Source organism: Diospyros lotus, chromosome 12 (assembly GCF_014633365.1).
Source record: "Diospyros lotus cultivar Yz01 chromosome 12, ASM1463336v1, whole genome shotgun sequence".
NCBI classification, from domain to species: domain Eukaryota; kingdom Viridiplantae; phylum Streptophyta; class Magnoliopsida; order Ericales; family Ebenaceae; genus Diospyros; species Diospyros lotus.
The window spans coordinates 9268052-9321582 of record NC_068349.1 but is presented as its reverse complement, the minus strand read 5'-3'; the positions used below and the strand labels follow the sequence as shown (position 1 = coordinate 9321582).

Here is a 53531-nt window from a genome sequence, read left to right as displayed (position 1 = left end):
AAATATGGATAAATTGAAATAGACATTCATAATATTTGGCTTAATTATAGTGACATTCTTGACAACATATGAAAATCCTTCCTAAAATGACAATGACATTTTTGTCACCATAAAAGAAATCTTTATTTGTACATTATACTCAATAAGAGAAATCAAATACCGCACGTTATAATAAACCTCGTAAATGAGGTTGAGGTTGGATTTGAAGAGAATGGTTCGAATTTTTGCAAGTCCAACCTCAATGAGATTGAATTGACAAAAAGAAATATTGAGATTGAGAAAGTATAGAGATAAATATGTATATAAAGATGTAGAAGATAAACACACATATATTGAGAGATAAGAGGCAACCATAACATTGATAATGGTTGTCACCAAAACAAGAGAGAAAAAGAAATAGGAAAGAAGAGAGATATCCATGACAACGAAGGAGCAATAAAAAATTAAAAAAATAAAAGAGAGATATCCAAGACAAGAAGAAGAAAATGAAAATGAAAGATTTTTAAAATATAAAGATATTTTAATTATTTTAAAATATTTAACCGATCTTATCTAATGCAAAGGGAAAAATAAAGCATAATATAAAAATATAAAAATATTCGTTTTCTTTAAATGTCCAAAATATTATCTCAAATTAGTCTAAAATTTAAGGGTAGAAAATGCATTTTTCAAAGAAGATGGTCCATTTTAAAAGTCAAGGCCCGTAGGGGCGGTAGCGTCATTTGAGGTGCTCCCGTTGGGGGGGGGGGGGGGGGGCGCCCGAATCACATACCCAATGCCCAGCTGGCGACAAACAGAGAGAAATTAATAAAAGCGTAAAGGAGGAAGGCATACCTTTTTCTCCATAATTCCTGTTCTCCAGACATCACTGCCTGATCTCGAATCCCAGAGGCTCGAATTCGTCGTTTGCCTGTAAGTTTTCTCTCTTTCTCCGTCCATTCATCGCTCTTTTTCCCACGATCAATGCCAAGATTTCCGTATTTAATATATTTTGCTTTTTCGTGTTTTTCCCGCTTTTGATTTGCAAATAATTTTCATTTCGAGCTTTGAGTTCGGATGTCAAAAAGGTAATTCTAGGAGTTTCTTGATCGTTCCGAGTTGGAATTTGGCGATCGGAGAATTGGAGGTTCAGAATATCGGAATTATATGCCCCGATTAAAGTGATAGTTTCTTTATTTTTTAGGTTAATAGTCGGGAAGGAATTTTCTTTGAAAGTTTCACGCATATGCATACGTATGCTTTATCACCTTGAACTCAAATTTTAGCCCTAATCCATGCTCAGTTCATTTTGTTTGACCTGGTCAGTAATATGGTTCATTTCAATTCTTTCCGAGCAGTTGGGTTGGGGTTGGGGTGGAGAAGGGGCTTTTATGTTTGAGATTTTAAATTATTGGGGTTATTAATATTTGTTGTACTGAAATGAAGTTTTGGTGAATTAGAAGGGTCTTTGCGAGCACTCCCACTGAAGTGAATTTTTGAGTAAGGCATGGCCTGCAAAGGGTTTTGGGAATGCTTGTTGAAGCTCTTGAACTTCTTGTTGACTCTTGCGGGTCTGGCTGTTGTGGGGTACGGGATCTACTTGTTTGTGGAGTACAAAAAGTCAGAGTCTGATGATTTTAGTGAGGCACCCACAAGCGATGATGTGGTACAGCTTGGCCGTCCGATGCTCATGGCCATCTCCCTGTCAAGCAGCATATTTGATAAGCTCCCAAAAGCATGGTATTGCGCCCTCCCTTCTAAATGTGTCTGTGCATTTGGGTGTCTATACACTTTTGCTGATAGCAACTAGTTTGCATGTTTTCATATGAATAGACTAATACAATAGCAACGGCATCACAATCCTTAATCTCAGTATGTGGGGGTTGTTTCGTGAATATAGTTCTCCAATCATTATTATCCATGCCATATATTTTGCAAGCCCTTTATATCCCATCTCATGTCTTAAGTGTTTCCAAGCCAAATCTGTTTGTGGGCCTCCTCTATCTCTTTTGTTACAGACTTTTTTTTTTTTCATTATTTTCACTCGCCTTACACGTGCATCTATTGGTCTTCTTTTCACAATTTTAGACTATTCTAATTGTATATTATTTATCTTATCTTCAAGCACCAGTCTATCCTTAATCGAAATAATTTTATTTCTAATTATGTCTTTTCTTGTATAACTGCACATTTGTCTTAACATTCTCATCTTAATTTGGCTCATATTTTGTATATGTTGGCACTTAATTGTCAATCATTCTAAACTATACAAATAAAGATGGTCTTATAATTGTTTGATAACATTTTTCTTTACTGTTCAAGTAATTTTATGATTGCATAAAAGGCTGGGCACATTTCTCCATTTTTCTCATCCTACCTTGATCTGCAAGTATATCTTTCTTTCTCTCTGAACATTTGATCTAAGATATCTAAATTGACCTTTTTTTAGAAATAACTTGATCTTAATTTTACCACAACACTGTCCACACTTTTATTTTTATTAAAATTACACCACCATCATCACAAATTTATATATTGTCTAACCTAGATTTTATATATTTGATTTTTACCACTCAATTTAAAATCTAAAGATTTTAAGGTGTTCTTCGACAAGTCAACGTTAATATTTATATCTTCATTTGTCTCATATATTTAGGTAATATCGCCTATAAGTAAAGTAACACACACCAAGATACCTCTTTTTGGATGGGCTTTGTGAGTTTATCCATCACAAAAGTAAAGACGCAAGAGCTTAGTAAACATCCTTAATTTGATCCAGTTATAGTTGAAAAATCTCAATATTTTATCTACGAATCCTAATACACCTTTTTGCTTGATGTATAAACACTATGCAAGTCTCTGTGATTATCTTGGACCTTTTCAGTAAAATTCAATTTCACTAATGTTGAACTGATATCTTTTACAATGATCTATGCCAGTCTTAGCTTGATAGAAGCATCTGACTCATTGCTTTCAGTTTTGGATTATCTGTCAAAGAGATGGAATAAAATATTTTAGAGTTGTTTTCCAGTCCTCTTATGGGGAAAACTTGTCCAAGAGAAGAAAGAACAGCTGTTTTAAAAATATTTATTCTCCAAAAAAAAGAAGAAGAGCGTTATGTTGAGAATAAGTACATAATGTTTTTATTACTTTGTTATCTGATATTATTTTACAATAAAATTGTAGAATTTGACATTATTAGTTTCAATTAGTGTTTTTTATTCTCTTGTTGAATTCAATATGCCCTTTTATTTCCTTTGAATGCAGTTGTCTATATTATAGTAACTAGAAGTTCGATGTTATTTATCATTTTAATGGTTCAAGGTGCACTGAATGCCCTTGTCTATATTATAGCAACTAAAAGTACGATGTTGTTTATCATATTAATGGTTCAAGGTGCACTGCGGCTGAAAGGTCTCTTGAAAATTATGGACTAGCTGGCATGTAGTCTAAGTCAAGTAAGGCACATCTTCAATGTGCATGATGGATACTGGATAGATTCCATAGAACATAAAAAAATATAAATAATGATGCAAATTTCCCTGAAAGGATAGTGCGTCACAGGATTGCAATGAGAGGAAGAGAAAATAATGCATAAGCAGCAATACATTTCTAATACTCATCCAATTTATGACAATAAAGAATAGAAGGCAAAAAATGCCACATTGTTGCTGCAAATGAATTAAACAGGGCATAAAAGGTTCAACCTTTGGAAGAAAGGCAAATAGCAGAAAATTCCAAATTCAGATAGCTAAAGAAAGCTTTACAGAGGAAAAATCCATCCATCAAAATGTTGAACTACAATTTGCTAAAACATCTTGTGTGGTCGAACTAGATATAAAAGTCAGCACGCTGTAAGAAGAAAATGAAAGTTGATGGAGAATAAAACTATTATTTTCTCTACAAATGGGAGTGGAGAATGAAGGGCTTCAAACGTAAAATACTCAGGTAGAAAACACAAAAGAGAAGGAGAACAAAAAGATTTGGGTATCTGCATTTAAAAACAAAAAATCTGTGTGTGTGAGAGAGAGAGAGGGAGAGAGAAAGTTCTCAACATAATATAGATCGACGAGAAACGTTGAGCAATGGCCTATACAAATTCTGTTGAGGGGGTTTGTTGCAAAAGATCAAATTCTTTCAAATGTAAAATGCTCAAGTAGAAAACGCAAGAGAGAAGGAGAACGAAAAGATTTGGGTATCTGCATTTAAAAACAAAAAAATCTGTGTGTGTGTGTGAGAGAGAGAGAGAGAGAGTTCTCAGCATAATATAGATCGAAGAGGAACGTTGACTAATGGCCTATAGAAATTCTGTTGAGGGGGTTTGTTGCAAAAGATCAAATTCTTAGCAGTTTGTCTTCTCTTGCAGTGGTAGGGTTGACTGGCTGTTTCCTTCTGTTGCAGCTCATTATTTTCCTTTGACATGGTGTCTTCTTAGGTTTTTCCAGGGCTATGAATGTGATTAAGTGCCTCACCGATCACCTTTCTGATGTCCCTCAACTTATCAAGGATCTTAGGCATAGTTATTAAAGGCGCGCCTAGGCGCAAGGCGCCTTAAGGCGCCAGTTTGGCGCCTCGCCTGGGCTGAGGTGAGGCGGTTTCTGCAAGGCGCGCGCCTTGCAAGGTGAGGCGCTGAGGCGCGCCTAGGCGCGCCTCATGAAAACCGCGCCTGCATCCTGCTTGCATCATTTCTTTCTCTCCTCTCCAGTATCCCCTCTTCTCAGTTTCAGCATGTATACATCACTACTTATTTACATTTCTTTAGTTTAAGTAAATGTCCACATTTTCTGTTATTTATATTTTACCTTCCATTTACTTTAATACATAAATGTAAATAAGAAAGTACCCCCCATTTGGATTCAATAAAAATATCTAAAAAATCAAAATCCATAACAATAAGAAAATAGAATTTTGATTTTAGTACAAATTCAGGATTTAGCGATTTTACCACCCCCAAAATACATACCTACTATTTCTTGAAAAATTCATTAAAAATCATTTTAACAACAATGAATATTAACTATCAAAATACCGGGAGTTAGTTTTTCAAAATGAAAACATTTTCTTATATGTCTCCTTATAATGCCCTAATCTTCCAGACTTAGAAGAAATGCGCTAATCTTCCAGACCTAGAAAAATAGCATTTTTCAAAATGAAAGCATTTTCTTGATTGTGGACTTGTAGTGTTTATTGATTGTGGAGAATACTAAAGCTATTCCAAAATGTCCTCCATCAATAAAACAAGAGATTGGAGAGTACATGCAAAAGAAGAAAAATAACAGGGAATCAGGGATGAGCAAAATATGGCACCGTAAGATGATGATTTTCAATTTGGTGAAGGGTATGATGATGATGATGATTAAAACTTCTGTATTGATTGTGGACTTGTAGTGTTTATATGTTTGTTTAGAACTTTGCATGATGGTTGGTACTTGTTTGAGTTTGAGACTTTAAGTTTGAACTTTGATGATGTTTCTAGTTTAGAAATTGTATGATGAATGAATTAACTTTGATGTTGTTAGTTTAGAATTTGAAGATAATGAAACATTAATGATATGCATGTGTTATTATTGATAATTTTATGATTTTACAAGATTTTTAGTTTTTTTTCTAAAAGGTGCGCCTCGCTTCGCAAAAGCGTGCCTCGCGCCTTAGGCTCCAGGACCCTTTGCGCCTCGCTGCGCCTCGCGCCTTTCAGAACTATGATCTTAGGAGATAAATTGGCAATATTTATAACAAAATTAACAGTTAAAAATGGTACACTTTCTCTAGTCTTGGGCATAATCTTACATGTTTGGGTTTTTTGGTGCCCAGGTGTGTTTTTACAACCATGGTATCATTATTAGTCTTATGAGGGCTTTGTTCAGTTCAATCTGATTGAAAGCTGATTTGAGGATTTATAAATCTCAATTTTTTGTCTAAGACTTAGGAAAAACAATTAAAAAAAAGCGCTAAGGTATCCTGCAACAATTTGGCTGGTGTCGTGGCTTATACTTATTCCAATTGAGCCGAATCAAATAATTGTAGTTATTTGTTATAGGCATCAAATGGAGGTTGTGACTAGAACAATGGCAGTTTTCATGTTCTTTCTTTACTTATGGGGTGATTTTGAGGGAATCTAGAAGGTAATGGCGACTTCTCAAATTGAAGTGAACTCAATTAGAAGCTGTAATATAGATCTGACTCTAATTAATGTGTGTAATAGCTCAATGAAGTAGTATTCATTCTCTAATTCCTTATTTCTTGCTGCAATTTTTCTTGAAGTACATGCTTTCTGCTGTCTTTCCCCCCCCCCTCCCCCAAAGTTTTTTGTGGACTTGGATGTTTGCCAATGAGTGATTTAGTTGGTGGAACCCTTTAGCAAAGTACGATGGAGAATACTAGAGATGGATGGGAAGCGTTGAGGTAGTCTCTTGAGGTGCCAAATTATAGAGACTTGAAAAGTTGAAGGTGATGAAGCAAAGTCTCCAATATGCTGATGGTAGGTGCTTTCTTAGACGAAGGTGGAGGAGGGTCACTATAGAGGGATTTAGAGGAGCCACTTTTGAGGAATCTATGTTGTTTGACATCATGTTAGTTTTGTAGCCTCTTCTACTAGTCGCATCAATATCCTCTAAGATGCTTAGGTGGAGATGTGGAAATCTCTTTGTAAATATGAAAAGTTTGTTAAATTGTGAACCATCATCTTATTTAAAAGCTGAAGTTAGTCGATAGAGAGTTAACTTTGTTTTTTTATTATAATTTTTATTCACAACATGCACCCTCACATGTGGCTAGGCTTCAGTGCATAACTAGTCCAAACATATGCAACAATTTAAATATTTAGTTAGTGGTGAGGTTTGAACTTAGGATCTGCATAACTGGTCCAAACATACGCCACAATTTAAATATTTGTTTAGTGGTGAAATTTGAATTTAGGACCACCTTTGCCTTCTCTGATACCATCTGAAATTGTTAACCACCATCTTATCTAAAAACTTTAGCTAGTATATTATTATTTTTACTCTCAACAAAGTATGCAGGATGCAACATGTCTTTGTTAGGGGTCGGTGGCTTAGTTCTTTTATTTGGAGACTTCTCTCCTTTTGATACCATCAAGTTTCAACTCACTTTGCAGGATGAGCATCTTGTTGGCTGTTGACTCTGCTCAAGAAAGCCACGTGTCTATGGTCACTATTTTACTCAAGCATCACATTTTATGGGGCCCCAAGTACTAACGAACAACTTGGAAGAGACCTAAACATAAAATAAGAGATATCTACAAATTGATGTAGGATAGCATAGGGACTTGTTGAAGATTGAAGAAGAGGAGAAGAGATTGGGGTGAAAAAGAGAAGAATAAGAAGTATGGGAAAGGAAGAGACCTAAGAGAGAGAAGAGGGAGAGGGAGAGGAATTTCAAGAAGGGAATATTTAGCAATTGTATTCAAATCAAGAAATCTCAATAATAAGTTTAAATAAAGGCTAAATTCTAATCATAGTTGTCAAAGGTTCAAGGCGGCTTGAGGCACAAGAATGCTTGGAGCCTAGGCACAAGGTGTAGGTGTGGCTCTTTTAGATGCGAGGTGCACATTTAATCATTTATTAGATAGCTAATAGGGTGTTTTTATTATTTTCTCAAATTTCTTTTAATTTTTTTCCTAGTTATTATCGGTTAGATTTTAACAAGTCCATAAAAAAATAAAAGCAAAAAATTATGGCATAGGCGCAAAAGGCATGTACGTTGCTCCTCAAGGTAACACATGCACCTTAGAGCTGGGTGCCCTCAGTTGAGCCTTGAGCCTAGGGTTGTAAATGAGTCGAGCTATTCACGAGCGGCTCGGTGTTCAGCTCGATAAAAGTTTATTTGAGTTTGTTCGTTAAAGTAAACAAGTTAAGTTGAGCCTAACTTTGAAACTCGATTTGTAAACGAGTTGAGTTTGAGCTCAGTAAAGCTCAACTTACTAGATTAGAGGCTCGCAAGTAAGTTCAATTAGAAGTTCGCGAATAGCTCATAAATAGACTTATTTATAAATACATTAATAAATTTATTCATAATTTTATAAAAGTATTATTTAACATAAATTTATCAAACTTTAAATTATTATAATAATATCATTAAATTTGGTTGAGTTTGATTTTGAGAATGTTTTGATGATAAGAAACTAAATGCAAAACTTTAATATACTTTCTCCATTAAAATGTGTTGATAATAAGATATGTTGCGATTTGAAGATTAATCAATTAATACCTAGTTTACTATTGGGATATATTGATTATTAGGTTCGATTTAAAGTTATATTTTTTTGATTATCTGCGTATCAGATTATCAGGTTTTTGTAAACATAATTCTGACAAATTTGGGCTCGAGTCCATGCTTGGGCTCGCCAAAAGCTTGTTGAGCCCAAGCTAACATGGCGAGCTCAAACTTGAGCCCATGTCGAGCTCGAGTTCAAGCTTGGTTCAGGTTAATCAAGCTCGAGCTTGAGCTCAGGCTTGTCGAACCGAGCCTGAGCTGAGCGAAGCTTGGCTTGGCTTGGTTTGATTGCAACCCTACTTGAGCCTAGGTGGGCTTTGGACAACTATGATCCTAATATTAGATATTAAAATATAATAATTCCAATTTATCATTACATGTATACTCCAACTTAATCTAGAGTGACGCATGCCAAGGCCTTCCATTTAGGCCTCCATGCTATGTCCATGCAATCCATGTTACAGTTAGCCTTGCTGAGTAAATTTACCACATGAGACGCATTGCAAAATTGTCATGCCTTGTGAAGCTGCAGCAAAGGCATAAGGCTGCTAATGGGGGAGACTTGGAGATGATATGGCACCAAGTTGGCTTGCTGGCCTGGTGGACCCTGATGATTTTCCTCAATTGCTTGTGTAATCTTTATGATATTTTATTGTCCAATATGACCTTGTCTTGAACCTAGGGTTTTCAGGATAGAAATGAGAAGGAAGAATGGAAGAAAGAAACGGAGAGAAACAGATAGGAGATTTTAGAGAGAAATGAGAAACTGAATTCAATTCTTGATTCATCCTCCAAACAGGTTGGTTAGCTTTATATATAGCTAACCAATCAACAGTTACAAATCAGTTACAGGTTGTAACTGATCCTTTGTAGAAATAATCTGCTACAAATGACATACAAAATACAACCCTACAACCTACTTTAGCCCTATGAGCTTGACATTTTCCCTACCCTTGAAAATTTTCTTGTCCTCAAGAAAGCAAAGAAGCTGAGCAGCATGGGGAAATAGATTGAACAAATCTGGAAAATATTCCCAAGTATTATTTTCTGGGTGTAGATGGGACCATTGAACCAATATTTGTGTAAGAGGAAGATTGTTCTTGTAGGTCACTCTCTTGTCCAAAATGACAGAAGGTTCCACCTTGAAATTTCCAGCTGAAATTAGAGTAGGTAAAGTAGGACTGGAAGTAAAAGTAGATCCAATAGTTTTCTTCAATAAGGACAGATGAAAAACCGCATGCATATTAGAATCAGGTGGCAGCTGCAAACCATAGGCAACAGGTCCAACCTTAGCAATGATAGGAAAAGGTCCAAAATACTTGGGACTCAACTTAGAATGAGAAAAAAATTTTCTGATAAGAGGATGTTTAATCCTGAGATACACCAAATCTCTCACAACAAACTCCCTTTCACTTCTTTTTCTGTCTGCCTACTGCTTCATTCGATTTTGGGCAGTGGCTAGCTCCCATTTAAGAAGTTCCAGTAATTCTTGGCGAGTCTGTAAATAAGTATCCACTGCTGCAACTAAAGAGGAAGTATCCACAATGGCAGGGAATAAAGGAGGTTTAAAACTGTTGGAATGTCAAATCAAAAAGTTTAAATATAGATGAGACCAAGAGATAAGGTTGGTTGGAGATAAATTTGAATACAGATGAGACCAAGAGATAGGTTTGTTGGAGATAAGGGAAGATTCAAAAAATTAAACTGATAAAGAGGTAAATTCCTAAGAAAAAGGAGGCAGTTGATTTCAAGTGATAAGTTCAGCTTTAGTGCTAAACTTTATCCTTTAAAGATATTCCATTTTCCTGTTTTTCAGGAGATGTTGTAGAAGAATTCTTGTAGATACCCATTCATATGCTCAATAAGGTATTGAAGCAGTTTTCCGTTTCATTAGGTAAGTTTTTTTCTTCCTCTCTAATCGAGTATTCTTCCAACATTGCTTCAGTCAACTGTTTTTCAGTTTTGTTCATGGTATTAGAGCCAGCAACCTTCTGGCTGATTCTTTACCTTCCGGTTAACTTATCTAAACTTACTGGTCCCTGTGCTTATGGCAGATAATACCCCTTCCTTTGATAATCCTTTTGCCACCTCTTTGATCCCCAATGTTCCATCTCAGTCTATGCCTTCCATCCCTTCAAACCTTGATTTCCATTGCCTTCAAATTACCCAATAGAGATTGAATGGGACAAATTTCCAGGAATGGTTCAAATCAGTCTTGTTGGTAATGAAAGGTAAAGGAAAAGTAGGTTATCTTGATGGATCTCTTCCCATGCCTCCTTAAACAACACCTAACTTCTCAACCTGGGATGCTGAGAATTCTATTGTAATGGCTTGGCTCATAAATTCTATGGAGCCAAAAATAGAAAGGACTTACCTATTCTACAAAACTGCAAAGGATATTTGGACAGTGGTGCAAGAAATCTATTCAGACCTCGAAAACACCTCACAATGCTTTGAGATTCGATCAGCCATCAGGACTACTCAACAAGGTAATATGTCAGTGACTGAATATTACAATGTTCTAACATCATTATGGCAGGAAATTGATCTATTCTATGAGATAAGCTGACACTATTATGAAGATAGTGCCAAATATGTTAAGATGCTTGAGAAGGAAAGAGTGTTTGATTTTTTGCATGGACTCAACAAGGATTGGATGAAGTTTGTGGCCGACTCCTAGGTTCTAAACCTTTTCCCTCCATTCGTGAGGCCTTTGCTGGAATTAGAAGAGAGGAAAACCGTAAGAAGGTGATGCTTAACAACTCATCTCCTCTGGATATAGGTATTCAAAACTTTGCTTTGGTAGTAGTCCATTCCATTAAAAAAAAATCAAAAGAATAAAGACAAGAATCTATGGTGTGATTATTGGAACAAACCTAATCACACCAGGGAGACTTGTTGGAAGCTGCATGGAAAACCTAGAAATCAAAGAATCAAAGGGACCAATCTAAGGTGGCCTATATGACTGAATCAGTTCCAGCAAAGGAGAAACCTTTCAATACTCCTCCATTTATTGCAAAACAAATGGAGATTTTGAAAAATCTATTATCTCAATCCAAGGTATCTAAAGAAGCTAAACATACAGTCCCTAGTATTGCAGTTGCTCAATGGGGTAATTTTCACTTCTACTTGTTATCTCATTGGAATTCTGAAAATATGTGGATTATAGATTTAGGAGCATCAGATCATATGATCAGCTATTCCGCCCTATTTTCTACATATGAGAAATGTAATGATAATGCCCAAGTTGCAGTAGCAGATGGCGGTTTGACTAGTATAGCCAGAAAAGGAGATATTAAACTGCTAGGATTAACACTTTCTTCCATTTTACATGTTCCAAATATCAACTGCAATCATATATTAGTTAGTAAATTGACTAGAGATATGCAGTGTGTAGTTAAATTTTTCTTCTTCGCATGTTTTTTAGGGCTTAATTTTGGGAAAGATGATTGGAAATGCTAGTCTCTACTTTTTGTTGCCACATTTTTTTTTTGGGGTCCAAGTACTTGACTTGCAGAACTTCTCTGATGCTACAATACGACTATAGTTATTTACATTATTTACTTCCCCGTTCTTATGTGATAGGCACCTTTTGCTTCAAAATGAGATGCTTATTATGATATAGTTCTCTAATTGAATTATTTCCATGAAGCAAGAATCATGACATACACTGCCTGAGGAATTGGGCTATTGTCATTTCTTTTGGCTAGATTCATGATACTCACTAGTTTATGTCTATTTGTGCTTCTTTTCCTTTTTTTTTTTTTTGGTTTTTTTTTTTTTTTTTTTGGGGGGGGGGGGGGGGGGGGGGGAGGGTTGCTGCTATGTATCTCAGTCTTTTTAAAAATACTGAATTTTAATTTCCTTCATGTTTTTGCAGGTTCATATATTTATTTATTGGTGTCGGCGTTGTCCTCTTTGTAATATCTTGTTTTGGTTGTATTGGAGCGGCAACACGGAACGGATGCTGCCTGACTTGTGTATCCTGATCATTCATGCCCCCCATAATCCACAACTGTAGTAACATGAACCAAAATCACATAGTTTCTATACAATAGGACATCTACACCACAGGCATTATTGATATGACTGCGATGATGTCATGTTATGCCTGCCAACTTGACATGCCACCATCGTCATAGGAAAAGAGTCATGGCCTACTGTCTGTTACTCATTTTCACTTTGGCTTTTGCCTATTATTTTATTGAAAACATAAAATTAGTTATAGGTTTTGAGCTTGTCAAGCAGGTTTAATTTAGTACTCTTTCTCTGCTGATGAGAGTTGTTATATGGAGCCTTGCAAGATCAGGGACTCTTATGTGTTGGTGAATTGGGGTTCACATCTTTATTTTCCTTTACTTATTTAGGATACTTGAGATTTGGGTAAAGAATGAAATGTACGCCAGTACATCTAGTTTAATATCTATGCAAAAAAAAAAAAAAAAAAAACTATTTAACAATAAACAAGAATTCCATTTTTATCAATAACTTGCTGTCCTTTAGCTGCATACACGCATCTGGCACCTGTAATCGAGTTTATTTAACAGGTTGCTTTTGCTCTCAATTGATGATGCACTACCTTAATCTTCATTAAATGTCTTCAACTCTGCTAAGCATTTTTCAAACTCTTTGTGGTTCAGGGTTTGCTACATGGATCCTGTTTCATCATTCTTCTGTATCAGGTGTATCAGTTAAATTGCAATATAACAATTATCTTTGTTAAACATGCCTATGTTAATCTGCTGTTGTAATGAAACGTAGAATGTAGAACCCAAGCCTGATTTATGGGATCTTGTGTATTGTGGTTACACTGCTAAGCATTACTCTCTGTCTGTGCCTGAATGATGATGCAAGGATGAATTCCTTAAGTCAAGACAGTACTCAGTTCTAGTGATCTTGCTGATCTTGGTAGAACTAGGATGTGCAGCTTTCATCTTTTTTGACAAAAAGTGGAAGGAGGTGACTATCATCCTCACTTACCTTTTGAGTTTCAGTATAATATATTAGCATATCTGACTGAGTGTTATTTGCCTCAGGAAATTCCAACAGATAAAACTGGAGTCTTTGATACAATTTATGATTTTTTGGAGGAAAACTGGGAAATTGTTAAATGGGTTGCTCTTGGGGTGGTTGTTTTGGAGGTAAGCAAAGGATGATGTCTCTCTTCAAGATATAATTATTATTTATTTATTTTTCTTGGATCTAATTCACATTTCATAGAGCAACGATTCATCTATTATATATACATAAGCATATTTTTCCTAAATATTATGTCAGATCTACCTGCTGAAATAACTCCAATAAACAATGAGGAATTGGTTTTCTTTAGCTTTGCTTGCACATGCATCAAAATACTTTCCTAATATATATGTGTACATAGATATTAAATTACTATTTTAAAATGCCAACTGAAGAAGCCTTTGTCCCAAAATGACTAGGCAAAGCTACTTAGATTTCCCCCCCTTCCCATTGGCTCTATTGGAAGCCATGCTTTCATGTATGACTTATGTAATCTTATACTGATTCAATATATGGTTCCTTTGTCTTCCTTTATTTGTTTTAGAATGCTTACTTTGTGTTAGGACCCCCATTATTCATACCTATCAGAGGCATAAAAGGAGGGGGGGAATCAGGGGTAGCCAAGGAAATTGACTCAGGGGCAAAAGAGTCCAAAGTTGGTTAGGGAAAGAATGGTCATTCACGTAAGGAGAGAGGGAGGTAGGAAAATTTTGGACAATAGTCGTGGGGAGAGAGAAGGCCCTCTCGAATAGGCCGATTGGTTGTTTTTTTAGCTTATACACATTCTAGCGATTGTTGTAATCCTTGTAAACACTGATTTTCTATTGTTCTAGTACTGAATTCAATCCAAAAGAGTGTGTTTCTATCAGTCTGGTATCAGAGCATTGATCCATGGGGATATCCGTTTTTGAGAGAGTGGGGGAGCTGGAGGGAGGATTGGAGACTTATCAACAATAGATAAAAGGATAAATGGAGGGATTGCAAGTCGGGTTGGATTCCATGAGGAATGAATTCTAGAAGATGCAAAACATAGAGAAGAACATGACAATGATGTTGGACCAATTCAACTTATTGATAGAGAAGTGGGAAGCGCAGGATAAGGATAGGAAGGGGAAACGAGATGAGAACATACCCATGGGTTCCTCTTTTACAGTGGATGAGATGCTGGTGCTGGGAGAAAGGGCGAGGGACAAAGGTGGTGTGACCGAGGGCTTTGAAAGACTGGAGATGAGAAGTTGACGCTTGGAGATGCCCGTATTTGAGGGAGATGATCATGATGGTTGGGTCTTTAGGGCAGAGTGTTACTTCATAGTAAACTGATTGACTGATGTAGATAAACTGGATTTGACGGCGCTCTGCTTTGAAGGGGCTACTCTCGCCTGCTTTTAATGGGAGCAATGACGACGACATGTGAGGAGTTGGGAGGAGCTCAAGGCGATGCTGGTAAGTCGCTTTCGATCGACTCAAGAAGGCACCGCAGAGGAGAGGTTCCTCGCGCTTAGGCAGTTGGGGTCCATTAAGGACTACTGCCTTTGTTTTGAAACTCTAGCCTCGCCGCTTGAAGAGCTGTTAGAAATGTTTCTAGAGGGTCATTTTATAAATGGCTTGAGGCCGGATATCCGGGTGGAGATGAGGGTACTGCGGCCGACCGGATTGGAACAAATGATGGAGTTAGCCTAATGTATTGAGGAGAGGAATCAAGTGGTCCATGTAGGTTATTTTGGATTAGGCCCAACTCAAGTACTGACCCTTTCCACCCCAACAACAAACCCCCAGTTGGCACACTGTCGAACTCGGCGACAACTAGCCCTGCTTCCTCACATCGGCCACCAGCCATCGGTAAGTGGAGCAACCCTCTTTTGAAATGGCTGAGTGAGAGTGAATTGCAAGCCAAACAGGCGAAGGGTCTGTGTTTTCGTTGCAATGAGAAGTACTTGGTGGGGCACAAGTGTAAGAACAAATAGCTGCAGGTGATGGTAATCTATGAGGAAAAGGAAGAGGGAGAAGAAGAAACAGAGGAGGCTAAAACAGGGGAGAATTCACGGAAAACAAGAGACAGTCAAAATGGGGGAAGTGGTGGAGCTATCCCTAAATTCTGTAGTGGGGTTAACACCTCCACAGACCATGAAGATCAAGGGAGAAATTGATGGCCAAGAACTGGTGGTCTTAATTGATAGTGGGGCTTCCCACAACTTCATAGCTGCTGAACTGGTGCAGAAGCTGGGCCGCTTCGAACTCAAATGAGAGGTTTTGGAGTGATCATGGGGTCAAGCATGGCTGTTCAAGGGGTTGGAGTTTGTAAGGGGGTTACTCTAATGCTGCAAGTGGTTGAGGTAGTCGAGGATTTCCTACCATTAGAGTTGGGAAACTCAGATGTAATTCTTGGAATGAAGTGGTTAGCCACGTTTGGGGAGGCCCAAGTAGATTGGGACTCATTAGTTATGAAGTTTAGATCGGGGGGTATGACGGTAACACTGGGGACCCCAGCCTTAGCAAAACATTGGTAACCTTGAAGTCGATGATAAAGGCGTTCCGAGAAAATGGAGGAGGAGTGTTGTTAGAGTTGGTGAGTTTGATAGCTGAGGACAAAATGGTGGAAGAGGTGGTTCTTAGGGATTTGCAGGAGCTATTGGCAGAATTTAAGGAGGTGTTTGAGGAGCCGTGTGGGCTGCCCTCGCACCAGAGGAGGGATCACATGATTATGTTGCAATCTGGAGTCCCTTCGGTAAGCGTACAACCGTACTGTTACCCCCATCTCCAGAAAAATGAGATTGAGAAACTGGTTCGAGAAATGTTGGTAGTAGGTCTTGTTAGGTCGAGTATCAACCCATTTTCCAGTCCTGTGTTGCTGGTCAAGGAGGAGGATGGTGGTTGGAGATTTTGTGTGGACTACATGGCTTTAAACAAGGTAACAATTCCCAATAAATTTTTCATTCCCATCATTGAAGAGTTATTGGACAAATTACATGGGGCTGCTGTTTTTTCTAAGCTGGACTTGAAATTGGAATATCATTAGATACGAATCACACCTGATGACATCTCAAAGATTGATTTTCGCACCCATGAGGGTCATTATGAATTTTTAGTCATGCCGTTTGGATTAACAAATGCACCCGCCACTTCCCAATCCCTGATGAATGAGGTTTTTAAGGAGCACTTGAGACGGTTAGTTTTGGTGTTTTTTGATGACATTTTGGTCTGCAGTAAGAATATGAGTGAACACAAGGAACATTTGAGATGTGTATTAGGGGTCCTAACCGCTCACCAGTTGTACGCTAATGCCAAGAAGTGTAAGTTCGGGCAGCAGGAGATTGAATATTTAGGGCACATCATCTCCCAAGAAGGTGTGGCTGCTGATAATGCTAAAGTTCAAGCGATGTTGGAATGGCCTAACCCCAAGTCACTGTGAGAACTTCGAGGATTTTTGGGCCTTACGGGGTATTATCGGAGGTTCGTAAGGAATTACGGCAAGCTTGCATGGCCATTGATAAATCGCCTCCAGAAGGATAATTTCTCTTGGGATTGAGGAAACGGAGCAGGCTTTCTGTGGAGATAATGGAGGATTAAAGTTGATAAGCCGAGATTAAAGATAAGATAAGAAGATTTGAAGATTGGTTGCTGCATAGATAAAAATACCTAATATTTAGGAGATAAGATAAAACTGATTTAGTTTATCTAGAGATAGCTAGTTTATATTTAAATTTATCAGATATGTTGTACATAGAATAGACTCCAACCTAAGGTAGAAGACTTGTATATTTATTTCCCTTTGTTTCGGTTAATTAAGCATTCGATTCTAGTCTTAGAATCGATTTCTTCATGGTATCAGAGCAGGAGTTATTCTCCTCCTGATTATCAGTGCTGCTATCAGGTTCTCGGCATTGCAGAACCATTAGCAACCAACTTCTTTCTTTGACCCGTAGACACCAGAATCTCCTATCAAGATGGCTGGCGGAGGCAGCAAGTCCACTGATGCAAGCAAGACCACCGAGATCATCCCCTATCCAAATACTAATGCTGTAACCATTGATAATAACAGCATGTTCACAATTATCAGGCACAAGCTCAATGGTCAGAACTACCTTCAGTGGTCACAATCAGTGTTGATGTTTATCTGCAGCAAGGAAAAAGATGACTACCTAACTAGCGCCACAACCAAGCCAGGAGAAGATGAGCCAGGTTATAGGGTTTGGAAGATAGAAAATAACATGGTGATGTCTTGGCTCATCAACTCAATGACCAACGAAATCGGTGAGAATTTTTTACTTTATAATTCTGCACAAAAGATTTGGGAGGCGGCTAAGGAAGCCTACTCACATGCTGAAAACACCTCAGAGTTATTTGAGAGCATGTTAGATGACCTTAGGCAAGGTGATTCCCATGTTACTCATTATTTTAACTCTCTCAACAAATATTGGCTTCAATTGGATAAGTGTGACACTATCCAATGGAAGTGTACAGAAGATGCAGCTACATACAAATAGATTGTAGAAAAGAAGAGGCTGTACAAATTTCTTATAGGTCTAAACAAGAACCTAGATGGAGTTCGTGGAAGAATCCTTGGAACAAAACCTTTGCCAAACCTAAGAGAGGCTTTTGCTGAAGTCAGAAGGGAGGAGAGGCGTATGAAAGTCATGCTCAAATCTACAAGTCCAACTCTGGAACAATCAGCCCTGGTCACTCGCAGGATTCTTCGAACAAAGCCTTTGCCAAACCTAAGAGAGGCTTTTGCTGAAGTTAGAAGGGAGGAGAGGCGTATGAAAGTTATGCTCAAATCTACAAGTCCAACTTTGGAACAATCAGCCCTGGTCACTCGCAGCAGCGAGCGAGTTCAGTTTAAACAAAAGAAGAATCGACCATGGTGTGACCACTGTCGGAAGAGTGGACACACTAAGGATACTTGTTGGGAAATTCATGGAAAGCCTCCTGCTGGAAGCTAGCCTATGAAAAAAGGAGTAGAGGGACACTAGCTTCAACAGAGGAAACTGCAGCAACCATAGCACCAAATCTGTTAAGTAAAGAACAGATGGAATGGCTCCAAAATATGTTTGGGAAAACCCAGATCTCTCAGCCTTCTAACCTGGCAGTCGGCTCTATAGCTCTTAAAGGTAAATCTCTACATGTTTTGACTGCAAAAAGTGAATTTCCTGTTGTATGGATTGTTGATTCAAGGGTTTCGAATCATATGACTGGAGACATTGATCTACTAACTAATTTTCAACCTTGCAAGCAAGATTGGATGGTAAGGATAGCAGATGGTTCATAGTCAAAGGTTGCTGGAAGAGGTTCATTGGAAATTTATGGAAATCTGATATTAAAATCAGTTCTTTTAGTGCCAAGTTAGATTGCAATTTGATATCAGTAAGCAAATTAGCTACTAACTATGATTGTGTGGTTAAATTCTCACAAAATTTGTGTGAATTTCAAGATCGGAGTTCAGGGAAGACGATTGACAGTGCTAAAACATGTTCCGGCCTTTACATACTTAAAGGGACTCCTCATTCCAGCAGTAAACTTATTCAGTCCAGTAATTATTCATTTTTTAAACCATCAGTTTGTTTATCTCATTCCAACAATAACAATGCTTCCATCCTAATTTTGTTTATCTTCGTAAAATGTTTCCCTCATTATTTGAGAATAAAGATTCTCATATTCTACAATGTGAAATTTGCCAATTCTCTAAACATATACGAAACACTTATCCTAACCAACCCTATACTCCATCTTCACCTTTCTCCCTGATTCATAGTGATGTGTGGGGGCCTTCTAGGGTTAGAAACATTACTAGGGCACGTTGGTTTATATCTTTTATTGATGATCATACTCGGCTCACATGGGTATTCCTTATGAATGACAAATCTGAAGCTGACACCATTTTCCAAACCTTTCATTCAATGGTGCAAAGGCAGTTTCATACCAAAATTCAAATTTTGAGAACAGATAATGGCAAAGAATACTTCAATACTATTCTTGGTCATTACCTATCCCAACAAGGCATTATACATCAAAGCTCATGTGTTGATACCCTCCAACAAAATGGGGTCGCTGAAAGAAAGAACCGACACCTATTAGAAGTAGCAAGATCGTTGTTGTTCTCTACTAATGTCCCTTCCAAATTTTGGGGTGAGGCTGTCCTAACGTCTGCCTATCTAATCAATAGAATGCTCTCACGCATCCTAAAATATCAAACCCCTAGCCAACTTCCGATCGATCTCTTTCCTCACTCTCGGATTCTATCCCATGTTCCTCTCAAAATTTTTGGTTGTTGTGCATTTGTTCATGTTCATAACCATCTGAGAAGCAAGCTTGAGCCTCGGTCACTCGAGTGCATTTTCCTCGGCTATTCTCCTCATCAAAAGGGCTATAAATGCTACTCTCCATTGCTTCAAAAATTCTTTATTTCCATGGATGTCACATTTTTTGAACATCAGCCCTATTACCCCAAAACTAATATTCAGGGAGAGAATACTCAAGATTCCTTTTCAGAATATCAGTTTTGGGAAAGTTCTATTGATAGCCAGCAATATGAGTAGCCCCCCGAACCTACCTCTATCTCCTCTAACGACCATTCTGCTGCTCCTACCAAGGAATCTCCTAATTCTACCACTGAACTTCAAGTTTACTCTAGAAGACAACCTCGATCTAAGGAGAATGAGGCCCTAACATGTTCTGGGACTGTCCAAGAGGCTGAATCGATTCTTCCGGCAGATGGAGGAAAGAAAATGACTGGTGAGAATACTGAAATTGTATCTATTGATGATGATGATTTACATTGGCCTATTGTCTTGAGAAAGGGTGTAAGATCATGTACACAACATCCCATACAAAATTATATCTCTTACAAGGGGCTTTCACCAAAATTCAGTGGATTTGTTTCTAATTTGAACAAAGTGCAGGTTCCAACAATGTTAAAGAGGCGTTCAAACACCCTAGATGGAGAGAGGCTGTTCTTGAGGAAATCAAGGCTTTGGAAAAAAATGAGACATGCGATGTCACTGACTTGCCTCTCGAAAAAAGCCTAGTGGGCTGCAAATGGGTCTTTACGGTAAAATACAGGGAGGATGGAAAGATTGACAGATTCAAGGCCAGGTTAGTTGCAAAAGGCTTCACCCAATCCTATGGTATTGACTACCAGGAGACATTTGCCCCCGTGGCAAAGCTAAATACTATCAGGGTTCTGCTATCCTTAGTAGCAAATTTGGATTGGCCTTTACATCAGTTAGATGTGAAAAATGCTTTTCTAAATGGAGATCTAGAAGAGGAAGTTTACATGGAAATTCCTCATGGATTTGAATCTCACCAAACAAGAAACAAGGTATGCAAGCTAAAGAGATCATTATATGGGCTTAAACAATCCCCAAGAGCCTGGTTTGAGAGATTTACAAGGGCAATCAAGAAGCATGGATATAACCAATGCCAAACCGACCATACTCTATTTATCAAACACTCCTCAAAAGGTAAAATATCAATTCTTATTGTATATGTTGATGATATCATTGTTACAAGGGATGATATTATTGAAAATTAAAGCCTCAAAAAGATACTTGTAAGGGAATTTGAGATTAAAGATCTTGGAGGTCTAAGATATTTCTTAGGCATGGAAGTGGCTAGATCCAAAGAAGGAATTTCAGTCTCCCAAAGGAAGTATATTCTGGATCTCCTTGATGAAACAGGAATGTTGGGTTGCAAACCAGCAGAGACTCCTATGGAATCTATGACAAAGCTTGATATTGGCAAAGAAAGTACTCCAGTTGACAAAAGGAGATACCAAAGACTAGTGGGAAAACTCATATACCTATCTCAACTAGACCTGATATTGGTTTCTCTGTAAGCATTGTAAGCCAATTTATGAATGACCCTAAAGAAGAACACTTGGAAGCAGTTTATCGGATCCTAAGGTATTTGAAATTAACTCCTGGCAAAAGATTAATGTTCAGAAAAATAGAAGACCGAGGAATCAAAGTTTAGTGACGCTAATTGGGCCGGATCAATCTTGGATAGAAGATCAACTTCTGGGTATTGTTCATTTGTATGGGGAAACCTAGTTACTTGGCGTAGCAAGAAGCAATCAGTTGTTTCCAGAAGTAATGCAGAGGCTGAATTTAGAGCTTTGGCACACGGATTTTGTGAAGGAATATGGTTGAGAAAACTACTACAAGAATTACAAGTGAATATGATCGAGCCAGTACAGATGTTATGTGATAACCAGTCGGCCATCAGTATTGCTAAAAATCTAGTTTATCACGATCGGACGAAACATGTGGAGATTGATAGACACTTTACAACAACAACAACATATCCAGCCTTTATCCCACTATGTGGGGTTGACTACATGAATTCTAGACTTCCATGTATTTCTATCTTTTGTCATATCCTCATTTAGATCCATATATTTCATATCAAATTTTAATGTCTCTCCCAAAGTCTTCTTGGGTCTACCTCTACCTCTTTTTGTGACTAATTGTTCCATTTCATCAACTCTCCTCACAGGAGCGTCTCTTAGTCTCCTTCTCACATGACTAAACCATCTTAGTCTAGTCTCTCTTATCTTCTCCTCGATTGGCACTACTCCTACCTTATTACGAATAACTTTATTTCTAATTTTATCCTTTCTTGTATGTCCGGACATCTATCTTAACATCCTCATCTCCACTACACTCGTCTTTTGCTCATGCTGGTATTTGACTGCCCAACATTCTGAGCCATACAGCAAGACTGATCTTATAGCTGTCCTATAAAATTTTCCTTTCAATTTTAATGGGATTTTACCATCACATAACACCCCCGATACATTTCTCCATTTTAGCCAAACTATACTCCTACTAACAACCAAGTGGCGGATATTCTCACTAAAGCCTTGCCAAGAAGAATATTTGACGAATTGAGCTACAAGCTTGGCTTGAACAACATATTCGGCCCAGCTTAAGGGGGAGTGTGGAGATAATGGAGGATTAAAGTTGATAAGCCGAGATTAAAGATAAGATAAGAAGATTTGAAGATTGGTTGCTGTATAGATAAAAATACCTAATATTTAGGAGATAAGATAAAGCTGATTTAGTTTATCTAGAGATAGCTAGTTTATATTTAAATTTATCAGATATGTTGTACATGGAATAGACTCCAACCTAAGGTAGAAGACTTGTATATTTATTTCCCTTTGTTTCAGTTAATTAAGCATTCGATTCCAGTCTTAGAATCGATTTCTTCACTTTCCAATCTCTTAAAAGGGCGATGACAGAATTGCCGGTATGCGTCGGGGCATAGATTGGGGGTAGTCCTGATGCAGCGGTAGCGGCCTATCGCTTTCTTCAGTTGCACCCTAAATCCCAATAGTTGAAACAAGTCAGTATATGAGAGGGAGTTAATAGCGATGGTCTTTGCTGTGAGGAAGTGGAGACATTATTTATTGGGGCGAAGGTTCGTTATAAGAACAGATTAGCGAAGCCTTAAATTCTTGATGGAACAGCGGGTAGTCAGTCCAGTCCGAAGTGCCAAAAGTGGGTTGTGAAATTGATGGGCTACGATTTTGAGATTCAATATCGCCCAGGGTTGGAGAATCGAGTTGCGGATGCCCTCTCCTGCCTCCATTCACTTGTTGCGCTTATGACCCTCATCATTCCCCGAGTATTGCAGCTAGACTAGCTTAAAAAGGAGGTTGAGGAAGATGAGACACTTCAAGAAATTATTAGGGAAGTGCTAGAAGGTCCTACTAACAAACCCGAGTTTGCATGGGTGGATGGACAGTTGCTGTACAAAGGGAAATTGTATCTTCCTAAGGGCTCCACTCTCATTCCTTTGATGTTAAAGGAAGGATACGATGGACAAATTGGGGGCCACTCTGGGTTTCTCAAGACTTATAAGAGGATATCAGCCAATGTGTATTGGATGGGGATGAGGCGGGACATTCAGCGATATGTTAGACTTTGCCTTGTGTGCCAGCAAAATAAATGTGGTGTTGTTGCCGGGAGGGTTGCTACAGTCACTTCCAATCCCTCGTCAAATTTGGGAAGATGTATCCATGGATTTCATCGAAGGGTTGCCCAAATCAATGGGGAGGGATTCTATCTTAGTGGTGGTGGATCGACTCAGTAAATACATACATTTTATTGAAGGCACCCATTTACATCAGCTAGCATAACAGGTGTCTTTGTGAAGAAGATTGTCCGATAGGGATAAAATATTTGTCAACCATTTTTGGGAAGAACTATTCAGGTTGCAAGGCACTTAGTTGAACATAAACACCTTATACCACCCTCTGTCTGATGGTCAAACTGAAGTCCTAAATCGCACTTTAGAGACGTACCTCCAATGTTTTTCCTCTTCCAAACCCAAGGCGTGGTGCAGTTGGCTTCCTTGGGCAGAATATTGGTATAATACCTCTTATCATGTCTCCTCAAAACTAACTCTGTTTTAGATAGTCTATGGGCGTGAACCTCCCCCGTTGCTACGTTATGAGAAAGGGACCACGACGGTTTCAATAATCGAGCAATAGTTGCTGTAGTAGGATGTAGTTTTGGAGGAGCTACAGGCCCAATTGTGGCGAGCGCAGGCAAGAATGAAGGATATAGCAGATAAAAAGTGACGAGACATGCCCTTTGAGGTCGGCAAATTGGTCTATGTGAAAATCTGCCCCTGCAGACAAAAGACGTTGGCTGCTAGGGTGAACGAGAAACTGTCATCGAAATTTTATGGGCCCTTCGCTGTGGAGAAGAAGATCGGGAAGGTGGTATACAGGCTGTCCCTACCACCTTCCTGTGCGATCCACCCCATATTCCATGTCTCCTAGCTTCGCAAGGCGGAAGGAGTAGTGGAAAAGACGACAAAAATTCCAATCCAGTTCAGTGCCAAGCTGGAGATGAAGGTGGAGCCGGAATTTCTGTTGGGAGTAAGGCCGAACATAATTAAGAATTTGAGAAGCCTTCATGTTTTAATCCAATGGAAGGTGCTGCCACCCCTGGAGGCAACTTGGGAGCCCTACCATCAGATACAACAACAGTTCCACCTTGAGGACAAGGTGTGTCTTTTGGATGGGGGTAATGTTAGGACCTCCGTTATTCATACCTATCAAAGGCGTAAAAGGAGAGGGGGGGCGGGGGGGGAATCAGGGGTAGCCAAGGAAATTAACTCAGGGGCAAAAGAGTCCAAAGTTGGTTTGGGGAAGAATATTCATTCACGTGGCTGCAACGGAATGAAGAGAAGGTATAAAAGGCAAGGGGAAAGGAGAGAGGGAGGTAGGAAAATTTTGGACAACAGTCGTGGGGAGAGATAAGTCCCTCTCGAATAGGCCGATTGATTGTTTTTTTAGCTTATACACATTCTAGCAAATTGCTGCAATCTTTGTAAACACTGATTTTCTACTGTTCTAGTATTGAATTCAATCCAAAAGAATGAGTTTCTATGACTTTGTACTGGGCAATCCTTACTGTCACATTACTTGTACTATACTATATGTAATCATACCATCTCAAGAGATTTGTTCTGTTGCCTGTGTCTGGTTTTCCCTACGCAAGCATGCCTGGGGTTGGGGCCCACACTCCCCTCTGATTTTGCTCGCGTCGGGCAAATGTTATGTTGCCTAATGCGGGCAACATAACAATTTCGACCATCTCAAATAGCCTTCACTTATTTTTTTTCTAATTTGGTGCTCTTTTTTTTGTGCCTAATGAACCTCCATGTTTCCTTTATTGTAGTCAGGTTCATCATCAATGTAGAATCTTTCACCTTTTCAGATGGAACTCCAAATTAATTGTGGATGCTAAATGTTGCTTTAGATGAATACAAGTGCAACAGTTTCTTATGCTATATGTTAACCTTTGTGGCAGTAGGATTGAGAAATCAAGCTCTTCATGCACTTTTTATCTGCTAATGCCTATAGTTCTACTGACTACCCATGTAATTGCAGGCCCTTCTTTTCTTGTTAGCTCTTATTGTAAGAGCTGCAAATAGACCAGCAGAATATGACAGTGATGATGAATATATTGGTGGTTCAAGGCAACAGATCCGACAACCATTGATCAACAGGCAACCAGTTCCAGCGGCTGGTGTCCCTGTTGCTGGTCCCCTTGATCAGCGTCCTGGCAGAAATGATGCTTGGAGTGCACGTATGAGAGAAAAGGTGCAATCTATTCTGGTGCACTTACCATGTTAAAATGTTTTTGGGATTCAGTCTATGGTAGTATTTGTGAGTTTATCAAGTGATCCTCATGGGAAGTGCGATGAAGGCCTACACAATATATAATGTCTTTCAAACTGATGGATGGAAGTTTTTGAAGTATCATTCGCTAGCAGATCATATCATGTTTGCTCATTAGTTATGCCCTATTTTTGAATTTCATAACACCGAATTAGTGGTAACTCTTCTCTCTCACAGTGCACTTAATGATATGAATTTTTCCTTGATGAAACTCTTCACCATAGTCCATTTGCAATATTTCATTTTCCAAAGTATTAGCCAAACTTGTCTCCAGGTTCTTAATTTTCCTCTTCTCCTCTCTCACACTGCATTCATATGATAAGAATTTTTCCTTCATGAAACTCCTCACCATGTTCCATTTTCAAACTTTCATATGGCCCAACCTATCTGCAGGGTTCTTAATTTTCCTCTGCACCAATCCAATCTGTTTGTATTCATAGGAACTACACTCAGAATCTTATGGTTCCCTACATATCACTTTTTTAAAAATTTAAGCTGATAGAATTCTCTTAACATCTAGTCTGAAGATCTGTTATAACCATGACATCTTATTAGAAACTAGAGGACTCAATTGATAATTTGGGTAAAACAATCATTACTGCGCTAGTGTTACCCTTTGTTTGTTAGTGGTGCAGTCAAGTGATATCTCTGGTGCCCTTTATTTGTTTCTGAACCATCAAGTTGCATTTATACAAGATTATTTAATGAACACCTCTGATTGATGTACTGACTGTCATCGGAAGTGGATTAATCATCATGTTCTGCCTCTATGAGTCGTTTCTTTTGCCAAACCTTACGTACTTTTGTTGATTTTCTCTGCGTGTAAAACCAGTACGGGCTTGATACTTCTGAATTCACATACAACCCATCCGAGCCGAACAGGCACCCGCAAGCAGCAGCACAGCCAGCAGAGGAAAGGAGTCGTTGCACTGTCATGTAGTCAACCTCTTGAAATTGGTTGGTTTCTTATAACTGATTTTCATCGAGTGGCTGGTGTGAGAATTTTGTATCTTAAGATGACAATATATTTCCTTTGTCAGGTTTGTTGTACAAAACGGATTCTCAAGGGCTATACTTAATGTTTCCCCTCTCTTTAACTTCGTTTCAGAATGGAATATTTTCAAATGCATTATCATTTGGTGTAAACTTAAATGTTAGGTTCGGGATTGAGGCTTGCTAATGTATTGAAGTTGATTTTTAGAATTTGTGTCAGGAAATTGAAGACTAGTGAAATGAATTTCCTTGTGAAATGTTGACATTGATACTGCCCCGTTTTGGTTATCTCAACAGTATCCAATGGCTAGTGGTGTCTATATTGTTCAGTTTGCAACCGAGGAGTTCTCTTTTTGGTTTTTAAGTTGTAACTCGTTGTTTGCCAGTTGATTGTTTGCTTTCCATCTGGTGTTGGTAAAAATAGCTTGGCTTGGCTAGTCCTCTCTTAATTGCAGTGCAGAGCATGTAGAGCTATAACCCCTCTAATGAGACAGTGCCAAAGGGAGGACACTTCCTGAGGCAAACCTTTACTCATAACCGGCGAGCAATTCGGTTCAAGCCTAAATATTGGTCAATTATTTAGTGATCCAAAAGATTGAACTAGGAATTGGATGAACCGGCCCCAGTATACCTTCTAAAACAGAGTAAAGGTTTGAGTGACAATAGACATCTGAAAACAGGGTAAATGATGGTAAAGGGGAGACGTCAGAAGTAAAGGTTTGAGAGTAAACGACGGCAAAAGGAAAACATCAAACTAAAGCTTTGACCAACAAAGAAAGAGGGAGAAAGAGTGAGGTAGTCAAATAAACAGGGTCATCAGAGTATGGATAACCTATTATGTGAAGTAGGAGAGCATTATTATGGGAGTTTTTAGTTTTATGCAAACAAAATTATTTGTAACATCATGTACGTATATGTTAAGATTGAATCATATTACTAATTTTTTAGTATAATGTGTGCACTAACAACTCAGTCCTGTTCTCAAAGGAATGACCTTTGACTATAAAGAAATTATCTTCTCCCATATTTTCCTCCTTTTATTTTGTATCTTAAAATCAAGAAAGGATATTATAACGAAAGAAAATTCTCATTTCCATTTTTATTGACCCAAAAAGCTACGTCACCAACCAACAGACTACAGTGACCTCTTCGCTGGATCGGAGGCACCACCTCTGGAATAGCGAAAACAAACAAACTGCCACGGCATGACTGCCACAGGGTTGAGCCCCATCCATCTTGCTTCTCCACTGCTACCTTATGTTCATGGCTCTGATTAAAACCCATTTCACAATCAACCTTGGAAAAGAGGGTCTTTTGCATGGTTGTCGCTTATCCTCGCCCACGGCCACGGATAGTGCTATGGACCCCCCCCCCCCCCACCCCCCCCCACCCCCCCCTCTCTTGATGCGATACTTTATTTTCATCTCTCTTTCCCATCTTTCATCATGGTTTCTGTTTGCACCTTTGTGTGCATTTTCTCCGGGCCCAATTTATATGGATAGTCTATTAAAAAATGTTATTCATTTAGATTAAGTGACATCTTTTCATTAATCAATAAAAAAATAACAGTATTAATATTTATTGTGCACCTTTTTATTACATATCATTTAAACTGAAAATTCATCTCCAGACTAGATTAATAACAATACTCATTAAGAATAGCTTAAGTATATTATTTAGATTTAAGAATTTAAAATCATCTTCAATTAACATTTTTAAGCAACTCCGCATTATTATGCTACAAGTAGTATGAGTGACAACTTAGAAATTAATATCGTTTGGGTGCGGGCCATCACAACTATTTCACACGTGAACTAGTTTGGTTTTTACTTATCCACCCAGATTTCTGGCTTTTTCCATGAAGTGGGATCCTGCAAAGCTTGGCTGCGATGGCTGTAACAGTAAGCCTCCATTTATGGGCATTCTATATTGTAGCCTAAGATTCTGTATTTAGGTATAGATCTCCCGGATCATGCTAATTTGGAGTTTTGATGCAGTGAGGAGCCAAGATTGTAGCTCAGTTATAAGTGTTTTCCCATTTAAAATCTCAGTCTCCTTTTATTGTCCATGCCAATGACTCATCGATCTTACCCACTACCGCAGGGCCCCTGCCTATTCCTTTTAGAATGTGGCATCAGTTTCTCGCTGAGAGGGACATCTTAGAATCGAAGTTTACCTTTGTGTTTCCAGGAGAATGGGCCTGACGTGGGACGGCCATGGAGCATTTTGTATTGCAATTTGAGGTTGTGGGAGTTGATGACCACTTCTTTTTCCCCCTTTCTGTTTTTGTCATTATTCATGAAAACGAGCAACCAGTATTCTTCTAGTATGCATGGGATAAACTCACCCGCTATACCCTGCCCTTTCTACTTGCTTAGTTCCAGTACGAGTCATCTTCGCACTCGGCTGCAACCAAGTTCAGGCATATACCACCTTGCTTTGCAGCATTATAACGACCTCTTAGTTGGTATAGAGCATATCCAACTCTTTAATTGCTGGGAAATGAAAACCGGAAGAGGAAAGCGCTCTGAGGTTTGTATGCTTGCTTTCTTCTAAGGTATGTATGTGGTGGTTAATTGTTCACACATGTTGTTGAAATTCCATCATTTTGCAGCCCTTCTGGCCTGCCATTGTGATGAAGAAGTGGCTAAATATCAAGCCCAAGGTGTATGATTTTAGCGAAGATGAAGTTGACACTGAAACCGAGAGTGAAGATGATGGTATTGATTTCAATATATAGCGCTGCAAAGATTGAGACATTTAAGCACTTTCTGTGATCAATCAATCTCTGTTCTGCAATTTGTTTGCAGCCTACTCGGCCAAAGATGTCAGATTTCACGACGGCGAGGACGACTCCCGCAGATTACGGGGGAACCATTCTGTACACTCAGCTCAAATACCAGGCAGTACATCACTCCCAGTTCGAAACGTTTTCTTGCAATTACAATATAAATAACTATATATAAGTGGAATAAAGGCTTAATTTGTCCTCCTGGTTTTATCTTCTTGTTTAGGAATATCTTCAAAGGGCGAAACTGTGAGACACAGAAGAGGGAAATCAGAAACTCTGCGTCTTCAGTACATCAATTCAAAGGAAGTGAGGTGTGAAATGGAACAATTCCCATCTCATCTTCCGGTGAATCAAGCCCACCATTTTGTGATTTTCTAGTCAATGATGCATTATTTGCACGTGTTTCTAATTAGGGTGACAATAGGTACTTGGAATGTTTCTGGAAAACTTCCGGATGACAATCTTGAGATTGATGAATGGCTTTGCATGGAAGAAGCTGCAGATATGTACATTCTTGGGTGAGTAAATTTTACTGCTTTTGTTCATGGGAATGGAAGGAAAATGAAAACGAATCATAAAAGAAGAAGATAAACTTCGTATTCCAGAAAGAAAATAGAATAATAGATATCACATCTGAACTTCATATGTCATAAAAATTCTTTCTTGACAAAGTTAGAATTCAGGTAATCGAGAGCGTGATATATTGTTGCAGCTTTCAAGAGATTGTCCCCTTGAGCGCTGGGAATGTGCTCGGAGCCGAGACGAGGAGGGCAGTTCCAAAATGGGAGGCACTCATCCGAACGACACTGAACAGATCCACGGAGCCTGAGGCCAAACACAGAAGCTATAGTGCTCCACCTTCCCCTGATCTGAGGGCTTGCAGTGCTACTGCCGAAATTCTTGAAGATGAGCTTGACGATATGGCAATGGAAATGCTGGCTGAAGAAGAAGAAGCTGCAGGAACCACTGCCGTTGATACAGGGGAAACGAATGGAACTATTGATCCGGCAAAGAAGCTCCATCCAAAGCGAACATGCGGCATCAATGGGGACGGTAGATTGGACTGGCCGGAACAGTCCTTGGACGTGACGCCTCAAGTTTTCTATTCCGGCTCCAAATTGCGGAGAGTGTGGAGCAGCGTCGCCGTAGTCAGCTTCGATCGGACGGAGGCCTGGAGCAGCGTTAATCTGAAAAGATCGCATCACAGCTCCGGAAACCTAGGACTTCTCCGGGTAGATTCCGGCGATACGCCGGGAGATCTCGATTCTCCTTCGTATAGGCCGGAAACATCAGTCGAGCGACCGGAAAACGGAAACTCGGAAGACAGAGAGAGGCCGCGCCGGAAGTACGTTCGGATCGTCAGCAAGCAGATGGTAGGGATCTATGTGTCGGTGTGGGTGAGGAAGGGGTTGAGGAGACATGTGAACAACGTGAAGGTGTTGCCGGTTGGAGTTGGGCTGATGGGGTACATGGGCAACAAAGGCTCTGTTTCTGTAAGCATGTCTCTGTTCCAAACGCGGCTTTGCTTCGTCTGCTCTCACCTGAGCTCGGGCCAGAAAAACGGCGACGAACAGAGGCGCAACGCCGATGTCCACGGCATCTTACGACGAACTTGTTTCTCGTCGGTCGTAGACGGCGATCAAGCTCAGACGATTCCCTCTCATGAGTAAGCAAGCATATTCAACTTCTATGGGGATTTCGCGCCTATTTTTAAAAAAATTAAAAACCATTAATGATTAAATCTGAAGTTGAGTAAAAAATTAGAGTAATGCGATTCATCTATCATTCTCTAGCAGAGATGAACAATGGTAATGTGATAATTCATGTGGAATTGTTTGGTTAATATTACATATTTATTTAAAAAATATAAAAAATAAATTTGTTAAACACTTTTCATATTTCTCAGACAAACACTTCCACATGAATTGTTATATTACTACTGTTTAGGGTCGGCCCAAGGACCAGTGGAGCCCTAGGCAAAAATAAATTTTTGTTGGGGTGGGGCTCTGTATTTTTTGGAGGCCCTCAATTTTTTATTTTTTTTTGAGGGGGCTGTATTTTTTGGAAACCCCAAATTTTGGCTACTGTATTTTATTTTGAGGAGGGACTGTATTTTTTTGAGATCCCAAATTTTGGCTACTATATTTTACTTTGGGGGGAGGGGAAGGTTTGGGGGGCCCCAAATTTTTGGGGGCCTAGGCATAGGCCTTAGTGGCCTATGTCTTGGGCCGACCCTATTAGTGTTCATTTCTATTGAAAATGAATAGCATTACTCAAAAAATTAATAACAGCATAAATGCTACCTTTCAAAACCTTTATCAATAAATATAAAGAAGTAAATGCAAGTTCATCACAACTCATTCTTTGTAATTTAAATCTTTAATATCTTAATAGCTTCGTAAGCCACTGAATGCTTCAATCTCTTTTCCTTTGAAAGACAAGCTTGAACCAGAAGATGGCCATTAATAGATGTGTCTTCAAAGTTAGCCCTGGAGGAGAGAAAAAGACTTCTCTTTGTAGGGTTTCAGAAGACTTTAGATGATCAATGTCCAAATCTAAAAGTAACTAAAAACTTTAGATGATCAATATCCAAATCTAAAAGTAACTAAAAACTTTTACAAAATAAAATATTTTCATATCTGAAAGAGTTTTAACAAAAGAAGGGTTAATGGCAAAAGATAACTTTGTGAAAGTATATAGTGATTGAGGAAGTGTCTTTAGGTTTGATTGCTTAACTAAATTGGAAAATGATATATTTTGACTTAAATTTGAAAAGTTAAGACTCTAAAACTTAAAGAATAAGTATATAAAATGTATGCATACATGTGAAGGGCAATGGGTATATATATATATATATATATATGAAGGCCAATCGCTAGTCAACCTAGGTTTTGAATAGCAAAAATAAAAATCTAAAAATAATTAGTCGACTAGAGATAGGAAATTAGTCAACTAGTTACAACTCTCAGAGCAAAAACAAAGCAATCTGCCATTCTTTGGTGGACTAGTGAACTGTCACTAGTTGATTAATTGAGTTTTTTTTTAAAGGATTTGGACTTTTTTGCCAAACTTTAGTCGATTAATGGTAGCAACTGCTAGTCGTCTACTTGTTTGTTTTTTAAGAAGCATGAGTTTCTGTTAGACTTTAATTGATTATTTTTTTTATTAATTAGTTGACCATTACTATTTTCATTTTATTTTATTGTTTTTACTCTGGTCGATTAGTTATGGTTATTAGTTGATTACTTGCAACTTTATTTATTACAATCTTGAAAGCATTTTGGTCAACTTCAGTCGACTAGTCATAGCCACTAGCTGACTACTTAATACACTTTAACTCGTTAACTTAATTTCTTTGAGAGTTATCAAAAGATCATTTCTTGAAAATGTAAATTATTTTTTAAAATACATTTTAAAAATAGTTTGTTATCACCAAAAACATGAATAAATTTGTACTCTTGTTGTGAATAATTTTTTTTTTTTGAATTTTCATGAAACGCAAACTTGTAAAGACAACATGAGCTAGGTGAAAGTAAGATAAGGCAGTGTTTGGCTCTTTTTTTTCGAAAATTATATTTTATACAAATTATTATATACAAAAGTAAACTAAAGAATATTTACATATAAAATAATGTTTGACATGTAATATTTTGGATAATTTTTTTAACCAAAATACTTTTTTCAGATTTGAAAATAATAATTAGTTGTCTTATAAGTTACTATGTTGTTAATTTAAAGTAAATAATCCCTTGCATTAAAGCAGTTTAATTAGAGTTTTACATTAAAATGAAAGTTATACTTAATGTAAAACAATATGAATCACACATAAGATTTGTATTATTATTGTTTTGGATGAATTACATTCCATATAGGTGAAGTTTGGTATAAATATTCAAGTATCCTTAATTACTTTTTAAAATGACAAAACTTTCTTAACAATTTTTGAGAAAAGAGAAGCGGACAGTATAATTATAATTTTTAAAAGGTGGGTTGTTTTGTACTTTGATTCCAAGCAAGGGGGAACAAAAAAATTTGGTGCCTTTGGACAGTAAATTTGTGCTTGTTTGTGCTTGCGCCCCAGTACCCAAAGAAAGAAAGAAACTCATGGACACTTGATGTTTAATTAGCTGTGGAACAACGTGAATTTGCAGCAAGATCTTCTGGTTTGGGGATTTGAATTATCGTCTCAATATGTTGGACGCAGAGGTCAGAGAGCATGTCGCCAAGCAACAGTGGGACGAGCTTCTGAACGCCGACCAGGTACCCCATTTCTTATTAATTTTCCATATATTATTATTCTTGGTGATCTTGAATTATGGTGACAAATACTGGAACCATGGCGGCCGATTGATGTGGCAGCTCCGCCTAGAGCTCCGGCGGGGGCACGTCTTCGAGGGCTGGAAGGAGGGCCCGATAACCTTCGCCCCGACGTACAAGTACGAGATTGGCTCGGACAGATATGTTGGTGAAGATGGGGAGAAGAAGAGATCCCCGGCATGGTGAGAGTGATTAAAATTCATGAAACTAACCCATATATATATATATAATGACATAAAAATTTAGTAAATAAATTATTATTTTTTCTTATGACTGAAACCAAAAAGAGGTTTAGTTTTTTGTGTGGATGCAGGTGTGATCGGATACTATGGCTGGGAAAGGGCATAAAACAGGAGTCGTACCAGAGGGTGGAGATAAGGCTGTCGGATCATCGGGCGGTGAGTTCGAGATTCGTGGTTGAAGTGGAAGTTTTCGACCACCGGAAGCTCCAAAGGGCTCTCAATTTCACGGCAGCCGCAGTTCATGCATCCTGAGATCAATGAGCTAGAAGACATCATCATCATCATATATATTCAATGGGCAGAAACGAGAACATATGTGACGACTGTGACTTGTTTGGTTGCAGTTCTATTTCCAGGTTTTGATTAAAGGATAAACACCAGCTCACCCATCACATAGTAAATCTAAAATATTTTCGATAGAAAAACTTTGTAAAGAATCTTACTTCTGAATGTAAAATGTGGTTGTATTACTTAAATGTAATTAGAAAAGAATCAAGGTTTACTTACTTACCTCTTGTTCCTTCTGGGTCGGGATGGTTAGGCGTGGGCTTGCAATGGCAAAGAATGAGCTCTGACGATTAGTTCGTCAGGAGATGACTGGCACCTGCAAGCACTCTGACACTCAAATAAGTAAGAGAGTAAAATGAATAGAGTATCAATAAACTAGAAGAAAACATACATTGGCTTTGGGAAGAGCTAATTTATATAAAATGAGGGGAGGCTCTTTTGCATACATGCGTCATGCATTTACAAGGTAATAGAATTGGACATCCGATGCTAGAGTTCCCTAATAGAGGTATGGTGTCGATGAAATTGTCATTAATGTGGATGAGATTTGCCATTAATAAAATGAAATCGGCCATAAATGAGGATGAGATTTCGAGTGAACGCGGGAGTATCTAGTGTGCAACTGTTATGATATTGTTGTAGGTTAGTGCAAGACCAGGATCGGGCCGTGGGGCTGATCCATGGGCCAAGTGACGAGAGCAGACCTCGGGCTGGGGATTGAGACTGGGCCATGGGCTGAGAGTTTAGGCTGGGCCGAGGATCGAGACTGGGCTAAGGGCTAAGAGCCTCGGGTCAAAATTGAGGTGGTACAGTCCATCTCTCAATCACAAATTAAGTAGGTACTTACCTTAGTATGATATCATAGCACATCATATTCTTTTGCCCCAAATAGATTTAATTTTTAGTAGTAGAGGAGCTCAGTATAAACCCTCACCATCCAATCATATTATATGTAAAATTTAATGAGACTTAAAGTAGTGTTATTGTTATAAATATATATATATGTATGTATGTATTTGTTAAAATAGTTTATTATGACATATAATTCTGTCAGTATTTTAATTGGGGTCGACTCCAATATGTTTCTGAGTACTGGACTTCCTATTTTTCATCACTTGGTTTGGCCATGTTGGACAATTAAAATAAAAAAAGGTAGAAAATAAAATTATTTTTAAATAAGTAAACAGTTATGTTGGTCCTTTAGAATATGACCACTCATGAGGTGGTGAATTGAGTGATTAATTTTTTTTTAATTTTAATAAATATTCTCGATTAATAATTTTATTAAAAAATATATATTTGACAAATATAATAAATTACATTTGAGATTAATAATAAATATAAGTCACAAGATATAATAAAAATAAATACAATGAGACACAAAATAATTTATAGTGGTTCGGTGTCTTCACATACACCTAGTCTATTCTTCCAAAGTCTAACCACAATTGGAATTCTACTAAAATAATTTCACCAAGATTTTCACATTAGCTCACATTGGAAACTAGATACACACTTAGATTACAACGGGTTCTAGGAAAACCATCGACACCAAGATTTTCTCCCTAGTTTACCTTGAAAACTAGATTCACTTAAATTTTAATGATTCTAGAAAACCTATACAATTTACAATGATAATTTAATTATTCACAAATAATTGTCCACACTTGGACACAAATAAAAAATTAAACACAAAATCAAGGCAATAATATTTAAATAAATAAATAAACGGTGACCTCAGTTTGAATGGAAAAGATCGGATTCGGCTTTGTGATCTCTTTTTTTCCTCTTGCCTTGTGCCTCTTCGATGGATGAACAAAGAATCATTGAGAGTTTTGGAATGCTTGGAAATTAACTTGAGAGCTTTTAGGAGTTTTGCATATGCAATATGTGCAATGGATACTCAAAAAATGAGTTTGTTGGGGTATTTATAAGCATTTCAGCCACTAAAAAAAAGGAATAATATGAAGTTTGAAATTCAAAAAATGTTTAGACTTTCTCAAATAATAAGAAAACATGTCTCACATTTAATTCAAGATAAATTTACTTTTTGTATGAGAAATCAAGATTTGAAAATTTAAATATAAGTTTTTGAGACACAAATGATTAAAACAAGAAAACATTTCAAAAGTAATATTCTTTAATTCAAAATAAATTTACTTTTTGTATGAGTAAGAGAAAATATTTTTAAAAATAATTTTCTTTTAATTCAAAATTTGAAAATTCAAATATAAACTTTTGAGACATAAATAATTAAAATAAGAAAACATGTCTAAAAGTAATTCTTTTTTAATTCAAACTAAATTTACTTTTTGTATGAGTAAGAGAAAACATGTCTAAAAATAATTCTCCTTTAATTCAAAATTTGAAAATTCAAATATAAATTTTTGAGACATAAATGATTAAAACAAGAAAATATGTCCAAAAATAATTATCTTTTAATTCAAAATAAATTTACTTTTTGCATGAGTAAGAGAAAATATTTATATCATAAAAATATTTTTGTTAATCATTAAAACTTAATTAATATGAGCAAGATGGCCCAACAAGTTATTATTTGCAAAACATTGTTATCACAAAAATGTTATTTACCGCAACAAAAATTTTACAGTGACAAAGTAGACGCCAACTCATGCAAAAATTGAAAGATGAATAATTTTGTACATATTTCATGTGGTTTGTAGACAAATAATTATATATATTTATTTAAAATTTCATATGAAATGATAAAATTCAATAAAGTTTACGCATTGATAGAACCAAAATTTTTTAAAGACAAATCTCACAGACCATCCCTAAGATTTGATAAAATTTCACCAACTATCTTTTTGCTTTAAAAAATGACATCTACCTTCTAATGTTGTAAGATTTTGCACCATTAGGTTTTTCGACCAAGTAATCCACTTTGGCATCCTTTCTGCTGAATATGGTGAAAGAGTAAACCTACAAAATAGAATTAGAGATGCTTGGAGGCATTCCTCAAAAGACCTTTCAATGTTCTAGTTATGAAACAAAATGGGAGAATGTTTTTTTAGGTGAAAAGGTCAAGAGAATTCATTGTTCTTTTTTCCTATTGGATTGTTTATATTGGTTTTGGGGGCATGTCAGAGGCGGATCTACATATATTTGAGGGTCGGCAATTGCCCTCCCTCAACTTCTAAAATTGCACTTGACCCATTCATATTGTGCTTATAAATTATTATACTCTTTAATGCTTACTTCTCTATAAAATAAAAAAGATTAGAGGCAATTAAGTAATTAATGCTAAAAAAAAAATTAGTATACAGACTTAAACTTACCCCCCCCTCCCCCCCAATCCAACGTCCTGACTCTGCCACTAAGATATATGGTGGGACCTGCACAACTTTTTTTTCCACGTTGTGGTTGTTTGTTTTTTTGTATCTCAAAAATATAAAGCATGGATGTTATTGTAAGGGTCATGCCTCCATCCTGAGCCCTGTGGGTCGTCGGGCTTATTGTTATATCAAAGGTGTCCTTGAGACATAATATAAGCTCAGGGTAGAACAGATCAGAAATGGGTGTGGTGAAGACAGTCAAAGGGGCATAAGGTGTGAGGTTGTTAAGTCTAGGATATGGTTGGTCTCAGGAGGCGTACTTCGGGGTTAACCTCTTGTGGTGGCCTAACTTATTTAGGTGGTTGAGGTGTCTTTTATGCCCTATTAATTCATGCAAACCCCTCCCTATAGGTGGTTGATGTGGCAAGGTTTTCCAGTTTCCCCCATGTCAAGGAGTCCCCTATTTTCTTAGTTCGATGAAGTCGTAATACGGAAGTTGAATGTGATCTAGTTCAACTTTTGGCAATGCGTAGGGGTTTTGAACTTTGAATGCCACAAATGTTGCAATGTGAGGGCTCCGAATCATCTTTTAGGGATTTCCTACAAGCGTGCTTGGGCGGGTATGGGTGGTCACGTTGTGTTAAATGCGATTTCCTACTTTTTAAATAGGCATTTTTAGCCCACTTGCCTTCATCATTTCTCATTTGTGCTTTCTTATTGTCGTCATTTTTTGATATATTTTCTACTTTGAATTTGTAATGGATTTGTGTGCTACTACCAACCAAGGTGAGCCAAGAGTTGAGATCATATAGGCTGCATACTGGATTGGGAAAGTCACCATGTGCTTTCTATTCCACTTAAACCTTTAGAGGGAAAGGAATATGACATCTCGGGTGCTTAGGTCATTGAGGCTCACCCGCTTAGCTAGGCCTACTATAGTATCAAGGGTTAAGTGTGCGTATTATATTGGGCAGCTTCTAAATTTGGGTTTCAGCTGCCACCTTACCTTAGCATTGTTCATTTGTAAACCCATCTTAAAATTCATATTATGCAATTGATGCCCTTCGATTGGCGTTACTTGATGAGGTTTATTCTACTTTGTGAGGAAGTAGAGGTACGATTAACGCTTGATTTGTTCGATTATTTTTTCTTAGCAAAGAAGGCAAAAGGGGGGTGGTTGGTGTCACGCCCATGTCGTGACTGACTGTTGATCTTGACTTTAGTGGGAGGTAAGTTTTTCTTGGGGTAGAAAGAGATTTTTTTTTTTGTTTTGCCTTGTTAATGTGGCCTTAGGGTTACATTAGCTATCTCACAACCTGTGGATAATTCTCATATTCCATTAGTTACTGGAGCAAGTAGAGTCAATTCATGAAGTTGATTGATTAGAGGCAGTGGTGGATCAACTCAAGTAAAAGTGCCAAGACGATGGAAGAGTGCTTCTTAAAGGAGTGCCTTGTGTAAGTTGGGTTAAGTGGACTAGAAGGTATATATGCTTTATGTTTTGTACCTTTCAATAACTTTCTTACTTACTTTACATTTGACTTGGGGCTTTTTCTTACTTCAGGCTTAAGCCACAAGTCACGATCGCACTAAGCCATAAGGATCGCTTTCCCTTGAGGTTACTGCAAGTTCACCCATCTCTTGCCTCAAGTAAAATGAGAGTGGGTGTCAGGGCAGTAGGTGACAAGTTTACGTGGGGTGGTCATGTTGAGTTGCCTACAGATGCTCCCCCGAAGTGAAGGAAGGTGAGAGTAACTTTTGAGGCTTACCAAGCCAACCTGCCTCGAGAAACTAATGAGCCTGCAATGAAGGATTTCCATGATAGTAACCTCGTTAAAAGCCCTGGGTAGAAATTGATCGAATGTGTCATTTTTGGAAAAGGAGGTTGTTCCTTAAATCAGGAACACGCCAAAGTCTTCCCATGGGAGTAGTCTTCTTGAGGTTGGGGTCATGGGCAACCAGGTAATGTCTTTAGGTTTTGTCAATCGTTCTTCCTTAGCTACTAAGTCTCGGGTTAGTTTGCTAGAGTTAGAGCTTGAAACTTCTGTGGGGCTATGAGTCTCCAAGGAAAGAGAGATTGGTTTGTTGTCTTGTCACTTTTGCTAGAAGAATCTTTTGAAACCAGAGGACAAGTTGACCTCGCGGGTATCATCAGAGTTGGAGTGGTCATACCGTTAGCTTAGGCAACTAATTAATGTCTCTCATGGTGAAGGGTTGAGGAATGCGTGAGCTATAGGTTCAGGCTTGCGAAGTGCTAGTCTATGTGAGCCTGATTTAACTGAATTGGCAGAGGATCTTGCTTTCTAGTTGTCGGACCCAACGTCTTCTTGGGAAGTTGTCTAGATTGTGTCCCGAGGTGGTTAAGACATAATGAGGCGCATAATGTAAGGTGTCACTGTAACATCCCATATCGAACGATAGAAAGGACTGAAACAACTTACCCTGATAAGTCTACGCGAACTTCCCAATGGGGTCACCCATCCTTGAATTACCCCAGGTCAAGCACGCTTAATTTGGAAGTTCTTTGCCAACATTCAGCCTAAAAGATATCTAGCTGGTGTTGTTTCTTTCTTTACCTATCCTCGATATATACTATTCTTCTCTAAGTTACCGGAGTATTACATTCTCCCTTTTTGAGCACATGACGTCCTCGTCATGCGACCTTGCAACTGGTCCTAGATCTTCTCCCCTTGGGGGCTGCCATCTTAGAAGCCTGTCAGAACTCGCTCCTTGTACAAGCCCTCGAGCCCCGATACCACTCCCCGCCCTCATCGGACCGCCTTCGCCAAGGGTCAGTTCTGATACCACCTATAACATCCCGTATCGAGCGATAGGAAGGATCGGAACAATTTACCCTGATAGGCCTACGCGAACTTCCCAGGGGGGTCACCTATCTTTGGATTACCCTAGGTCAAACACGCTTAACTTGGGAGTTCTTTGCCAACATTCAGCCCAAAAGATATCTAGCTGGTGTTGTTTCCTTCCTTACCTATCCTCGATATATATTATTCTTCTCTGGGCTGCCGGAGTATTACAGTCACAGATGTCGAGTTAAGCCTTATATTGGCATTTGCTAAATGTAAAAGTCCTCTCAACCATGAGGCAGATTGTTGCCATTGAAGAAGCCCAAGGTAAGGAAGATTGGGGTAGTGAACACCTATTCAAGTAGATTCTAGACCTCGAGATGACCAAGGCATGGCTGAGACAAGGCAAGAATTGATCATGGATAATGAGATTGGGGTTAAAAGTAATGGAACATGGTGCTCTAGGGTTGTTCATGGGCACACAACTTCCTCAGGTGGAGGTTCAAACTGAGATTTAGTACTCCCTTTTTCTTTTCCTAGAGGCAGATGATGGTGTTACGTTTTTTTTTCTCTTGATATGAGTAAGTGGTCATGTGTCTCATTGTCTTTCATTCTTTCTTAACTTTTTTCTTTACTTTTTACTCATCCTTATAATTATAGGTCTTTTGTAGGTAGGATCAAGATTCACATTTGGTATAAGGAGAGTATGGTGATGACAAGTGAGATAGCCGATGAGTTGGAGAGGTTTCAATGCTAAATAGCAAGTTGTTAACAAGGTGTTTCAATTTGAACTCCCACATAATTTAAAAAAATACAGCGGCTTGTCATTGCTCGGAACTTGAAATTGTAATTACCTAAGACTAACATCTAAGTTAATCGTTGTTATGCTTTAAGGGTATAAAAATATAAAATTTTGATGATAATAAAAATATTTTTACGATATAAATATATTTTATCAGCTCATTGTGAAGAAAAAGATGTGTTTTTCATGACTATGTATCTTAAGTCGACTGAAGTCAGGTAAAATGGTTATATCTAATTGTATGTAAGTTCAGTTGACCTAAATATAACTTAAGTTGATCGAAATTGACCAGAATCTTAGCCTCTTATCTTAGGTCGACCTACCCTTCGACTAAAGTTGTGTGAATGGTTGCTGGACAACTTTAATCGATTGAAGTCCAACGGTCACCTATATTGTACTTTGTTTTTTGCATTTTTTTTTGGTTGCATGCTCAAAGGTATATTTGTACAAAATATTTTTCACCTTATACCTTAAAATCATTTCCTGATTTCCTCGTGCAAAAAGTAAAATATCTTTTTGAAGAAAAATTGTTTTGACTTCACTTTGCATATCTTGATTTTCTTGTCTCTAAGTCTATGATCTTTCAAAAACCTTATGACTAATTTTGATATAAGTTGTCTTCTCAACTTTATTTGACTGGCTTTTTGTTTAATATATTTTTTGATATGGTTGTAAACTAAGATACCAACAAATGCTAATATGCTTCAATTGCAGCTTGGAAAAGCTAAAAAAAATTTGAATTGTAAAATTGCTCTTTGCCCCTCTTTATAATAACTAGCTTTTTGAAGATATCTCTATATATATAGGGTGAGTATGGAGGCTAAGGTATATAAAACAAATTGTGATAGAGTATTTAAACAAGAGTGAGAAAACTTAAGTGCTAAAAGTGTGCTGACTGGTAGAATTTTCAACCTTGGTGACTTATTTGAAATTGTTTCTAGTTGCAAGTTTATTATTTTTACTCATTTAAAGTGTGAGGGGTTTGTATTTGCTAACTCTGTACTAGTGATTCTTGCTTAGACAAGAGATTATATGTTGATTGTAGTTCTGATTAAAAGCTAGTATTATATTTTTCCTAATGATACCCTCAAGCTCAGTCTTGAGAGAGAGAACTAGACTCTTAAGAGTCAAAACCTTTATAAAAATTCTAGTGTTCTTTATGGTTGCTTGATTTTATTGTGCTTATTCATATTATAGAATCACCATTTAACAAGATCACATTTTAAGATTTTTCAACAAGAGATAAAATTATAAATTTTCAAAAAACTCGATTCACTATTTTCTTAAGTATTTTTTTGGGCAACAATCATCACCACAAAGAAAAATAGACAAATTTAATTCACTTACATGAATTATTACAAATAAAAAAGTTAACTCTATACTTATACTCAATACATTAATGCAACTTCTTACCAACTTTATACTTATACTCAATACATTAATGCAACTTCTTACCAACTTCATTATTCCATCTACCAACATATATCTTCTAAACTACCACATTTATTCTCCATCATCTACTACAGCTAGAACATTCTAGAAAATAAAAAGTTCATCCAAAACACATCAAAATATTTTCTTAGAAGACCTAGATTTCCTTAAGATATCTTAAGTACTTTCAAATTTTCTAAAACAATATCTCAGCTTCGCTACTTCGCTAGATCATGAATGCTAAGATAACAGAGTGTGACAAAGTGTCTCCTTTAAGAATGGAGAATACAATCGAGCTTGCTTTCAAGGATGCAACAATCCATTGTCCAAGAGAAAGGAAAGCATGAAAAAGAAAAACAAAGCAACAAAAACACACTGAAAGGGAGAACCCAAGGCAAAAAAAAATCGTACGATCCCCCCTCAAACACAGAAAAATATAATTTTATTAAGAGATGACTTGCCATGCAAGCGCACCTATCATGGCAAAGGCCAGGCGACAACCAGGCATGACTTCTTAAAACTAGGCCTTCTCTTGTCTAAACTTCAAATCATTTACAAGTTGTAACATCTTTAATTTACAAACATCAATTTCGCTTTCTCACAACTATGACCAAACTGACACCAATGAAATGCTCCAAATCGGCTTCTCTTTCACACGTCGTAGCTCTTTGGAAGTTATCTTGCTAAGCAAAAAATACCTTATAACAATTATTATTGCAACATGAAGAGTCGACAAATATAAATCATACAAAAGAGAATAACTGATAATGGGTTTGAAAAACCACGTTGCCATGGCAAATAGTGCAAGAAAATAAAGACTAAAACTGTTAAGCAAAAAGTACCTTATAACAACTATTATTGCAACACGAAGAGTCGACAAATATAAATCATACAAAAGAGAATAACTAATAATGGGTTTGAACAACCATGTTGCCATGGCAAATAGTGCAAGAAAATAAAAACTAAAACTCCTGAAGATTCATAAAATAAATTTGAAGAAAGTGAAGCAAGGGAGAAAATAAGTGTAAGAATTATCTCCATTGCCAATCCATCTATAATTTGTATCTACGAAAGAAAATTAAAATAATAAAATATTAATCTTATTTATCAATTGATTAGTTGTGTCGCCTAACAATGAATCAAATACTTCAACAAAAAAAATAAAAATATTAAATTTTATTCTCACCACATGTGACTCAACAAGGACCATTCGAAATCTAAGTTACACCATTTCCATCATCAAGACTATTGTCTTAATGCATCAAGTCGACCGATTGATTGATATGAGGAAAACAAAGGTTGAAAAGCTACAGTTGAGGAAACCCAAAAAATTCAAAGTAAAAAATGGAGTTGAGGCAATATTGGAAAGTTTAAAATTGTGAGAAATCATAGTTTATATATAAAATGCATGATTAATAAATGAGTAAAATCTTTTTATTCTAAATAGATTGACGGTTATAGATCGACTGCTTGAAACAATTACTTAACTTAGTGCGATTAGCATGAAAGCTGACTAAGTCACTAAAAACTATTCATAACGGATTAAGTTTTAATTTATATTAAAATTTAAATCTAAGTAATATTAATTCTAAAAGTTTTAAAAAGCCTTTTTTTGTCTTTTTAACACTTTTACCATGTTTTCCTTTTCATTTTCTCTTTGATTTTATTTAATATTTTGTCTCAATTTTTGTCCAGATTACATAGTTATCTTAATGGTTAACATAGTCATTTAAGTTCAAGTGCAGGGTTTAGGGCCAGTCTTAAAATTTTCAAAACTTCAATATCTAATTCCTAATTTCATAAATTTAAGGGCTAATTCGTAATCTTGTAAAGTTAAAAGACAAATTCATTTTTTTCTATAATTTAAGGGGTCAATACGTATTTCATATAAACATAGGGCCCAAAATATAATTCATTAAGCAACCTGCAACCCTATCAAGATATCAAAGAACAACAAACCAAACGCCAGCGGCAGTCTTTGGACGGCGCTGGGCGCTGGGCGCTGGGCGCTGGGCGCTGGTACTTCGGTGATCGTAGCCACCGTTTTAATTGTCCAATCATAGTTTTCGACAGACCCAAAAACAATCCAACGGTCCCATTTGCATAGATCTAAAAATTAACATTCGGAATCATTGTTTGCATCGGCCACCATTAGTCAATGATTCGACGATTTTAACCAGTCATCTGATTGCCACCACTCTGGTGGTTCAGGTATCCAAAAATCAAATCATTCTAACAGTTAAGTATTTTTGGATCTAAAAATTAATTTTTCATTAAAGAATCCCGTTTTTGCACGAAGGTTGTCGGTCATCATCATGACATATTCCAACCATCAGACTTGTCCTTGCCTTTGTGAGCAACATACTCGAAACCCAAAAAGATCTACCGGCGGCGCCTTGGTGGATCTACATTTAATTTTTGAAATAAAATCGATCGTCGAAAATCTTACCAAAGTTGGTCTCATTATCTGTCGAAGAAAAAGGGATTGCAAAGGGAAAGATGCTGATCCACCATCAATGGTTCTTGAGTTGAATGAGAGAATCATTGGGTTGGTCAAAAATGTGAAATTTCTCATTTCGAACGTCCTCGCACCTAGTTCGATAGGACGTAAGAGAGATTAATCATGGTGATCCAATCAAATGCAGTAGCTAGACCCGGACTCACCGCGCACAAGAAGCCCCCTCACTTTGGAGAGAATCATTGGGTTATTTTCCTTTTAAGGTGGTGTTTGTTAATTATGCTATAGAGAAAAAATATTAGATATGAAAAATATTCTTGATGTTTGTCATATTTAACGTGTTTGTTAAACTTATATGATATTTTTAAAAAAAATTCACACGTGATCTCTTATCTGATATTTTACAGATAAACCTAAATTATCCATATTTCTCTTGTAAGATAATTAATGTTATTTAATATATTTTTAAATTTTAAATTTATTAAGTCTTATTTTTATAATAAGGTTAGTTTTAAAGTAACTTATTTATTTAAGTCTTATAATTAATGTCATGTAATACATTTTTAAATTGCCATATGTTTTGGTAATTTTTAAAATTTAAATGACATTATTCTTTTTACCGATTTTTAAAATTTAAATTCCTCCCTCTATATATATATTTTATTATCTATTATGAAAATATATTTTGACAATTTTTAATTATCTAAGTGAATAATTATTTCTATTTTTTGAGTCTTTTTAGAATTTATTTTTTAATATGGATTTAGAAAATAAAACACTTTTTATTTTTATTTTTTTGACAATTCACGTTAATCATAAAATATTATTTAATCATAAATTTATTATTGATATAACATATAATTTTGAATGAATTCAGTAATAGGGATATTTTGATAAAAAATTATTTATCATATGCATTTAGCAAATATACAAAAAAAAAGGTACAATTATTAGTAGATTTCAAAAAAATTAACAAACAGTCTAATAAAAATTTTAGAATATTTCTCAATCTTATATTGACTATTTTATATCTTAGTCTAAAAAGTATTCAAACTTTATTTTGATACTTCATTATTTTATTTATTTTAACAAACATTGTATAAAGTGATTCCAGCTAGCATTCTCCCTCTATCTTTGGGCCAAGAAAGGGTTGGGCCCAGCCGGCCCAACCCTTTCTTATCTTTTATTGTTTATTTTTTTCTATTTTTTTATTATTTCACTATATTATTTTATATTAAATTCCCAAATAATCTAAAATTATTCAAAATTTTCTTGTCCTTATAAAAATCTTATGGAGTGACAAATAAAAAATCTAAAAATGTAAGATTACATTTATAAAACATATATAAGAATAATAAAATGTTAATAATAATTAAATTATAAATACGTAAATAGTATAAAATCTATATCATTCTTTAATTTTCTTGCACATTATGAGTGATATCAATAAAATTAATTAAAATATTAAAATTAAACATGAATTTAAAACATACGGGGGTTTGTTTCTAAACAATAAAATTTTGTGTTTAGTAAATTCGAATTGAACCAATTTAACTCAAAGTAAGATGCGTTTTAGGATCAGATCCTACTAAATTTAGTTTAGAGAGATTGAGTTTCAGATAATAGTTTCTTGTATATTCTATTTTTTTCTTTTATAATATTTAAAACAAATTTTAAATTCTAATGCCCATTATCTATATTTTTTCTTAGTTTATATTTATATAAAAAATAGATATTTTATAAAATTTCTTTATTTTCATATTACATATATAAATATCTATACAAAATAGGTTTGTTAAACTATGTATCTTGTAATCACATATTATATTGAGATTTGTTTAAATATTCTTTATATATAAAAATAAAATGTATATATATATGTTATTTAGTTATACTTATTTGTTTATAATTATAATTTATATGTTATTTTTAGCATTTAACCTACTCAAATTTTACCAAACGACTATAATTGAAACTCTACTTAGTTTGAGAAATTACTAAATATATTTATATAATCAAACTCAGCTTGTCTCACCCACTTCACCTAATACGTGTAGGATATACTAATACTAATTGTCCTTTTCTATCTCAAATACAATTATGATAGACTCATGACTCTGGATTATTATAAAATGATATAATCCATATATTATTGAAATTATAACATATCAAAGTCTCCTTAAACTTGAAACAAATATTTTCAACCCAACTATGCCAAAAATAGGAATTCGAACAAAATGATATATTTTTTATGATAATTTGTTATAATTTAATAGCATTTTGGTAATATTGCAAAGACTTAGGACCTTTTTTTTTATGTTGAATCAGGGGTATTTTTACAATTTTTCTATCGATTTCATTTGATGTAAATTTCCTAATTATAGAGCCTTAGTCTAATTTATTTAAAAATTGTTGCAGTTTTGGCATAATTCCCCCAAAAAATCAAGGATTCAGTGAACGCTTAAGTTGTGGTTAGTTTATAATTTATAGAAATTATAGTGCAACAACTCAAAAGTAGGGGCTACAAACAATGGGTTATACTAGAATAAACTAAACTTGAGGGATAGATGTGTAATTTCTCAAAATTCATTCGCTTGTCTTGCAACCGTTGGGGGTAAAATCCCATGAACGACCAAGGGATGAATGGTATAGATCAAAAGATTTGGGCAATGCAAATCAACTTTAAAATGGGAATGGTTTCAAAAATGAATAGAAACTATTATTGTTATGGTCGATTTTGAGGAATTTGGTAGAAAATATCGATAGAAAGAGATTGGAAAAAAATAATATATTTTAATAAATTTATGAATTTGGCTGAAAAATCATGTCTTTACTAAAATAACCAATTCAGTAAGTTAGAAGTTGTAGTTGCAAAGTTCTTTCTAACTGAAAAGAAAGAGGGAACGAAAAGAATAAGAAGATATAAGAAAAAAAGGAAAAAGAAAGAAGAAAGAAATAAACCAATATGAAAAGGACCAAATTAAACAAAAATGAATAAAAATATTTAGAAGAATATCAAGTGTTCGAAAAATGTTTAAGGCTTAGTAAAATATTTTTTAGGACGTCAAGGTCATAAACAAGAAACTGAAAGGTGTTACTGACATAAAGATTTTTTTAGTTTTTCTTCAAACATAATCATTTTACGATGTATAAGCATTTTATTTGTATAAATTGACAAGAAAATATATGATTGGGTAGTATGATGTCTGACAATATGCAATAAAATGTGAAAAATGGACTTTCACATGTCGGTTACTACTTTTGAAAAATCCATTCGAATGGACAATTATTCTATGATATTTTGATGCTCTCAAATTTTTGATTGATCAGTCATTTCATGTTCTTATACAAAAATGTCTTTTGAAATATATAAGTCATCTTCAAATGTATATTTTTTAAATTTTATATATATATATATATATATATATATACTTGACAAATAATCTGCATCATTAAATAATGGTTGACGAACGAGATAGATAACAAATTTGTTCATTAGAGTTTCACACCTACTGCTCGTTTATATTTAACATTTCATGTTAGATTCTTTTTTATTCTATTTTGAACAAATCTTAAACATTCAATTGAAGTCAACATAGATGCGGTTGTGTGCATGTGTGAGTATATATATTGTTCATTTGAAGTTTTATATTTCATTTAGGTTCAACTTAGACTAAGTTTCATTTCACTTGCCTTAATTTTGTTTTATTGATATCGATTTGTAAACGGGTAAAAAAAAAAAAAGAGAATTTTAAAAAATTTAAAAATCAAAGTAAAATTATTAAAACTAAGATGTTGAATGTCCAATATTATAACACGCTTGAAAAGTGAGGCCAATTGTAACGTGATAGATAATTATAGGCAATAGGAATTTTGATAAAAATTAGAAATTTTATTAAAATGATTAAATATTGCTCCATATTTATAAACTGTACATCTTTTAGGTTAGTGCGTTTTTTTTAATTTTTTTTATTTTTTATTATTTTGAAACATAAATGAGATTCATACTACAATTTCATGTATAACATAATCAATAGTTATCTAAGACTAACATCTAAGTTGTTTCTCACCGCGATAAGTAAGGTAAGATCAGTTTACATTTATCTAAACGTGCTAAAAAATAAATAAGTCAATATAATACTCAAACAAAAGTATTTAAAAAAATGAAGTAAAAAAAACACAAATTTGATTCAACTGCATGAATTATTACACCCAAAAAAAAAAAGTTAAACTCTATATATAGCTCAATACATTTATGCAACTTCTTACCAATCTAATTAATCCATTTACCAACATATATATTTTAAACTATCATATTTATTCTCCATCATCCAACAACAATTAGAACATTATAGAAAATAAAAAGTTTATCCAATATAAGTTATCAAAGTATTTTCTTAGGAGAATTTTGTCAAATCATCTAGAAGACTTAGATTTCCTTAAAATTTCTTATGTACTTTTAAAATTTTCTAAAACAATCTCTCAGCTTTATTGCTTCGTCGGATTATGAACACCAAGATGAGCAGGGTCTGACAATGTGTCTCTTTTGACGATAGAGAATACAATCGAGATTGTCAAACTTGCTTTTAAAGATGCAACAATCCATTGTCTAAGAGAAAGAAAAGTATGAAAAAGAAAAACAAAGCAACAAGAACACAATCGAGGGGAGAACCCAGGGCAAAAACAACCCCGTGCGATCCCCCCTCAAACACCAAAAAACATATTTTTATTGAGAGATGACCTGCCATGCAAGCGCACCTATCATGGCAAAGGTCAGACGACAAACATATATGATTCCCTAAAGCTAGGCTTTCTATTATCTAAATTCTAAATCACTTACAAGTTACAATATTTATAATTTACCAACATCAATTTCACTTTCTCACAACTATGACCAAATTGACACTAATGAAATGCTCTAAATTGACTTTTCTTTCGCACGCTGGAGCTCTTTGGAGGTCATTATCTTGTTAATTAGAAAATACCTTAGAGCAATCATCACTGCAACACTAAAAATCGACAAATATAAGTCATACAAAAGAGAATAACAAAAAATGGGTCTAAACAACCAAGTTTTCATGGCAAATAATGCAAGAACATAAAAACTAAAATTATTGAATATTCACAAAATAAATTTGAAGAAAGTGAAATAAGAGAGAAAACAAATATAAGAATTATCTCAACTGTCAATCCATTTATAATTTGTATCTACAAAAGAAAATTATAATAATAAAATATTTATTTTATTTATTAATTAATTAGTTGCGTCACCTAACAATCAATCAAATACTTTAAGAGAAAATGAAAATCTTGAATTTTATTATTATCACATGCATCGTGGATTCAAAAGGGACCGTTCAAAATCTAAATTGCACAATTTCCACTATCAAGACCACCATCTTAATCTATTAAGTTGAGTGATTGGCCGAGGAAAACAAAAGTTGAAAAATCATGGTTGAGAAAACCCAAAAAATTCAAAGTATAAAATGAAGTTGAGGTAATATTAAAAAGTTTTAAATTGGGAGAAATCATAATTTATATATAAAAAACATGATTGATAAATAAATAAAATCTTTTTATTCTAAATAGATTGACGATTATAAATCAATTATTTGAGACAATTACTTAACTCAATGTGATTAACGTAAAGACGGCTTAACTCATTAAAAACTATTCATAACATATTAAAATTTTAATCTAAATAAACTGAATTCTAAAAATTTAAAAATACCCTTTCTTGTCTTTCTTACTACACTTTTACCATGTTTTTCTTTTCATTTTCAATTTGATTTTATTTAATATTTTGTCTCAGCTTTTAGTTTTTGTCCCACTTCACTTTCACTTACACAATAATCTTAATGGTTAACATAGTCATTTAAGATGAAGTGTAGGGGTCAGTCTTAAAATTTTCAAAACTTTAAAATCCAATTCCAAGGGCCAATTCATAATCTTGTAAATTAAAAGACAAATTCATTTTTTTTTATAATTTAAGGGTCAATACGTATTTCATATGAAGATACAGCCCAAAACGTAATTCATTAAGCACCCCCATCAGGAAGACCAACAACACAATCGCCACCGGCGGACGGGGCTGGATGCTGCCCGCTGGACGGCCAGAACTCCGGTTATCGTACCCTGCCGTTTAAATCGTCCAATCATGGTGTTCGACATACCCAAAAATAAAAATGATCCGACGGTTCGATTTGCGTAGATCCAAAAATTAACATTCGGAATTACTCTTTCCGCCGGCCACCGTCGGTCGGTGATTCCGACGATTTTACCTGATCATCCGATTGCCACCACTCTGGTGGTTCACATATCCAAAAATCAAACCAGTATAACGGCCACGTTTTTCTAGATCTAAAAATTAATTTTTGATCAAAGAATTCTGTTTTTGCACAAAGATCGTCGGTCACAGTCACGACAAATTCCAACCATCAGACTGGCCTTGCCTTTGTGAGCGACATACCCAAAACCGAAAATGATCTAGCGGCTGGGGGTCTTGGTGGATCTACATTTAATTTTCGAAATAACCCATCCCAAACACGTGTGCGTATACATATATAGATCGGAAAACTGGTAGCCGAAAATCTTACCAAAGGTTGGTCGCAGTATTCGCCGGAGATGAAGGGATTGCGGACGGAGAGAGAGGCTGGTCTGCCATCGGCGGCTTCTTGGGTTGAATGAGAAAACCATTCGGTTCTTTCCTTTTTAAAGTGATTCCCTGTTCTAAATGGGCCAGCGTTCTACCTAGGGATGATAATTGCAACTGAAATCGTGGGGAATCGAATCGAAATCGAACCGGTCAACGCGGTTAAAAACCGTTTGATTGGGTAATGGTTTGGTTCAGGGAAAAACCGAACACTGTTTCAATGGGTATGGTTTGGTTATGGTTTTCACTAAAACCAAATCAAAACCCGAACCGAATCGAACCGAATATATATATAATATATTATATATAATATAATATGTATAATATGTATATATAATATATATTATATACAATCCCGCCCACCTGAGGCTAGCCCATCCCAGCCCAATTGCCTTGCTTGCAAACCCTTCTCCTATTCTCTTCTCCTTCCTCTCTCAACCTCACTCTCACTTTCTCTCACCCTTGCTGCCTCTCGCTCGTTCGCCCGCTCTCGCCCTTGCTCTCGCTCACCCTCGCTGGATCTCTCTTGCTCTTGCTAGGGCTCGGCCCCTGCTCTTGCTTGCCCTCAATCTCTCTAACCTTTTCTGCCTTATTTCTCTTGCTCCTCCGCGCGAGCTCGCCAATTGCCCTCGCTCTCTGCATCTCTCTTGCTCTCACTCGCCCTCGCTAGATCTCTCTTGCTCTCGCTCGGGCTCGGCCCCTCTTGTTCTCGCTCGCCCTTGATCTCTCTCACCCTCGTTGCCTCTCGCTCTCTACCTCATCTCTCTTCATATTAATTTATTTTTTATATTTATAATTTTGTTAGATGGAGTTGGCTCATTCATTTCAGGTGGATATGCATCAATTTACGAAAAATATATTAATGTTGTTGATGAATGTATTAACTTTCGTAACTAATTTTTTTTAGCTTAAATTAAAATTTAATTATGCATATATTAATTTATTGATCTTAACAATTGTAGGTTTGGAAATGTGATTTTATATCCAATAAGTTTTGTAACTTTATGCAAGAATAAGGTAACTTTATTAGAATTTATCTTTGTTTGTTGTGAAATTATCAAAAAAAAATTATGAATGCTATTTGTCTTTGTTTGTTGATATGAATTAAACTAAAAAAACCATGGTTAAACCGAAACCGAATCGAAACCAAATGGTTTGGTTATGGTTTTAAATTTTTAAAACCAAATAGATAATGGTTTGGTTTTGGTTTTAATAATTTAAATTTGGTTTGATTATGATTTTGGCAAAAATTGAAACCAAACCAAACTATTGCCAACCCTAATTCTACCTCTACCTTTGGGCCGAGAAAGGGTTGGGCTCAGCCCATTCTCTATCTTTCACTGTTTATTCCTTTTTGTTTATTCCTTCTTATATTATTTTATATTAAATTTCAAAATAATCTAAAATTATTCAAAATTTTCTTATCCTTACAAAAATTATATCAAGTGATAAATAAAAAATCTAAAAATGTGATAATAAAATGCTAATAGTAACCAAATCATAAATATGCAGACGATATAAAATTTATAACATTTTAATTTTCCTGGGCATTATGGGTTATATCAAAAAAATTAGTTAAAATATTAAAATTAAACACAAATTTAAAACTTACGGAGAGTTAAATCCCTTTTAAACAATAAAATTTTATGTTTGATAAATTTAAACTAAACTAATTTAATTCAAAGTGAGATGAGTTTTAGGGTCGGATCCCACTCAGATTTAGTTTGGAGAGATTGAGTTTAAGATAATAGCTTCTTGTATATTCTAATTTGTCTTTTTATAATATTTAAAATAAATTTTAAATATTAATACTCAGTATCTATATTTTCTCCTTAATTTATTTTTATATAAAAATACATATTTTATAAAATTTCTTTATTTTCATATTACCCATATAAATATCTATACAAAATAGGTTTGTTAAACTATATATTTTGTAATCACATATTATATTGAGATTTGCTTAAATATTCTTTATATATACAAATAAAATGTATATATTTAAAAAAAACAAATAAAATATTTAAAAATTCT

At 36.0% G+C, this 53531-nt stretch overlaps 2 protein-coding genes across 12 annotated transcripts; both read left to right on the top strand.

Moving 5' to 3' along the window:
* Positions 1-750: 750 nt before the first annotated feature.
* Positions 751-26685, top strand: LOC127786598 (tobamovirus multiplication protein 2A). 3 transcript variants are annotated; one of them, XM_052314091.1, is made up of 8 exons: positions 751-912; positions 1440-1719; positions 12092-12191; positions 13090-13170; positions 13248-13352; positions 25133-25345; positions 26256-26380; positions 26464-26685. In XM_052314091.1, exons 2-7 carry the CDS (start codon positions 1487-1489, stop codon positions 26361-26363), a joined length of 840 nt encoding a protein of 279 aa, XP_052170051.1. In that variant the 5' UTR covers positions 751-912; positions 1440-1486; the 3' UTR covers positions 26364-26380; positions 26464-26685. The 3 variants fall into 3 exon arrangements, with proteins under 3 accessions (XP_052170051.1, XP_052170050.1, XP_052170049.1); XM_052314090.1 differs by having other exon boundaries at positions 1443-1719; positions 26256-26685; XM_052314089.1 differs by having other exon boundaries at positions 26256-26685.
* A 1770-nt stretch (positions 26686-28455) lies between these two features.
* Positions 28456-34284, top strand: LOC127787371 (type I inositol polyphosphate 5-phosphatase 2-like). Of its 9 annotated transcripts, none has more exons than XM_052315384.1 (9): positions 28457-28948; positions 29031-29136; positions 29227-29319; positions 29431-29518; positions 29621-29725; positions 29920-30873; positions 33412-33467; positions 33567-33706; positions 33820-33966. In XM_052315384.1, the coding sequence occupies exons 1-8, from the start codon at positions 28673-28675 to the stop codon at positions 33674-33676; spliced, it is 1788 nt and encodes a 595-aa protein (XP_052171344.1). In that variant the 5' UTR covers positions 28457-28672; the 3' UTR covers positions 33677-33706; positions 33820-33966. The 9 variants fall into 9 exon arrangements, with proteins under 9 accessions (XP_052171342.1, XP_052171344.1, XP_052171346.1 ...); XM_052315383.1 differs by having other exon boundaries at positions 28461-28948; positions 33838-33986; XM_052315380.1 differs by having other exon boundaries at positions 28473-28948; positions 33359-33467; positions 33820-34284.
* Positions 34285-53531: the final 19247 nt, after the last annotated feature.

Excerpts from the sequence above, each read along its gene's own strand:
- LOC127786598 (XM_052314090.1), top strand. The coding sequence starts at position 1,487 with ATGGCCTGCAAAGGGTTTTGGGAATGCTTGTTGAAGCTCTTGAACTTC. Across the intron at positions 13,171-13,247 it reads TTGACAAAAAGTGGAAGGAG|GAAATTCCAACAGATAAAAC; the intron begins GTGACTATCATC and ends TATTTGCCTCAG. Across the intron at positions 25,346-26,255 it reads GTGCACGTATGAGAGAAAAG|TACGGGCTTGATACTTCTGA; the intron begins GTGCAATCTATT and ends GTGTAAAACCAG.
- LOC127787371 (XM_052315377.1), top strand. The coding sequence starts at position 28,673 with ATGACCACTTCTTTTTCCCCCTTTCTGTTTTTGTCATTATTCATGAAA. Across the intron at positions 29,137-29,226 it reads AACCGAGAGTGAAGATGATG|CCTACTCGGCCAAAGATGTC; the intron begins GTATTGATTTCA and ends ATTTGTTTGCAG. Across the intron at positions 29,726-29,919 it reads GCAGATATGTACATTCTTGG|CTTTCAAGAGATTGTCCCCT; the intron begins GTGAGTAAATTT and ends ATATTGTTGCAG.